General features: G+C 43.5%; 3 protein-coding genes across 6 annotated transcripts; 2 read left to right on the top strand and 1 right to left on the bottom strand.

The window, feature by feature from the left end:
- Positions 1–16376: 16376 nt before the first annotated feature.
- LOC128303462 (uncharacterized) lies at positions 16377–24481 on the top strand. The gene is made up of 7 exons (XM_053040425.1): positions 16377–16938; positions 20167–20862; positions 20945–21022; positions 21341–21382; positions 23560–23697; positions 23769–23865; positions 23965–24481. Exons 1-7 carry the CDS (start codon positions 16770–16772, stop codon positions 24116–24118), a joined length of 1374 nt encoding a protein of 457 aa, XP_052896385.1. The 5' UTR covers positions 16377–16769; the 3' UTR covers positions 24119–24481.
- An 887-nt stretch (positions 24482–25368) lies between these two features.
- Positions 25369–31917, bottom strand: LOC128301688 (serine/threonine-protein kinase PRP4 homolog). Of its 4 annotated transcripts, XR_008287352.1 has the most exons (9): positions 31631–31917; positions 30014–31550; positions 29357–29946; positions 29179–29287; positions 28543–29079; positions 27198–27759; positions 26340–26511; positions 26121–26253; positions 25369–25871 (listed from the first exon to the last, which is right to left on the bottom strand). XR_008287352.1 is itself a non-coding variant. In XM_053038279.1 (6 exons), the coding sequence occupies exons 1-6, from the start codon at positions 31648–31650 to the stop codon at positions 27556–27558; spliced, it is 2997 nt and encodes a 998-aa protein (XP_052894239.1). In that variant the 5' UTR covers positions 31651–31917; the 3' UTR covers positions 26531–27555. The 4 variants fall into 4 exon arrangements, 1 of the variants encoding a protein (XP_052894239.1); XR_008287351.1 differs by having other exon boundaries at positions 25369–26253; XR_008287353.1 differs by having other exon boundaries at positions 25369–26253; positions 30014–31547.
- An 18671-nt stretch (positions 31918–50588) lies between these two features.
- LOC128303903 (protein artichoke-like) lies at positions 50589–53793 on the top strand. The gene is made up of 2 exons (XM_053040988.1): positions 50589–50611; positions 50700–53793. The coding sequence occupies exons 1-2, from the start codon at positions 50589–50591 to the stop codon at positions 53791–53793; spliced, it is 3117 nt and encodes a 1038-aa protein (XP_052896948.1).
- The last annotated feature ends 18296 nt before the right edge of the window (positions 53794–72089 follow it).

Here is a 72089-nt window from a genome sequence, read left to right as displayed (position 1 = left end):
CGGTTCACTCCACCTCCATTAGGGGATCCGGCATACCGGGATGCAACGCACACACCGGAAGCACAGTTCAAAGGGTTTTCGGGGTAAGGTTTCGGTAGAACTTGCACCATGTATTAGCAAACAAGCAAAGCTTTGCTGTGCCGTTGCCTCAGTTGTTTGGTGAAAGGCAACACAAAACTGCGGGTTAAAACCAGGATCCAAGTAGGGCAGAGTTTACTGTTCAAGCTCCGTGCGTCGATATGAGGCTGCCCACTGACCAAACGAAGCAAGTTGCCGTTCGCTCATGCTGCGGGTTTGCACACGCCAAACCACTGTGCACAGAGTTGCACGGAGTGTACGAATTGCCAACCAGTATAGAGCCCGGAAAAACGCTTGGCCTGAATCATGCATTAGCATACAGCGGAAACGCGCACGGTGAGCGGAAGTTAGTACGCGGGGATGGTGCGTTTTCTGTTCAATTCCCATCGGTGGAGAAAATTGTTTGAAGGGTTGAAATTATGGTAATGAGTAATACGACCGGCTCGGTTCGTCAAACGCTGGCGAAAGGATTAGAATGACGTACTTGAAAAGGATGGGCAGAAAAAAAGATGCTGGTTATGCAGATGAGCTTTCAGTGGTTTGGGTGAATGTCCAAACGCCGTATTTCTTTTTTCGCTTTCATCATCAAACTTTAAGGGAGCAAAAAAGGGGTTTTTTATATAGAAATTGTATAGAACGTTAACTTCCAGTTTCAAGTAAATTAAAATATGTAGCCCACATTTTCTGTACATACCTTAAACACGAAAAACTGTAACGTAATCCTACGCAACTTCACTGCAATTAATCCATCACAGAGCAGCTTCACTCTCGAAGCATTCGCGAATAAATACCGCTATCATTCACTTCTACCAAACTGCACACAACATTCCGATCCTCAAGGTAGGTACATTAATTAATCACTTGTAGCGATTACAAACACTGCGGAATTTTTCGTTCACTCGCGCTAGTTTTATCGCAACCAATCCATGAATCACGGAACTAAACTGCAGTTCGTATATTTTATCACACATTCCACTAAGCAACTCCTCGTTGCTCTGACACTCGTGAGGATTTTGCAGCAAAATAATGAGTATAGTGTGTGTACTTAAGCCTTTCGTAAACTCTACATCACTGTTCGGCAAAAAAGTAAAATTAATCGGAAAAAACTGCACCCACTAAACGAGAATGCGCGAATAATTCCTTCGACCGGATTGCCAGATTTAGACGATGCGGACACGACGACCGACAATCGGCAACTGCATCGCTTGCCAGCGGTTGAAACATAAAATTGATAACAGCCGCAATAAAGAAACGCACCGTAGGCCGAAGTTCAAGCAGCCTGCGTAGGTCGGGTTTTGGTTTCCAGTGAGTTCATCCACGCATACACAGAAAGCAGGCGTTGGATTATGGAGCACGAATGAAAAGGTAGAGATGAGTTTGAAAATCATTTAATATATTAAAAATAAAGGAATGCTTTGTAATGAAATTTTAGTTGTTAAAAAAATATAAATTCTTTAATTTTGCTTGAAAAAAGGGACATTCAACAGTAAATTTTGTCCACAAATATATCTGACTCGAAACCACTATCCACTATCCATGAGCGTTCAACGGTGTGTGCGTAATATCGGCAACTTTCCACGGTTGGGGAAAATCTTTCCACGGGTGAACGTTGGAAAACTGCATGTGGACCGCTTGTTCGTGTTCGGGCGCCGCGTGTTCATCGCACATGCAGCTGGCCGAAAAATGCCGGTGAAAATAGATCCTTGTTACTTGTGTCCGGACCTGAGTGTACCGTCACCTTTTTGGTGCTTTTTTTTTGTTGCTGGTGCGCAATCATTTGGTCGTGTGTTGCACTGTGCGAAAATGTGCATATCGGCATCATCAAGGCCATTGCTATCGACACACAGGGGCCAAATAAGAAAGCAAAAGAGTTTTGGTTTACTGCAGATGAACAGTAAATCGGATACTCTTACGCAAGGTGTATGGATTTAAAGGACAAAAATATAGATTATTCTTGTCAATATTGTCCATAAAATTTACTTTTAATGGTAATAATTGTGATGAATGATTTTAAATAAACATTTCTAATTATTATGTCCTTTCTGTTTAACATCATTAAACCTCTGCAACGATAGAAAGCGATTGATTCTGGAAGGAATTTTATCAATGGCACTGTTTTTTTGCTTGTTTATATTTTATTTGTAGCCTTATCAATTGTGTTTGACGCGACAAAAAATGGCATTGAGCAGCTAAGTGTAAAAAAATTGACAATTGTGATAATTGGTATTTTGATTGTGATTATTTCAACGGCCGCTCAATGACCAATGTTTGTGTGTTTTGTTCTAAATTCAGTTATTTTGTTGTTTTTTTTTCACTTTCCGCTCGAACACATTTCGGATGATTATCGCTGCAATACTGTACGCAGAATCAACTACGGAGACGTGCACTTTCATTTGATTAAGTTCAGCAAACTATTTTCATGCTGGGCATGCTGTCTTAGTTAGTGTATTTTACTTACTTAGAATATATATTTTCTTTGGCATTTAAATCTATAAAGGCATAATGCGCTGCTACGTAAAGAACTGTAATTTCTTTTATGAGTGAATTTCTGTATAAGTAAAGTTAATCAGATGATTGTGATAAGGAAACACTGTGGAGATCTCTTTATTCTTCTTAGGTTTATCGGTTTCTAGTGGGTCGGGTATTTATTTGAGTGACATCTAGACATATGTCAAACTGTTATGTGAGGAATGCATAAAGAAATGCCAACATTTATCACTTAAGTCACTATAATATACAAGACGATGCCCAGATCTAGTTCGCTTGATTTTTGAATTAGATTTTGACATTTATATGAAAAAGTGTTTACAACGAATTAACTAACAAAATATGCACTATACGTAGCAACTGTGGCAGATTCAACAACTTGAAAGCCATCAGCGGCATGGTAGTTGACGCCCATCAGTAGAGGGATGCTGCCGACCTTCATGGGACCCTTTATCTCTCTTACCTCACACGAAAAAAAACTCTTTGGAAGACTTGCCTCTACTAGTTCCTACGGCTACATGCCAATTTACACTATATTTATTGACCTGTATATGGCAAAAAAGGACGAGAATTGATTTCATTTTTTGTTAATGCTTTGAAAAAGTTTGAAATAAAAGGTGTATTTAGAAAAAGTCCTAATAAAACTATCAGATATTTATTTACTCTTTTGGGTACACATTTGTTTTTATTGATTTATTGTATTTGTAAGTTTGATGTGTGAAAGTACGTTTGAATATTAACATTAAAATCAGCATAAATACAACGTTGAATCCTGAATTTTGAAACAATATTGAAGAGTTCTATATACAACATTGTATTGGATTAAATTTTACACAATAAACCATTTGATTTATCTGTTTTGTTAATAACACAAAATAAATTAAGCAAAACACCACCAATTTGAAATGTTCCTACTTTTTTCGTATTAAACAAAAATTCTTTGTCTAATTTACTCAACCGGCAAAACGAACTGTTGCCTCATTTCGTAGCGCACTGTGTAGCTGTGCATGCTCCACTCTGCGCATGCACAGTTGATAAGCGAAGGCATGAAAAATAACAACAAGCAGTGCCGCTCGGCCTAGCGCTGAGTATATAGCGTCTAGTAGATCTCAAGAGTTGGCCCCGTGAGCACAGAACCGGCACAGTATGTAAGTTTTTCCAAATCCACGTTTAAACATAGCATTCGTCTTAGTTTATTCCAAGGCGCTTGTGGCCGGTTTTTCCACTTTCGGAATGCGCACTGCCGTAGAGCTGACCGGCTTGGTGAAGGTGTGCACTTACTCCATCTTTCAACGGTTGGAATTGTAAACAAACTGTTACCCCGCAGCCACGAGGGACATTATTTTCGGTTGAGCTGTGTTTTGTTGTCTGCTATCGGTAATTTTGTTTTAGAAAATGTTTGCGTATATCTTCTTTTTTCTGCTTCTGTCTCGCGCGCGCTTATAAATTGTCTTCGAGTTACGTGAAGCGTGCCAAAATGAATTAGCGAGTGAATATATTTTTTAAATTGACACTAGTGTTTTTCCTGGGTGATTTTTTTATGCATTTTGCTGCTAAAGTGTGTGTTGTTGTGCTAGTGCTGGGTCCAATTCCCCCCAACATACAGTAAAATATGTGTTGTGTTCGTTTCGTTCGTTCGTTCCCCCGTCGATCTTGTTTAACGGATTAAATATTCATCCCTTTGAAACAACAAGTGGCTGTTTGAATATTAATGCCTTGCCATGGCAACCGTCCTTAACAACCGGCCAAACAGTTGGTAAGAGTGAGCAAGCGCTATGAGCGAACGGAATGTGAAGAACTTTAAGCAACGGCGAGGTTCCAACTGCCGCGAAAAAGGTATTTGTGTGAATGAGGAAATTAAATTAAAAAAATACCTGAAATCGAGCGCTATAAACAAAACTATTAAATGAACAATTTCATGCATGCTTGATCCACTTTAATGCGTAAAACGGTGCGAAAAGCTTTAGTTGTCCCGCAGTAACCTAGCAACTTGAACAGGGAAAGAAGTGAAAAACTGAATGAGAAAATAAAATAAAACTAAATGTTGAAGCCGTTCCATGATACGGTTACGTATACGTCCAGCGACTGAAACGATGGCCAGACGAAGCGCTTGCAGCCGCCAAGGCAATCCCTCCCCCACGGTGGCAAACAGGGCAGAAACTTCTTGCCGTGGCCCAGTTTAGTCCCTGGAACCGGAAATGGTAAGATAATGGTGACGGTTCGGACACGAGAAACACCGGCAACCTAACTTTACGCAACAATGTGCCATGGCACGATGATTGATGTCAGTTGGTGGCGCGGTGCCGCTGATGCTGGGCTGATGGTTTTGCTCCGAACGCTCCGGGCGTCCATTGTAATTTAATTGGAATGACAGATGACGCCAGAACGCTCGGCGAGCGAAAGAATGGCCACGAAATTGTCGTAGTTTGTGTGATTCTCTTCCTCGTTTCGACTGGGGCTACCTGAGGGGTTCACGCATGCCGCAAACAGCTGTTGGTTTATGAGATTATCGCTTTTCATGCTCATCATACGCTTCTTGTAGCTTAGAATTTTTCACTAAATTAAATATTTTTAACGCGATCAGATGATCGTACTTTAACGTATCGTCCATAAGCATATAAAATGAAAGACCATGCGCCTCCATGTTGGACTGCTTCGCTTGTGAATGACTCGGTCCCGTTGTGTGTACGCTTCATCTCACAAGAGTGCCACCCGTGTCGATGTTATTGTTAATGGTCCCACTTTTGCTTAAATCCCCGTTCCCAGACCCGTTTGGCTATTAACAACAACGTCGGTTAATAGTGTTAGAGACCAACAAGGACCCTCACGCTCTCTTAATGCATTACCGTGCCAAAACGAGTTTGTTCCTTCTACCGGTGACAAGGATGGGTTTGTGTAGTAAAAATATAAAAGCTTTTGTGTTTTTCTCTCCTTCCCAGGCGTACATAACGGCCAGGGTCACTAGCAAAGCTTGACGATCATTTGTCGCCAATAACCACCAATCCATTCCAATAACCGGACGGTGGGAAGCGAAAAAGAAAGACCGGATCAAGATTGTTTAACGGTGGTATTGATGAATGAGTTATGACTGCCTGGCCTGTTGGTTGGGTTGGTGTCTCGCAAGCAACATAAACTCAAGGATGAGATGATAAAACATAGCCCGCACACAACATTAAACCCGGTTGCACGATGGCAGCTCGGCGGGGGGTTTCGGGAAGGACACTCGTGATGTAAAGCTCCTACAGCGCGAGCAAGTGGTTTCGAAGTGTTTTTGATTGCATTTCGTGGGCAAGGGTGAAACAAGAATCTTTGCAAAACGAGCAAACAATAGATGCATCACGGCCATGTCAGCATCACGAGTAGGAAGAGAACTTGCAGCATCGGCAAAGATCGGAATGGTTTTCCATTATGTTGCAGTATGGAACGCATTGAGTGCATTGAATAAAAATATGGCAATGACATTCTTTATTTTTGTGGAGGGTAAAAGTTAAATATCTTGCACTAAATGAAATGAAACCTTTCGCTCGGGGAGAGTACACTTGTCCTTGGAACGCTTCTTCTCATCCAGTTGAAACTCATTCTCTGTCAACATTTACTCTCGATCGTCAGACGGATATCAATCGAAATCCGATGCAATGCTAACAAAAGATTCCATTCTGTTTCCGGTTCTATGCAAATAGTTAAGCATACGCGGTACGCTTTTCTTGCGAGCTTCCTCCGATTGCCGTTTTTGTTGATTTATACCCATGGACACGGTAAATGCAGGACTGGTGGAATTAATTCTAGGAACAAATTGACTATTGTTGCGTCACCAGTGTTGAAAGCATCTTCGAAATGAAGCTTCTTAATGTAACGTTCCAAAGCTCAATATTTACAAGGAATTCATCACAGAGCATAATAATAATTCTTCAATTGTTCTGCTAGGAAAAGTTTATCGCAAATGTCACGCGAAGGATGAAACAGGATGAATATGTTAATCAACATTAGCATGTTCAATCAGCACTCAAATCCATAATGGTTTTGCACTGCAAGAATCACGGCCAGCCGGATCTCGTCTTCGTGGACAAATGCTGTCAATGCAAAGCGGTGGAATTTCCTTCCATTTTTATGCTGTTTTGAGCGTGATTAGAATCGAATACATTACCGATTTCATGACTTATTGAAAGGTGGACATTCCTTTCTTGACGCTGCCTTGAGAGACCGAAACGTTGAAAGAGGCGTAAGAGCATCAGTATTTCACAAAGAAACGGGAAGATGCCGTCACGTTCGCAATGCCTATGTAAATTTAACTGTAATAAGAAGATTAAGACCAATTTTAGATGAATTACTACAAAAATTTCATATAACAATATCCATTATAATTGGTGTAGATTAATGTGGAACAACTAATTCCTTGATTTTAATCTTTTGGATATACATTAAAATATCAGTTTCATTGAGCATTCAATGGATAAAAAAACTACATCATGTCTTTATCAAATTCATTATTTAATCTGATTTTAGATAAAATATTCTTTTATTAGTAATTGTAAACGATTTTGAAGATTTGGACTACACATTCACGATATATTTAGTAACTTTAAGACATAGAAACATGCAAATATCTCGCTGTAATAATAAAGTTGAGCAATTAGCATTTATATAAAATTTTCCACGAACCTTCATGACCACATGAAAATATGCAGCAAAAATTTCGATGACCTAATCAAACTGAGAATTACAAGAATTAAACCGCAAACGATATAATTCAGAAGGTTTTTTTTTCTTCACCACTATTTTCTGCACTATAGTCTTCTTAGTGACGTAGAAAAAAAGATTCAAAAGCCAGAAACGTCACACTTTACTTTGGTCGGACCGAGCCAAACAATGGACGGTAACGTAAACAATGCAGTGCTACACTCGATTAAACACCAGATGTTCTAAGTTTCGACCGAATGATGGGAAATCATTTGCATGCGCCGTGTACGTCACTGTTCGGCGTAATTTCAATAAGTGAAATCGTTGCGCGGGCATAAAATAAAAAAAAACAACCTTGGCCCACCAGTTCAGGTGGTGTTTGTTTATTGTAAGAACATTTGTATTTCACGGCGCACCGGAGCCGTCCAAAGTAGGTGTAACATTCTTCAAAATGCTGTCAGTATCGGTGGGGGTTGGGGTGGTTCATGTTCGTGCGTTACCCACATACGCTAACAGTCGAACATTTTACTGTGGGGCGTAAAGTTTCCCGCTGCTAACCAGGATCAAAGTTTACTAGATTGTGCTAAGCAAAGGTACCATTACTCCAAAAGTACGTTCCGGGCGCACGTTTAGCGCCAAATGGATTAGGCGCCACGTGTGTGTGTGTGCCAACGTCTTTCCCGCCAGCATCTGTCATAAACAGCATGACATCAGCATGACAGCTTTGATTGATCGCGCGCGACACGTCACGTGGCGAAGGATTTTGCACCATTTCGTCACCGTCGTTCGGAGCGGATCGAGCTTCAGCTAGCGTGCAAATATTTGCATCATTAGGCAATTGGAGCTCGGTGCTTCGGGTGCACTGGTGCATCGCGATGGCAGTGTTCCAGCAGCTGTGCCCGAGACGGAGAGAGAGAGAGCGAGAGAGAGAGGGCACAATTAGCGGCACAGCGTTTTATTCCGCGATCTGCCAACAGGGCGATGCTAATAGAGTTGCCCGCTAAAGGCCAGCTGTCGTCGATGGGAGAAAAGATTGGTGTTGGGGGCGCATTAGCGAAAAGGCCGGAAAAGTCAACGCACCAAACAGCATCATTAATTGAATGTTTAGTAGTAGCTGGCTTGATGTTGCGCTCGAGCAGTCATCTTCCACCATGGCTCATTCTAATTAAACCCTTGCAGGTGCTTTCCTGTGAGTCGTATTCATTAAAAATAATCTACGATGACAAATACCTTTGTGAAATTTACTTTTACACATTTAAGATAGCCCTACACATCTTCTCCTTTAAGGCTTCAGTTGAACTCCTACTTGAATTATATGGCAGCAGTCTTACTACGGCCCTATAGGATTTCTATCGGATATAGGATATAGGATCTATCGGATTTCTATTTTTATATGACTGCTGATAGTCCCATTGAAGTTTCATTGGACTTACATAAGATTCCTATGGAACTGCTGTAGTCAGTCCTTGTGGAGTGTTCTTTGAGTATTTATGTGGCACTGCAATAAACAGCCATATTGGAGTCCTATAGGGCTTTTCCTGTAGGATTTTCAATATAAAAGTCCTGTAGGATTTCGGTAGGCAAGTCATATTGAAGTCCTATAGCAATTCCCTGCTGATCCTACAAGATTTCCATAGTCAGTACTATAGGAGTGCTATAGGACTTTGCGAGCTGTATTACAGCAAAGATGTATTACAACAAAGAATGAACCTATCAAATCCAGAAAAATGCAATCTATTAAAAAGTATAAATATGTTTGAACTTGCATATAGTTAACTGCAAAAGAAATTAAAGTAAAGCAAAAATAACACGTGAAATCTTTCCATCATATCATCTACCACTGTTGAGCTCATTTAACTCTAAATCATATTTTGTAATAATATTATTACGATTATTAAACCTAACCGTTGTATTAAGGGTTAATTGCAGCAGATGATTAATACCACTTTGTCGACCTTTGTCGAGACTCCTTTTAACGGAAGCTAGCTATGGTTCTTATCATAGCGCTTCACACGAGTCTTGCCTCGACGGTCGTTAATTTGCGGAGTTAATTTTCGCACCCACAGCAACCAGCTGGTGGTCTATAAAAGCTACAGATCATTCATTATCATCCCTAAACACAGGTTCTTCTTAAACCCCCTACAGCGACTGTCTTATGGGGGAGGATTTTTTTTTTATTATATCCAACAAGCACAAACTGTCCCAAATAGCGCCGGCAGTACCTTCGCCCCAATACGCTTGAAATTCTAATTTTAGTTTCCTTCCATCCCCGGAACTGACCGTGTACTGTCGTAACCCGATGGAGATAATAACATGTGGTGGGAATTTATTTTCTACATTCGTTTCGTTGTCGGGAGCCGCATCGTTGTGTTTCTGTTGTGCGATTTTACCCCCCACCCCCCGGGCTCCCGTAAAGAACGCCCTGTTGACCGGCTTAGAGAATGGCATGGCACTGAGTTTATTTTGCAAATGGTTTCCAACCACTTCCGATTTTCCCGCCAATCGTTAAGCGCCAACAGTTTGCTTTTTTTTTTGCTGCGGACGGTTGTGGGAATTGTTTATTTGTTGATTGATTGTCTCGTGGCGTGAAACACAAATCGGAAGATGGGATTTTATTCCTGCGCTTCCTTTTAATACACAGTCCAATCCATGTTCGACAAACGTCCTGACCAGAGTTGATGTTATATTTTTACAGCTTCTGTGTTGGTAATTAAATGTCAGAATTTATTTACGCTACAGTTGGGCGAATGTTTACCTTAAATCGTTTGATTGAGTTCGTTTTTAACAGGACACATTACAGCGTTTTTTTTTCTTGTTCCGTTTACCGCCAGATGGATTAATATATGGTTGTTAAATAGCATTCCATTAAGCTGATCTTCATATTATCAAGATCAAGTTCAATCCTACCTGTGAATAAACACTGACAGTGCCAAACAAAGCATTGTGATAATGATTAACTCAATACTCTTTCTGTTAAGAAAATTCGCAATCAATTTTCTAGCGACCTCATTATATTCTTCAATGAGAATATCCATCGACGCTGATAGACAACAGAAGATTACTCCAATTTATAACTCGCAGGATGTGGTGTTGCTTGCTTGTGTTCACTCTCAGCCTACGAGCTGCTCATCTATCGAGCAATGCACTCTTTAAATAACCACATTGTATCTCAGCATGCTCGGCGATGGATAAAAATGTGTATGAGGATTTAATTAAACGGCATACACGGCATGCAATTGATGCCAGTCGAAGAAAAAAAATGGCTGACGTGAAAATGAAAAACAAAACAAAAAAACGATGGTGCAAAAATTATTGCAGTGTAAATTTCAGTACCCTACTTCTAGCGTGCCAAACCGATCCATTTTCTCGTTTCCTCATAATTTGCCGCACTTCCCGTGAGCTCGTGAGTTTTGCTGAGGCTGCTTGGATGCCTGCTGCTTGGTTTGGGGTTTGCTCGTTCGCATCTTGGTATACGATGCGCATGCAAACAATTATCGAAGCAATATATTTTTACTCAACTTCAACGGAGCAGCCCCAATTACTCATCGTAACGCGCGGGAGGGCGAAGCAACGTTCGGAAGCGAAAATGAAGAACATTGTGCAAAAAAACGGCCCCCTCTCCCAAAGCGTATGCTGAAGATCGTTTCGAGTGTGTTGACAGAAGCGGGTTTAATGACAGATTGGTGCTGGCGGTAATTGGCTATTTAAGATACACATCCAACATGATAAACCAAGTGTGAAAACCTGCAGACACCGGGGGTTGTAACTTATTTAACAAACTCATTATCAACCGTTCGCTTTTTTTTGGCAGGTTTTGCTGAAATAAACACACGAAGAAATAATAATTTCCGAGTGCAAAAAGTGGCATTACGTTTTTGGTTAAGGAAACTGTATGAATTATTAACATAGTCTTGTCAAACTTTAGTAGATATTTCATATAAGTAAGCACATTTTTTTTTGTAATAAACTCTCCATAGAATAAGCTGCAGAAACGGGCCATTTCATTAGACCTTATCGATCTTTAACGATGATTACCCGCACCATAGATCATTCGTTTTAGCAAAACAAGATAAAAAACAAACAAACTCCCGGTCGGTTTATTGGTTGCCAGCAGATATGCAACATACACACACCGCACCGTCGGCCGAAAACAATGAAAACCCTGCAAACATCGGCCCACCTCCACGGTGCGATTTCTTTTTGAAGATATAAATAGTACTGATGCGAATGCGAGAAGCCATCGGCAACACTATTTGTTTGGCCCCGGTGGGCCATTTTGGCTTCCCCATCCGCGCGACGATCGCACACACACACACGCCGTGCTCAACCGTCCAGATGTGTGCAGCATGGCCAGCTAAGTTAACCCTCCTTGTTGGGATGTTAATTGAGCTACTGTTTTCAGAATATTTCTTCACACCGAAGTAGATCAGTGGCTCGCAAGTTAATGCTCGGCAACTCACTACAGCATCAGTTGCTCACGTGTCTATGCGTCTTCAGGCACTCGAATAGTGGTAGATAACGAACAAGTCTTTCGAACCCATTAGGTGCAGGGCCACGAGAGTTGTCAAAATGCTGACAAATTTGTCAAGTGACTAAATCAGTTTGTCAACTACGAAAACACACTATGTCGTTGCTGCGCACACAATTTTTTTCAGATTTTCGATACCAGGAGAGCATCCACGGAAGAGGTAGCACCTAGTACAGCATTTTGTTCGAAAACCGCCGAAAGGTATGCAATGTTTAAACACGAACTTTCCCGTTGGTCGAGAAAAATTTCATCAAAAACTACCAGTTTCCGAATTTATAGTACCAGGAGAGCATCCACGGAAGAGGTAGCACCTGGTAATTTTGCCCGCCTAAAGGTATGCAATGTTTAAACACTATCTTTTCATACAAACCAGCTTTTCAGATTTCCGATACCAGGAGAGCATGTTTTAAGAGGTGACACCTGGTATCAGCCGAGCAAGGTGGCGCGCAACTTCGTATGCAATGTTGAGCAACACTGCATACAACAAACTTGCATGCAACAAAACTTGTATGCAATCTTGCATGCAAGTTTGCATGCAAGAAATTACATGCAAGAACTTGCATGCAAGTTTGTTGCATGCAAGTTCTTGGATGCAAGTTCTGTCCTGCAAGAAACTTGCATGCACCAAACTTGTACAAATTTGTTGCATGCTGCGTTGTACAAGTTTGTTGCCAAGTTGGTGTTTAAACATTGCATACCTTTCGTCGGTTTTCGGGCAAAATTACCAGGTGCTACCTCTTCCGTGGATGCTCTCCTGGTACTATATCTTTGGAAACTGGTAGTTTTCAAAGAAATTTTTCGGTGATTTTCGAGCAAAATTACTGTACTAGCTGCTACCTCTTCCGTGGATGCTTTCCTGGTATCGGAAATCTGAAAACAATTGTGTGCGCGACCACGGTATAGTGGTTTTTTGCAGTCGTCCAGCTGATTTTGTCACTTGACAAATTTGTCAGCCTTTTGTCAACTCTCGTGGCCCTGCACCTATTCGATCCACACACTCACGCGAGATAAGTGAGTGATCGTGAGTGCGGGGTTTTTGGTTTAGGTGAGAACAAAACAAAAAAGAAATGAGTGACAAGGAAGGATTTTTTGCTACCCCTAATCGGTAAGCCCGCCAGCACATGCAGACCGAGTGTCTTCGGCGAACGAAGCGAAATCGGCACCGTCGTCTTCAGTTGTGCCGCTGAGTTACGGCGATCGGTAGAGCGCCGCACTGCCGGGTCGTGGGCAGACACGCTATTTTCAGTTACGATCTGGGCCACCGTGAGGGCAACATCGGTGCTTCGGTTACAGGTTGCCGGTGCCGAAAACCAGGGACAAAAACCCCTTCGACAAACAGGATTATGAGCAGCACACCGTGCGTGTACCGTGGGTATGGGTGATCGTGCAGAAGGTGTTAATTTAAGTGCTCCGGAGCAGCGGAAGCGCACAATGTTTAACTGAAGCCGACCCCAAAAAGGAATAGACGGGTGACGGAACGAATCGACTGAGCGCGTTTGAAGTGATAACAGTGAATGTGAATCGCTAATGGGAAAGGTGTTTCCCAATGAAAAATTGAGCCAACCATACGAACCGTACAGTTAGTTGCTTAAAGATTTACTAAAACAATTTAAAAGCGTTATTTAAGTGTTTCTAACAGGGTATTAAAGTATTTTAAAACAACAATGTGTTTCAAGACAGTTGTGTTTCAACCACAGAATGCTTACACGCTCGACAATCGACTGTTGCTCGTCTGTGCATGAATAAATGCATTTCGAACGCAGAATAGAATGACCCCAATCTCTACTTTCACTTTCAATGCCACCCTCCCAACCCCAAACCCCGCACAGCAACACACGGAACATGCAGTTGGGGAAGCCGGACAGGTTTGTCACCGTTTTGTCATTTGGAATCTTCAGATCGATCGGGCCCAAGCGTGAATACAGTGCGCCGTTCTGGCCACCGTGCGCGTGTAGTATGTCAACATCGTCGTGTGAGAAAGACCAGAAACAAAAGTTCATTCCCGTGTTTTTTTCCCTTTCCTTTGTGCACGCCGTTGCCATTGCTTTGGGCTAGGAAGAGTGAGAATTATTTTTAAAACACCCAAATTCCCCCCATTTTCGAACATCCGTCGGGACCGGTGACCGTTCGGCGAAACACAGCCCGCAGTAGTAATTCGTTACGGCTTTTAGAGACAGCGTGTTTGCGTGTGTGTGTGTGTTCGGTTCGGTCCGGGTCCGAGATTGTGGCAACCAGGGACGGTTGGTTTTGGCTTTCATCGTGCGAACATACCGACCCGTGTAATGTTTCACGGCTGGCGGTATTTCATGCACTGTCTAAACTTCCTGCTCGCACAGGTTCGCATCGTTTGACAGGAGGTGTGTGTTCAAACCATGAGGGAGGAAGAGAGAGAAGAAGAACAAAAAACCAACCAAAAACGAAACACACACACAAAACATTACTCATCAAATCCATGCACAGTGTCGCGTGGCGTGTTGAAGCTGGAGCGTTCCGTTGCGTGATCCGTGTGGGGGCGCGCGCGCGAAACGACGTTTCAGCTGTGGGAATTTATCTTCTTCGTTTGCGACAACCGGCCACCGTTGACCCCATGTAAAGCGTAACACATAATTTACCGGCACGCCGTTAAAATTGTTCGACATTCCGATGATGATCGGTCTTGATCGGGATGTCCATGATCAAAAGATGTTCGAATGAAGATAGAAGACGACGATAAAGCTACTGTTTTCCAACAAACTCGTGAACTGTCCCCACGTGGTAAACCTGGCCCAGGTATACAAGTATGGACAGCTCGTCAGACAGCTATGCTTCTGAATGTGGTTCTTTTTCAACAGTTAGTTGCTTATCTTAGTGTACTTTATGAGGTTTTACGGTAGACGAAGACATCTTCAGGTGTTTGGGAATTGGTGTCTAGCTGAACCTCTCAGGCATTCGGATAACTTCACTTACGTTTGAGGTAGATATTTCAGGACATGGCAGAGACATGCAACTCATCTCACATGCTCATCATACTCTAAAAGATTCCGAAAGCCGGAATACTCGACATGGAATATCTTCTTCTGCTTTTTTGGACTCCAACCTGGGAGGTTTTGGTCTATTATTTCCGATTTCCTTAAGTTCTATTTATCTATAGCTCAGATGTAGGGAAAATCAGTTCAGATTTAATTTGATGTTGGTTATATCTGTTAACAGACCCTGAAGAAGTATGCAGTACACAAATAACTTGCAAACTACCACGATCAACTCTGTTTCTCTGAGTACTACTCCAAGGAGATCAACCTTTTGACTGCCCTTACGCCAGATGCAACGAAACTAGCCCATTAACAAGCGAGACTTACAATTTTGTTGATACTCTTGAGCATTTGCTAATTAACACGCATAATAATCTACAAGCGCTAGGAGTTAATCATATACATAACCATACAGTGAAGTTATCGCAGGGTTTCATTAGATTAACCGATCTAATTCAATATTCAAATGTGTCTTATTATTGGTTCTAGTAACTCTTCTATTGCCAATCTCAACTACTAATTTCTTCTTAATATCCTAGTAAACCTTGTGTCTAAGACTCGACCGATGCCTCATCCTGTCTGGTGAAGTCTCTTGCAGGTCTTTGGAGTGATTCTTTCCCATAAATGAGCTGAATTGGTGACATTACACTCTCTTGATCTTTAAAGTATGTGTTTATTCGAACTATTCGACATAGATTCTGAGGTTTGTGGAGTTGTCGGTGGAAGTTCTCTGGGTGTAGTACCTCCTGATAGAGTAGGCGTTCTTGTCAAGGATGTGGGTTCGCTACTTTGACAAACCAAAGCGAAAGTCTGTGTTTATGTATTTGATAAATTAAACTATAAAAAGTTTAACTACTACAAAAAAAAACCAACCTGATCTTCAGAAACCCCAAGATGCCCAGGATCGGTAAGGACTCGCACCGATCGACACAGCCATCGCCGTCCGGGGGGGGGGGGGGGGGGCATGCATAGTTTATTTTTACCAACACGATCCCTCTTCCGTCCGTGTGGCGCCTGTGGTAGCCACAATCGCACCGTACGCAAATATTGACGACCATTAATTCGCGCGTCCATCCGTTGCAAGATAACGACGGCCGTTGACGAAACGATACGAAAATACAGCATGAGCAGCGCAGAGCAAAGACCCGATCAACCCGATGCGATACGAACGGGGGCTTTGGTCCCGATTGCAGTGCGAAACTGTGGGCCATTCTGTGAAGCGCGATCGCGATCAATTGCCCGATGGATGGATGGGTGCTTGACGGGGTAGAGCTGCAAAACCACCGTCAGTTCCCCACGGTCACCCGGTTGACATTCTGCCCGCGTGTGTGTTTTGTTGTTGTTGTTTCTCTCAAGGCGGCTCGTGTGCTCATTTTCCCCGGGGGAAAAATTCCCTACGCCCAAACGAAAAACTGCAGCGCACTGTTCAGCGTACCTTTCAATTGTTCCGCTTTGTAAATCGGATTGCTCACGTGTGTGTGTGAGCTACGGGGAAATGTTAACCGTCATTTTGGCAATTCTTTCACAGCGTATCGCAGCGATGCAGTAGATAAAACAATCGACAGTGCCCACACACAAGTGCCGCCAGCCAGCCAGAGGTTTCCCAGGGATTGTTTGGTGAAAGGAAAAATGTGAACCCGCTGGGCCGTGCCGAAATGTTGCCCCAACGATGGTAGTGGTAGTGTAGTGTTCGCTTCGGCCCATAAGTATCTAGTACAATGAAACACGAAAGCCAACGGTGGTGAGTGTTGTGTGTAGTGCTGCGATCGACCGTAGAATAGGTACACAGGTGCGCAAGTAACGCAGAGTGAATAGAATAGATACGTGCATTTGGTGCAAAAGTCACCAGCTGTTGTGCGAGTGCGTGTGTGTGCATTTCGATTTGAGGTGAAAAAAAAGGAAAGTGAAGTGCTGATCTCATTGATAGAGGCGAAGAGGTGATAATACCTTGGCTTGAGTCGCCCCGATAGTGCATTGTGCGGTGTGTCACCATGTCGACCACCTCGATTTCCCGCGAGGAGGAGCGAAAGCCGCTGATGGAGGAGTTCTACCGGCAGCGACGGATTCTGCTTGGCTGCACAATCCTTATCGGTGTGGCAGCCGTCATCTGGATCGTGGCCATTTCCACCGATCACTGGTTCATCGTAACAGGTGGCCAAGGTAAGCATCAATGTTTGATCCGCCATTTTTTTTTGTTTTTGATCCCCCCCCTTCCGCAACGTAAACATTGACCGCAAGGTCTTGTCGGAACGATCCTCGGACGAGGAAGGAATGTATTTAAAACGCAAACCCCGCCCGAATACAAATAATTTCCCAGGGAACACCAGAATGGGGGAATCTATAAATAAACCACAAAACACCGTGATTCCATCAACTTGCATCACTGATAGGATACGTTGCGGCATCCCGCCGGTGTGTGGAGTAATCATTAATTGCACATGTCAGCGTAACAATTTATCGATTCCAGCAGCGACGCTCAACCATCCCGTGCTGAATGTACCGAAACACGTGCGAAACACCAGGCGTCTCCATCGCCGTTTGGAAATTAACCCCCTTCCACAAGAACCAACCAGAAGATTTGTACTTGAAAGCAACCTGCCTACTTTTTGTGTGTGTTACTGCTGTGGTTGCTGTGTTCGGTCACTACTTTGTATAGCAAATCTAGGAGCTAGGTAAATCAGGATGCAACGCGGTTTCATGTTTCTGGTTCAGTGAAAGGAGAACTAACTGGCACACTTTGAACGGCTGCCAACTGGGTGGGAAGTGGGAGGAAATTTGGCATTCGCCCGGTGGTAAAGACCATTTGCACCGGTGCACCGGTGGTGCAGCACCGTAACGCGATTGAGAAAGGTAATGAACAATGAGTCAAGCCAGTGGCCGACGAACGGTTGATTTAATTTTAGTGATTTTAGCGGCTATGTGCGAATTGTCACTCGGTGAACACGTTTTTGGGGAAAAGCGTTTCGTTTTTCTTCAATAACTCTCGCAAGCAATTAGTATAATTATTGGGGAAAGGTTTTGCTCGTTTTTCTTTATTTTCCGGGGCTTGACGTAATAGTATTATTGTTAAAAATAAATTTCCGATAAGTAACAGACTGTTTTTTAAAGTGAGCGAGTGCTCGTAACTATAAATAATAATTAAGGAACAATTAATTGTTTGCTTATATAGCACCCGTCGAAATTACTATTTATTTTTATTTTTTTCATATTTCTTATAAAAACCAAATTGCAGTGTTTTACACTTGCTAAAGTTAAAAGTAAATACAATTTTTATCTATTTTAATATAATTTTGTGTAAGGAAATGGATTTTGTTTTGCAGAGGGTAAAAAAATTAAGGACAGTTTCCTTTTGTTTATTAAAATATTGCTTTTTGGAATTTGTGCATTTAATTAAAAATTTTTGGGGGTATTTTAATTTCACTTGAAAGCGAAAGCGAATGATATTATTATGTTCGTTAATATTTATCGAAACATTTGTTGGTGCAGTGTGGTCAATAGAAAATAATTAATTACTATAAATGTAAAATCTATTGTTTACTTAAAACATAATTGAGCGAAAATGTTTAAAGCTTCGAAACGTTAGCAATATACATCATCAAAAAAATTGTATTGTATTTCACATATGCTAAACTGGAAGAAATGCATTTAATTATTTGCTTTTTAGTATATTTAGTTAGGGCGAAACTACTATCCTACACATTAGTAAATTTGAATGCATTGTACTATTTTGGCAATGAAATCTAGTTGAGTGCATGCCCCATTTTGAATACAAAGCAATATTCCGCATTTGTACAAAATGTCATTTGAGCTCTCTTCGACCAGTTCCACCAACCATTCCTCAATGGAACGCACAAAGCAAACCCAAACGGTTATAAATTAAATCACACGCCAAACATATGTTTCGATCATGGCTTCATTGCACAACAAGACAGATCGTGCACGGTAAATCTTTCTGATTTTCTGATTCTTTTTTTCATGCGGACCGCACTCATAATACTCTACCGGCGCGATCATAACGATTCGGTCATCTATCTTGTCGTGTGCTTTAGATTTATTTCCTTTCATCCTTTATCTTTTGCTATAAATCAATGTGTTTGGAAATGTCATAATATACAGTGCATTCAAATGCATTAATTATTGAACAAATGAGAGGGCTTTAAATAAGTTGATACTTGCAACAAATTTGCTTTCCAACTTCAAACTTGCATTGATTAAATCGTACATTCCGATCGTTCAAACATTCGATCGAATTGAGGTATTAGAACAGTAGAGAGAAATATTACCCGAAACGGATAGAAAGCATAAGCGCAATACGCAAATGTTTAGATGGAACGTAATGAAGATCGATTGGCGTGATTTGTTGCGGTTCTCACCTCAACAGGGCCACCAGTTTGTGGAAATCGTACAATGTTTGTTAAGCGTTACTTCGTTCGTTTGATTAGAATGATAGTTTCCGTTTGATCGTCTACTGATCGCGAAGAAGATGGAGTTTGAGTTGAAAAAAAGAAAAGATCGACCTTATGACCTCATCTTTAACGCAAAAGAAACGCTTTCTTCATTTTCCCCGACGGTACGGTAAAGAGATAGAGAGAACAGTTTTAATTATCTTGGCATTATCAAAACGCAACCCCGATGGTACACACATTTAATAAGTGAAGTACATCAATATTGAAACTTCCAGCATTGTTGAACTTTAACAGATTGAACTGCCGGGTTGGGTCGGGTCGGGTCGGGTCGGATGTGTTTCAATGCTGCACGGCGGGATAAATGGTGTGGGCAATGTTTACCTTTAACCGTGTTTCGCAACCCACGGTGAAAGTCAACAGCGACGCGTTAGGCGACTTGACCGTTCTCGTGTTCGGTTCGAGTGGAGGTGGTCCTTTTTTTTGGTGCAAAGAAATCCCAGCATAGAACAGTAGAAAAAAGGCTGCTCTTGTTAAGGTTAGGTTGAAATGTAACAAAAACAGAAACAAGCAAGCGAGCAGCCAAACAACCGCCAATATTCATTACGCTGCCGCTACGGGGGAGAGAGTAAAATTTTGTAAATTGGTCAGATTAAAAATAAGACCTCTGGTTTGTTGTAGTACCGCCGGAAAGTGCAGAAATCTCTTGACGAGCTGACGGCATCGCAGTGCTCTCGGGGAGCACTTGGGAGCACTTGGGAGCAAATGTAGCTGCAACAAAGCGAGTAGAACGGCGAATGTAATTAAGGCGGAAGACAAACAACCGTATGTCAGGATTAAGCTGCGGGTGACCGGTGCACGTCGGTCAACCACGGTCAGCTGTCACATCATCTGCGCCTCTCTCTCTCTCTGTCTCTTCGCGCTGTACTTCCTCGTTCGGTTGTTAATTATTTGAATTTCTGGTTCTGTTTTGCACTTTTGGCAGGAATCTTCATACCGGAAACGAGACGATACTTCAAAACGTCACACTCGGGTCTTTGGAAGATCTGCCGTTACGGTGTCATACCCGCGGTGCTGGCACAATCGAACGCGACCCGCAACTTCACCACGCTGTCGTTCGTGAACGAAAATCGCATCGCCACGATGCGGTCGTCCCTCGCGAAGGAACCGTACATCAAGGAGTTCCTCAGCTACGACCTGAAGACGGAAAATCTCACCGAGGTCGACGATGGCTTCCGGCGGCATTTGTTCGCGTCCTGGATCGTTAACGATGCGGACCGTTTCCACGAGCTGAAGGCGCTGTTCCACGACATCACCGGGAAGGTGCGGCAGCAGGATAATGTGGCCGTGCAGAAGCTGAAGAACCCACCGCTGATGATGCTTGATCCGACCGATCTGAACTCGGTGCGCGAAACGCTGAAGGAACCGGTGGCCGGTGTGCTGACCACGGTCACCATCAACTCGACGGACATTAACGTGCTGATGCCGAGCACCCTGTCCGAGGCGCTGTTCGACGATTGGGAGCACCGGCCGGGTGTGATTTATTTGCTTTGGAGCTTCGCCAAAGCGATGAACATACCGCCGTACATCGTCAGCCCAAATGGCACCAAGTACATCATCCGGCCACCGTTACCACCGAAGAAAGGGCGCATTGGGAATGGCTACGAGTATACGCCGTTCAGTACGTATCGGATGCCTCGGGACCGGTGGATTATTAAGCCGTTACTAAGCGTGCTCGCTTTGTATTTTTGTTTTCGTTACAGAAAAATGTAAATTTCACAATCTTTTCCCTAGCGACGATGAGATTCTCCAGGATCCCGCCATCGACGACGAACTGCTTGGTGAGTAGTGGGCCTGCTTTGGTTGGGGCTTCTCTTCCTGGGCGACCAGTGGGTGTTAGCTATCTGTTAATTAAACTTGTAATTAACAGCACGAAGTGCATCCAAGCGCAGTGCACACATTAAATTGTTTACGAATATTACGCTAACATCACCCATATTCAATGCACCCAACGTATATATATAACTATTACTTTGCACAATCCACCACAACATCTATTAACTCGGCATCCATCCTCCTATTAAAATGTTATTGCACTTTTTTGCATCAAAACCCGACAACATATCACAACGACGATCCTCCATCGACCGTTTTTGTAGAGAAAGATGAAGCTTTCTACAATCCTGAGTTCCAGACGGAAGGTACGCATCGGTACAGGGTGGCCATCATTTGGCCGTACGCAAGCTTACCAGTTGCGAATCGATCTTAGGGGAAATGTTTAAATAAATGGCGTCGTTGTTTCCACTGCTCATTCCCAATGCTCGGTAGAACTACACTGGTGGAAATAAGTATAAAAACTCGTGTGCGACCTTTTCAAACTTCCGATCGATCTAATCAATGTTTTTTGTTACAATCTGTTAAATTGTTATTTATAGTTTGAAGCATTGAGATTTTTGCGAATGTTTTGGTTATAATAATATGTATTTTTTCCATGTTTTGCTATTACTTATTGACGCAGGTATAACATTTATTTTAATCTTTACTTAACCGACACTATCAATCTGTTCAATTAAAGGCTTTTCTGGATTTCCTCCTCTGTTCCTGTGAGAGTCCTGAACAAATATTACGGTTCATTGTTAGTTCCTTAATTAATTTGAATTTTATCATTTGAAACGATTCAACGGCAATGATTTTGTTATAAAAACAACGTATTAATTATATCTATTTTCGAATTTACAATAATTTGTTTAGTTGGAGCTCGTTGGTGCATTGGAAACGGTGCCGGTCTTCACACGACAGTACCGGTCCAAAAGTCCATCCAGATCAATTTTCCGTACGCAGGACTACGAGTACACGAAGTCAAAGAAAGCTAGAAATGGTAGGCCTAGACCTGTTGAGGTTGTTGTATCGATACAACAAAAAAAAATCGATAAGCTACATTATTTAATTGAAAATATAGTTCGATCAATTATACTTATTTCCACCAGTGTATTATACAGCCTGTCTATGTTTGCCTTTACGCACTTCGAAACTGTTCTTCGCTCTCTAGCTGCATTAGTACGCATTTTATTTCGCATCTTTACTAGATATTCGACATCTGAAGAGAGTTCAGAGTGTCTTTACTTAATATAATTGTGAATGTTATTCTACTCTATGTAACTCCTTGCTGTCTATTCCCTCCCTGTGCTCCCTATGGTAGGTGATTTGAACCTTCTATGATCAGCAACTGCATCACCACATTCAAACGATACGATCACACCTTCATATCACAATGTGTTTGGAAAGCTTCTTTCTTTGTTGTTAGAAATAGTTAATATGTGCCTTCTACTACTAAAAATAGCTAAATCTATAATAAAAACAACAAGCATGGAAATGGAACCCCGGAAAAGAATTCCAATTAAGTGATAATAAATCGGAATCCGGTGTGCGCTTGTCACTGCCGAAACTTCATAAAAGCGATGCTTCTAGTTGTCTGTCGACGGTTCGGTTTGTCGCAGGCAGAGGACGCGTACGTGTGTCGCACCATAATTCATGCGCGGTTATGCATTTCGCTGCGGCTATTAATTTTCTTCTGCGAGTCGTTAAAAAGCGGCCATAAAAGTAGAGCGAACATGAGCGAACCACACCCAGACCGGACACCGGGGAAATTGTCTGTACACTGTCTTGTCAGTAAGATTTCACACCCTTGCGTTGGTGTATTGGATATTTGGCAAACACAAAAAAAATAGAAACAACCCGCCGAACATTTTGTGGTGTTGCATCGTTGCATCGTGCTTTAGTCATAATTCAAATTTTTATCACTACATCGTGTAACAAAATACATCCTACAGTGTACAACGGCGTGTCTGTTTCCCAGTCCGTGCAGTTATTTCAAACGGATTAACGGCCGGTAAACAACGTGTGTGATGCTCGTTTTTTTTTAAATGCATGTGTGATTCTTAGTATGTTCCAACCGCTAGCTAACTTACTGCTGTACTGCTAACCACATGTAGTATTAATATGTAGTACTTATTTTAATTTTTTCGTGTCATTAACTTGCTATGTAACCTAGGGGAAATTTTCAAAAGATTCGTAATTCGTAATTAATTATAATTTAAGTATTAATTAAATAGTTTAGTAATATCTAGAGGTTTGTATAACGGCTTAAACGAGCATATTAGAGTAGCAGTAATAAATTATTTTTAATAATTTTCCATTCTAATTCAAACGAGTCACTTAAGTAATAGATACTCAACGTTTTAAACGCATGAATGAATGACAGAACGTCTGGTTTGGCGATCATTTCTACAATGTTGTTTTGAATAGTATTCTAATACTCCCCAATTATAGTGTAGCAGTGTCGTTCGGCAGTAAACTAATTATTGTATCCCTTCCACAGACTACAGCCGAACCGAAGCATCGTTTGCGTGCATTACAGTGTTTGTAATGGTGATGGGGTTCATCTTTTCGATCTACACGTTCCTGAACCCACGGTACATGTTCAAACGATTGGCCGGCGGTATACATTTCATATCAGGTACGGTGAAGCTAGCGCAACCGTTACAGAACTATGCTCAGTTTTAACCCTCCCAATTCGTGTGCTTGCAGCCGCGACAAGTATTGTCGTCATACAGGTGTTGGTCGCTTCCGTGGAGTACGAGAAGGAAAACATAACGTACACCTTCCCGAAAGGTGCCAAATATAGGTATGTGGGGGTTGGCAGTTATTTGTCCCCCAATCAATAAACACCTCTCTAACCGTGCACGTTATCTTTTCTTCTTTTGGGGACCATTCCGCGCGACAGCTACGGTTACGGATTCTACCTCGCTTGGTTCGTATTTCTCTCCAACATCTACGCCGGCCTGATGTTCATGTGGTACTCGAAGAAAAGGAAAGGCAATAAGGCAGCGACGGAAGAATTGGGTATGGCCGACGAACCCATCAACATTGGGCGATAAGCCGTGGAACGAGCGGTTGCGACCACCGAAAGACAGTGCTGCGAACTGTGGCAGGGATAGTTGGGCCCCGAAACGTTTCGATTCTCGATTGTAGGTGTACGTGTGCGTGTGTGTGTGTGTGTATGTGTGAGGGACAGCAATGGCAAACCGGCTATTAGGAATCTCTTCCCTCCCCCGAAGGTTAGCCCTTCAAACGATGAAGCAAGCATTAAGACATTGTATTTCAACTTTTCGTTCTGTTATACTTTACTGCGAAACAAGCGCCCTTTTCTTTGTAAACAAAACCGTGTCGATACTGTGTACGTTTTGATTTTCTGTTACGATTTAACTGTTACATTAACTGTTACGAGGATAATAAAGATAAGCAAGTCGTTTGAATATTTTAAGCAAACGTGGTGCACCAAAGGCTAATGTTGGATGGAAAGAAAGTTAAAGTTATTATGGCGAAAATTACAGGAGTTTTTAGTCGTGGTTGGAAAAACTGGAAGACATTTTAGCATCCTTTTTACTTTAACTTGGGATATGAAAAAGTTAATGAGAAATCCGAGATTGTGTGACGAACTCAATACACACTCTTGGAGAGTTTTCCGATATTACGGATGTTTTAGTTGAGAATCTATTACTGCTTGGACAAATTCCAGAAACTGTCGAAGATTCCACAGTCAGCTGGACACTTTAAATTTCAAAAGGATTCTGAGATGTCTTTACCACCTGAACTCGAACGCCCAGAGTATAGTGTGTATTAATTCTCTCATCTTCAAAAAAAGAAAGAGGTAATCGATGACAATCTATATTTCTTCGTGATACTGCTTGTGCTTTTACAAGATCTATTTCATTTTAGACAACAGATAAAAAGAGATTAGAAGCTTGCGCCAAATGTATGTTCTTGTTCTAATTGTACTGGTTGAGGCTGCATTTAGCAATGATAGTGAGCATGATTACTCTATTTTGAGTGTAGATTCTTTAAATACTTTACTAATGAACCTAAAATATACGTTAATGTGGCAAACATTGATTTGGAGCTTTTGTGGTATTCGAAGAATAGAAAATCTGTGATAAGTTTTTTTTCCAACATTTCTGTAATTTGATGAACCTGCAATGCAAAAAGTAGATTGTGTTGGATGAGAATGACTACCATCTTCAGATGGATATATTAATATTGTTACCAATATAAGGTACTTACAGTTTGATTTGTTCAGCGATATTGTGAAACTGTTCTCTCAATTGAAAATACTCGCTAAGTTAACTGTTTCGCACTGCTCCACGGAAGGCATCTTTATTCCCAATTCAATTATCTGCAAAGGTTACACCAAACAGCTCGATAATTCACATTTTATTCCCCGTAAGGGATAGCCACTGCACTGCGAAACCCTGTTCTTACATTCGGATAATTCGTTTTGGTGGTGAGATAATGAGGAACTTACCATCCTTCATTCACACGGTGAGCTTACTTTTTGTGCGTTATTCCAACCAGCTTTTGAAATCTTGCAAGCAGTTTCCTCATTCGGCATTGTTGCAAACGATCTGAACGCAAGGCTGGAAAGAAATTAAGCACAAAGACCAAGCAATATCGGGTTCTGACGAATACATCCACGGTATGCACACATAACAACCTGTTTCACCACACCACAATTTGGGATGCAACTGATCGCCTCTACGGTCTACCCATCTGTGCGAAACGGCAGGTTGTTTCGCGTTGCAGCGCGTCCAACTCTCCCCAACACGAAGAACATCGCTGCGTTACGGTGCGTGTCTTTAAAATGTCGAACGGTAAGGCGTAAGCAAAGAAACGGTATTAACATCTTTTGTACGAATGCTCGCTAATAATACGAGCGAGAGAATAAAGGTCGTGAGCCGTCAGACGGAAGTATTGAAAATCGATTCAATCACTAGAATTCTACTGGGGGGAAGGTGGGCATTGTAAAACAAACATATGCTTGATAATAGTTTACTTGCACAAGTGTAAATAAATAACGAAACGATTAAATAATTCGTTCACTACCTCTTTATGCACAGCGCTTCAGCATCAACTTCCCGTGAGCGGGGCGTGCCGTGGAATTACTCCCCAAAAGAGAGACCTAATCCAAGAACGGGCGATGCATGCTTCTGTGTGCGTGTGTGACACGGTTGTGGATCTTGTGGAGGATGATTTAAAAATATGATTAGTTCTATTTATCCATTTAGCTGCCCATCGTATTGTGGCTAATTGTGAAATGTTTACTTTCGTCACAGCACTGTGCTGGTACAACTTGCGTGATTATCCCGGTAACGACACCGATTAGCTTGCCGGTTTTCCAAGCCAGCGTACCACACTCTGTTCGACATTGACGATCTGTGCGCGGGTCGTCCCGACAGAGGAAATGTGCATTTCCCGCGTTTTTCAACATCCGTTGCTGAAACGAGATAGAGCAATGTAATTAAATCTGTCTTACGCGGTACGGCGGCTAATTTAAATCATGAAAATGTAATTTAGACTCTTCGAATTTCTCTATTTTGGATAGAGTTTGTATTTATCCTCATAAAAAAGGACTTGCTTTTATTATTATCGCGTTCGCTCGTTCTCTATGTGTGTTTTTAATGTTATTGTTGTAGCTGTTGTTGCTGCATCTTTAAACGAAATCATTCTCACAATCATTATGTTGCTACTGCTATCAGCTATTGACTCAAATAAGAAACGATTGATGATAAAAAAACACATAAAAAAGACAATCTAAACCATTCGTTCCGCTATCTGCTTCATCAGAACAGTTCCAAATAGTGACAACTCCTTTTTGAAACTAACGATTTGCAGATTTCAGTAAAATCATGCATCATGATCAGCTAATACTTTGTTCTGCTAGGCGTTTTGTTTTGTTTGTGTTTTTTTGATAGTCATTACGATTAGGGATAAAATGATTTAACGTTGAAAGAAACAAAACAAACAAGGAACCATAGTTTGCGTCCTGGTTTAACTGATAGTTGCTGTTCGAAAATAAATTTTACAATAGTTATTCTGTATCTTCTTCTACCCTCCCAGCGTTGCATTAGATATATGGTGGATTAAGGTTACACTACATGAGTGGGCTTTTTAATTGTTTACCTCTCTCATTTTTGCTTCATGAAAATACAAGAGCAAATGCTTCTACAAGTTCTCATCGTGGGCTTCTTCGTATGGCACCACCACACACTTCAATTCCTACGAATGCATGATGAGTGCATCAGATTCTTGGGGGGAAGGAGAAGAAGGTTGGGCCTTCCTTCATCGTTCGATGAACAACCGGGCGTGTGGGTGTGTGTGTGTGCACGGATGAAGAAGTGTCGATCAGTGAAGCGTAAGTAAGAAAAGGATCGTTAATAGTGTGCAATTGTTTGATGTTGATTGAGACGTTGATCCATCAATTCGAAGGAAAATACTTCCGTTGCGTGTACACAGCTGTGTATGATCCGTGGCCGTTCCCTTAGATCTTATCTTGAATGAACGGATGCGCCAGTGCGTGGTTCAGTGAAATTCGTTTCGCCGGATCGAGCGCAAACACTTTGTCCAACAAATCCTTCAGTTGCGACACTTTCCGTATCTGGTCATCGGGGAGATTTTGTCCGGCGATCAATTCCTGTTGCAGATCCCGCGTTGGCTTTATCATTGATACTACCACGACCTTTTCCTACACGGATACACAAAAAGGTATGAAAACAAGTATTAATATTTTGTTCTGCAAAGAAAACACATTCAGTATGTGCGAGACACTCATTTTTTAAAGATTTAAAGTAATAGAATCACAATCACTGCATTACAAATATACATTTTTTCTGTAGAGTTTACAGTATTTTACCATAAATAAACAAAGACTAACGAAGAATTAAAATTTAATTAGACAGTTAATAGAGTTAACTCTACTTTCTATAGAAGTTACTAACTTGAGGCAAAATATTCGTGTTTGTTCCAAAAGTGGATTACATATAATGATGATACGAAATAATAATTGTGTACAATAGGATTTTCATAGAAAAACTCTTTCTAATGTTTAAGAAATAAAACAAAACTTATGGTAATAAATCTTAGAATCTGCAGCAATCAATAGTTAAGGAGTATTTGGGTGAATCAAAGTTACATTTTTTATTTAAATTACTGATTTAAATGATTCAAATTACTCTCGATTAATAGTGAAATGATTATACAAATCTCATGCAATTACCGTAGTGTTGAATAGCATCCTCTTTTAATCTACATAAACACCTAGGAAAAAGGAAATCGCTATACAAATTCATCAAAAAAGTGTTGAACCAACGGTCAAACCAACAGTTTTTCGAGAACATTTTTAAGAGTAAGATGCTAAACATAACAAAACAGCAGATAATTAATGAGGATGGTTGAATGTAGATGAAATAATAGTACAAGAAGAATCACTTCTACGACAAAACCAATCAGTTACACATAAGACACTTACCCGTTCGGTGAGCTTATCTATCTCGTGCGATAGAAAGTTACAGTTCTGGTCGAAATGTTGATCCTTGAACTGGCCCTTGCGAATCAGCTTGTTCGGTATCTTGCCTTTCAGATCCATGAAAAATTTAAGCATTTGATTATTGGACTGCCCACTAAACAAGATCTTGCCCGTGTACAACTCATAGATGGAGCAGCCGGCCGACCACATATCGATGCCGTAATCGTACGCCAGGCCGAGAATGATTTCCGGCGCACGGTAGAACCGGGACACAAGGTACGGTGTAATTTCGTTATCCGTTATCGATGAAGCCGATCCAAAATCGCACAGCTTCAGCACCAGATTGTTCTCGTTCACCAAAATGTTGTCCGGTTTGATGTCGGCATGCAGAATTCCGGTCTTCTTCAAAAGCTTCAGTGCTAGCAGCAGCTGCTGGGTGTAGCTACGCACGGCTTTGATATGCAGGCCAACGTTTTTGCCATACTTTTTCAACACTTCGCGCAGATTCATCGACAGGGGCTCAAGAACCATACAGAGATGCTTCAATTGATGAACGGGAGCGTGGAAAGAAAATGGATATACGCGTTGTAAGCAATGGTGAACCAAATCAAGCAATTTCAAGCGATAATTCGAACATACCTGCTTGTGGAAAAAGTGTCTGTATAAACGTAGACAGTGATATCGGTCGCTCGGATCGGCGTCGTTGAGTTTCTTCAAGATCTCCAATTCTCGCAAGCCTGTCTTATGCCTAAAATAGTCATGTCGAAAGATAGATCTCTAGGAACGTCTTATGAATCGGTAACTCGCTTCTACTTACATGATCTCGTTGTTGCGAATGATTTTGACCGCAACGAAGGCATTACCACGGGCCTGATCCCTCGCCTTCACTACCGTACTGAACACGCCCTGTCCCGTGTAGTTAGCGACCACGTACCGGTTGTCCAGGATTTCACCAATTCGCACACGGTAGTAGCCTTCCGCATCGTCCCAGTTGTCCGTCAGGGCCGGATTCTCGTGCGCCTGCTTGTTGGCCACAACCGTGCCCGGTGAGTCGAAGTTCGAGTCGATGTCCTGTTCGGCAAACATGTCCCATTCGGGACGTTTAGAATTTTCTTTCGCAGTATTTTTCGGTTCCTTACTCTGCCTGTCCAGATCTTTCGGTGGTTCGGGTGATTCTTTCGGCTTACGTTCTACCTTATCCATCAGATCCTTCCGCTCGTTCGGTATCGGTGGGGTAAGCGACTGATCTGTTCCGTCCCGGTCGCGATCGTCCACGCGTTGGCTGGTCGCTTCACGGCTCTCGGTTCGCGATGACGGTGCCGTACTGCCCATACTGACCTGTCTAAGCTCGGGTGGTTCCACCACTTCCGTCATCGTGTTACTGTCCTCATTTGCAACACCCAGTTTCTGTAAAACAAATCAACGAAACAACATAGTACATGCCTAACAAAGTTCCATTCAGCGTAACATTTACCTTGAGCAGGGCTTCACGTTCTTTACGTCGTTTTTCGATAATCTTTTCCTCATCTTCTTCGTCGTCAATGTCGATATCTCCCATTTCGCTTTCACTGCTCGATTCCTTCTGCTGCTTAAGACCTTCGCTAAGAGAGTCTTTAAACCGATCATCGTCCACCTTTCGCCCTCGTCCACCGCCACGCGCATCGCGCCCATTCCGTTGAATACCGCGACCATAACCTCGATCACGGTCCCTATCGCGACCACGACCATCCCTATCCCGATCTATTCTACCTCCAGGCCCGCGCATGTCGCGATCGCGGCTCCTGCTACGGCCACGGAAACGGTCACGCGAACCCAACCTACCGACAGCACCACCACGACCACGATCGCGCTCAAGCGATCGTCTCTCTCGGCTTCTATCGCGAGGTGAGTATCCGCGTCGATCACGTCGTCTTTCCAGCGAACGATCACGTTCCCGCTGACGGACGCGTGCCCGTTCCCGATCACGCTCCCGGTCCCTTTCCCGTGCTTTCTCACGCTCGTACCGTTCTTCGGCCATGCGTCGCTTGTAATTGTCCTCCTCTCTGTTGCGCCGCTCTTCTCTGGCTCGCAGTTCTCGCTCGCGGTCACGATCCCGTTCCAGCTGTCGGGCTCGTGCATCGGACGAATGGTCCTTCGCCTTTTTACTTTCCGCTTCCGCATTCGTTCCCCTGTGTCCCGCTCCTTGAAGATCGTCTTTGCCACCTTTCGAAGAACGGTTTACCGCGTTGTTGGATTTCCTGCGTACCTGTTCGTTGACGTCCGGTGTCGAATCTCCATCGATGGTGATGACTGCAGGTTCGCCAGCTTCAACGCGTTTCTTTTTGACAGGACGCTCCCGGGTGTTCGAGTCCGTCCTTGCCATCTTGTTCAGCCCATCGTCTTCCTCGTCCGTTGCATACTCACCGAGGCGTGCCTGCAGCAGCGCTTTCTGTCGCATCAGATCTTCCAAGTTGAGCTCATCGTCCTCAATGACGGCAACATCCGGACTGGGCGCATCTTCCACCGCGGTGCCATCACTCTCGCTCTCCACCGAAACTACGTCCTCCTTACGCTTTTCTAGATCTTGGGTTAACATTTGCACCAGCTTATCAGGATCGGTAGAAATGTGACCTTTACGCTTCTCAACCACAGCCTTCGTGCTACCATTGTTCTTCGAACGTACCGTCTGGTCGTTTCCTCTAAACCGTTCCTCACCATCACCATCGCCCTCGGTAGATTGTTTAACGCGTGACGCGTGTTCAACCTTTCGGGATGATTCAGCAGGCGCACCGTTTCGAGCAAGTTCACCATCGGTGCTGCTTTCCTCCTCATCCTCACCACGATGCTTTCGTTTGTGTTTTTTATGCTTTTTTGGTTTGTGCTGTTTATCCCCTTTCTCCGATTTCGATGACTTTTTGTGCCGCTTGTGTTTTTTGTGTTTGCGCGAGCTGCTGCTTTGCTTGTATTCCGCCGCCAATTTATTCTGCGGGCTTTGGTCCTCCTCGGTGTCACTGTCGTCAGACGCGATGCTGCTGGAAGGTGTAAAATAAAAGGAAAAACAAAACAATACACCTTAACCCAGCACGCCGTTGACCTTAATCACTGCACTTACATCACTTCTCGGGAAGCCATTCCAAACCAGGGGTAAAACTTTGTTGGTAAAACTCACACCGAAGCTACTGTTTTTTTTCTACCACCCGTCTACCTAAGCACAGGAAGCGTAATGCGTTACTGCGGCAATTGTCTAACAACGCACTAATAAGCTAAATGAAGACCCCGTCTGAATATTATCGAATCGTACGCTGTATTGCAGTTCTGCACAGATGAAATAAAGTAGGAAATATGTTTTAAAAACACACCACTTTGTATAATCGAAGCAATGTATTTTGTAAAATCAGCAACATCGGGTAAGATTGGGACAGGTTCGCCCACCACAATCAATCTGACAGCTGAGGAAAAAATAAATAAGTTTGACATTTCGCTGTCTCGTAATGTCAACATGGAAAAACACCAGGTTAGCACATTTTAGAAAATGGCGCCAGTACTGCTCGAATATCAGCCATTAAATTTAAAAAGTCGAGCAGAAATCCAGCAGGATAATCTTATAACCGGATGGCGTAAAATAAATGTAAATAGAAAGCTTTGAAACAATTTCAACACAATACAAAACAACCAAGTTTTGACAAATTTTAAGGGGCGCTCGTGTCAACATGGTCAAGGAAACTATTCTGCTTCTTAAATGCTGCAGGAGCACTGCATTAGAACTGCAAGGCACTGCATGTGTGCTACATTTACGATGCACCAGCGCTGCAGGATAGTCACTGATGCGCTGATGTACCCGACATGTACAAATACATAATACAACTGACCAGTAGTCTTCTTATTATTAAACTTAATGACGAACATGGAAAGTAATCCGCCGGTTCAACAACAACAACAAAACGATTGATTGATCAGGTTTCCAAATAGCGGTAGATTCTGGAAAAGTTTACAGCCATGTAGACGAAAAGTTTGGAGACCATCTTCTACTCGTCTATCCATATGTTGGTTTGTGCTGAAGAACCACACAACATTGGGTTACCAAGTAGTAAATGCTTACACAAAGAATTGATCACACTCTTGGGTCTTAACATTACCCTTCGCAATGATGGAGATATGCCACTAAAAATGATTTCTGTTCAAAGCTGAAGAAATGCTACATTCACAAGGGTTTTTGACACCGTATTTGATGAAGAATGTTCAAAGTATCAATACAGTGCTAAAGTCTATGCGTCTCAATATCCAAATTCGTATGGCTTAGTGTATTAAATAATATGTTGGAAGATGTCAATTTTGAAGTCCATGTTTGAATAATGAACATCATCCGCAATCAAATATACGTCAGGTAGAAGTACCTTAGAATTTTTCGAACAAGGCAACAACAATTGGAAAGTGCATTCCGTTAGCAAAAGCAGCGTTAAAAATAGATTACGCGACGAATCCCCAGACAATGCTGGTTACATTTTCTGCTCTGTTACGCATGGTGGAAAAACAGGTCAACATTGGAAATGGTGTCGTATGTAACTAAAGGCACTGATAGCATTTCTTTCCTGTTAGTCTCATGAGAATTCATCAATATGATAAAAATACGCCCGAAAAAACGATGCTAAAACATCGTTCGTCACATCTGTTGAACTGCGCGAGAGCATGATGGATACGCTACAGGCCGTTTATCATGTTACCGTGCTAATGGCACTGATGCTTACTGGCCTATTTCTTGCCATTCGCTGTTTGTGTTCGTTGAATTTAACCATTCGAATAGGAAGGGAAGGTGTTTGAATAATTTAAATATCAGTTAGAGATATAGATAGAAGTTAATTATGGTGGAAGTTTCACTCAGGACACCACAACTCAGAGAGTAATTCACAGAAAAGTTACTCAAATAAGAGTTTTTTTATTGGCGAAAAAGTATTGCTATTTGCGTGGGCATTGCAACACGTTTCGGCAAAAATAAAATTTTATTAAAATGAGCATGTACTTCCGGTTGACAGAAATATTAAAAATCTTCAATTGAAATCCCCTTGAAAGTCTGCTTTTGGAACCAATTCTGTTTTCTTTCCATCTGTTTTCACAACTTTGAACAATGCCATTGTGAAACCACGTCATTTGATACATAAAGCTAAGGAAAAATAACTTACCATGAATGGGGAATGATTTCCAGGAACTAGGTTCTACAGGAATAGACAGAACAAAAACCTTCAAATGCAATAAATTATTTACCACAATCCAGAACTCACTTCAGGTTTACCGGGAGAAGTGTCGCACATCGTCATACCAGTAAAGTAATTAACATTTATTACGGGACCGTTGATTTAATCACTGATTGAAACAAAACGCTCCAATAGTATGGGGGCCATAATCACCTCGCCTAATTACCCACTAACGTTAATTGGGTGCGTAGTGTGGTATGAAAAGTTCGTATGGTAACCGAACCGAAGCAGGTTTTAAAACTTTGTATACATCTCCAGCGCCGGGTTGTGGAGTTGCTAAGCGGAATAGAACAGCCCGCAGTAATAGCTCGGGCCGCTTATTGTTGTTCCATTAAAAAGTTGGCCGGCGCAAGGTTTTGCGTGTCGGCAAGAAGCTCCCGGCGAACGGCGGATTGCCGCGTTTCGCCGCGCCAGAAGCAACTGGCAATGTGCAAAGTAAACAAACAAGCCGACGGGAAGCATGGTTTGTGTCGAATGCGAACGCATTTACTGGCTGCACTGGTGCTTTCTCTCTCTTATTCTCTCTCGCTCTCTACGGTAAAACATGGTGTAACATTTTGTTTTCTTTATCGGTCTTATCCTTCGGATGTGTTCTGGTGGTCGGTTTTGTTTTAATTATTATTATTTTGGGTTTTGTGTACGGTAGCGCGCGGCGTGTGGTCTGTGTTTGATTTTTTTGTGTGCTCACCAATTGACCCGGAATGAGAGAGGGTTTTTTCCGAGAGCAGCAAACAGTGAGCAATGGTACAATCTCAAAGACTCACCGCTGGTTGGTTTATCCATGGCAACGGAAACAGATGTTTCAGAACGGCACCCGAACACGGTGGTTCGATGGAGGCGCCCGGTGCCGCACGTTCAATACGTTGGTTGGAAACGGAAGCATCGCGCCCAGCATTTCGTTTTGCATAAACAATCCAACCGGTGGCCGAGACGATCACCGGGCGAGAGCAGGTTTTTCCTGTGAGAGTAAGAAAAAACGGAGTGTGAGAGAATAGTTTGTTTTTTGTTTGTTTGGTGAGCGAATGGAAGGAAAAGGATTCGTATCACGATCGGGTGATACGTGTGATAAATAATACGACTCACGTCCGACCAGCTTCATTCAGTCTTTCGGAGTCGTTCGGACGAGGTGGTAGGAATATCAATTTGACCCTGTTCGTGGTGCATCTCCACGTGAGGATACAGTCGAGTTCTATTCGCGTATCGAAGCCCAAGACGGCCAAACCTTAAAGGATTCGGTGAACGGTTCGCGTTACTATCCTCGGTACACCCGTGCAGTGTTGATAGAGCATTTTTCATAGTGCTGTGCTTTTTCGAAGGTATTCGTCTTCGGCATTAGTGTCTAGTGTTTCGAGTGTAATAAATTATCACAAAAAGATTGCTCCCTTTTTCGGCTGCGTGGGGGGGGGGGAATGAATGGGTGTCCGGTGAATAACGTAGCGTTTTGCAGCCTGAAACCGTGGGCGGGTGTGCAGTGATAACGGTGCTCAGGGCGAGTGTATTTGTTTTGAATATATTAAAAACATGCGGGTACATTTTTGGCGGTGGCAACCCAAGTACCGAGTAGATTGAGATAATAAATTTTTGGCCGTTTGCATGCGTTCGCCTGGAGAACATTATTTACGGGTAAATCCGCCTTATCTCGCCTCCCGGGGGGTAATACTTACTGGGGAATAGTTTTGCATACAACATCAACCGCTAATACCACTGACGTTGCCGCACTGTTTGTGAAGCGATTTTATACGGCAGCGATCGAGTAGCAGCATCAGCAGCAGCAGCAGCATCACACACAGCAGAAGAAAGTACAAATTTCGAGTGGTGGTCGCTTGCTCGTTCATCATTTTTGCTGTACACTGCGGCACGGCGGTCCCTCAGGCGGCCATCATTATTACGCTGCTGACGGAGTGAAATTTCATCCAGTGCAGGTAAAGTAAACGTGGGGAAAGGGAAAGAAAGCGTGCGCTGGAAGGAAGGTGGAAGACTTCAGCATGCACGCTTACTCACATGTTGTCACGTTCACAAAATTGTTCGTACTGGCGATAGATGGGTGGATTGATGTCTTGCTCTTTTGCGGTTGGTATCGAATTGTTTAAGCCGGCCAGTCGAAAGCAATTAAGTTAATCAATTTTTAGCAAAGCAATTTTACTCAACGCTCATTAGCGAGATTTTTTTTTCGTCGCGTCAGACATTTTGTATTTGTCACTTTTTGTGGATTGTTAATTAAACAAATGCTGCTTCACACTCAGCGACATGTGTTTTGCTTTAGAAAGGAACACGATAGTTTGATTAGTCAGCTAATGAGGCAGATCGGATTGCATGGTTTCGTCCGTGCAGGGAATTGAGGAAAATACTTAATGATACAACATGTACAGTGAGCATTCAGAAAAATTCGGATAATGCTTTCGCTTATAGGGGTTTGCTTTTTTCACTTCGAATAATGTTGCAATAAAATTAATCTCCAACGTTTTGAAAGAATTACGAATGCTCCTGCAAAGACTTTTATAGACATTAGATATATTCGATATTTCGAAAATAAAACGATAATTGATATTACTCTGGAAAAGAAGAACAATGGAGACGCCTGGTACTTAATTACTTAAAAGACATGGAGGCGCCTAGTAGTTTGTACAGATCATTCAACATGACTCAAACTTTAGTAACTTTGAAGGGAAGAAAATTTGCAGTCAAATTATATATAACTTTTATTTAACATTATTTGTGTTTTGCATAAATTTAATATAAGGGAGAAACAATAATATACCCACTTTGATCACCTTTTTACGTAAGTTAATTCATGTTTACTAAACTTAAATTACCAGCTCAACAGCCTGTGCTTATTGAACATATTCCACGTTTTAAATTCCTTTTGCAAATTAAGGTTACATTAGCCGTTGTAGAAAATTGTGCATCGTTTTATGAAGATACATTCCAAAATCTATGCAATGGATATGAATTGAGATGATTCCATTTCAATTTGCTCAAGTGAAGTGCTTTGGAAAATTGTTTGATGGTTAATAAAAAAAATTATGGCCACATCATCCCTTACGTTAAACTGTTACGAAAATGAATATGTCAAGAGAACGTTACAAAGCGAATGTGGTTAAAATATTCACACCTTTATTTGAATCGTTACCGCTGAAAGTGATGCACAATGGAAAGCAGTTGATGAGAAAGTAAATATTTTATTACGCACCACACTAGGTATGTGTGAAGCCGTGCGATGTTGGATATGTAAAACCCCGTAAGCTTGATGGTTTTTTGTTTGTTGATGTTATGGCTTCAATAATACCGTATTCTGTTCCGATGCTTTTTTATATGCATTGAAGCCGTTTTCGAAACAGCCAGATTAGATAAACTATGCAGCGGAGATATTTAGCATTGGGGTCACCGAAAATTGGGCCTACTATTTTCAATTCCTTTCCAGTAGAATTTACAACGTAATGAGCTTTCCGCGTAATGTTAGAACCAGTGCAAAAAGGCTGACGTTTCATTTAGCCATGCTGGACGTTCGAGTGAGCAAACATAATACGGTGCCTATTTGTTATTTGTAGCCCATAACGGAGCTAATTATGCTACCGGGTATTACGGATGGCATGTTTAGAAGGTTAACATTCATCATTCGGCCATTGTGGCGTGGCGTGTGAGCAAAACAAAAGAACATGAACGCTCTCGTGCAGCGGAGAGTCAATTAACAGTGGTTTTGCAGAGCAAAATAAATAGCTTCGCACAAAAGGTACACTTGCAGGCTGAAATCACACACACGAGATGCCTCGCTAGATGAGATAGAGGCAAAACAGAAGAACAGCACACTTGCAATCAGCATTAGATGATTATTTACACTGCGCAAATAGAGTGCAGGCCTTAACTGTTGACTCGTAGACATAGAGCACTGCTACTTTCCACAAGTAAAATCAGAGAGAGAGAGAGTTTGGAGTGAAACTTACACAACACACAAACAAACTTTTAAATTAATATTTGACGTTTGTGCATCGTAAGTAATAGCGCTGTTGCATACAATTACTTACCTTGATTGTATCTCACATTATGCTGTGGGGAATCTGAAGCAGCCGTAGAGAATACAAAATATATTAAAAAAAACCATTTAATCATAAAAGCCCACATAATCAATAAGCTTGTATGCTTGATAGAAGTCCACTGCAGTTGGGCGCTTTATGTGCGAAGCAGAAATTTCATATCCGGAATTGAAGTGTCAAAAAACAAGACACGAAAAAGCAAACACACACACACCGCTGCTGCCAGTAGGTGTTACCCGCGAAAGCTATTTCGCATTACTGTTATTGATGCCGTCCGAATTTCATAGTACGAGAAATCGAAAAGCTTCCGTACCGGTGATACGTTGCAACTGGCAGCAGGTGGGCGGGTAGTTTACGAGCAGGTGGTAGTACATCGCATCATAGGGCCATGGTTGATCCCTCCGGGGTGGACCGGGTGAAAAACACCAGCATAAAACAGCGGGTCTGGGTAAGGTTTATTAGTCTTTTCCACGCCAAACGCGCGGGTGGATAGCATTTTATAGCGTGTACACATATTCGCTTTCGCACCGTGCATTGGGTTTTGTTTTTTGTGTCTTGCTCCCGGGCACGAGCATTGTTTACCTACGTACTTGTGCAGGCAAAAGATTGTTTTATTTTGTTTTTGTTTTCGTGTTCTTGCTTCCTGCCCCTGCGTGGGCTGTAAATGGTAACTGTTTAAGATTTTTGCATCGTGGCGTGCAGCGGGCAGGGCGTTACGCGCATTGTATGCAACCGGCACGAGCGTGTCTTGCAAATGAGCCGGGTGGAAATCTTTGCGTGATTTTGACATCGGTGGCTGCTTTGACCCATATGTTCTGGTTGTGAGTTTTCTCGCTTCTTGCTTTCTCGTCATTCTCGGTGCATCAGCTGGAGTGGAGGGAGTTAGTGTAACATAATACACTGTTACATTTATTTTCTTCTGTACTTATTTACTTCGTTTACTGTTATTGGATGGTTCTTTCAGTTTGTAAAATGCGAAACAGGGACTATACGTTTTACGACTGTGTGATGGATGAAATTGTTAAAATACCATATTTTCAACACTTCAAGTATGTTCTATAGCGTATTTGCATGAATTCTATGTTTCATAAGCGTTCTAGAAAAATGTATCACCTCTCCACACGGGCTGCCTTATGCCGGAGCTCACCGGAACCTTTAGCAAAGAGCGATGAAAATGTAAATGTCAGCTTTTGGTTCTGCTTTTTCGTGGAGTTGCGAGTTGATTTAGTTTCAACATTGTTTGAGCAGATCCTATGGTTTTAGGTAAGGCTAACATTTCTACTGCTGCATCTGGAGCGCCATTGGAAGGGTCGGAAGCCTTAGGTAGAACGTTTATTTTTAACCAACCTCCATCACTGCTAGGGATTTCTTGGTATGATGTGCGAGACCCGGTCAGATCTGAAAGAACATACAACCCATTCGTGTGGTAGTTCATGATGAAAGCGATTACATTTCCAGAAGCTACGTTGTGGTCTGATTCCAAATCACCGAAGGTACCGAAGTAAAAGATTAAGTCTTTTTAGCGAGAAAAGGCGAAGGAATCTACGATACTTATCACTGACATAATTGAAACAGCAGAGCAATGTAAGTAATCGGTTAATTCCTCGAAAGATCGGATAGTTCAATACTTCTTGGACAAAAATATTGGAAACTAAGATGTTTACGTAAAAGATAATGGATTTGTGTTTGATAATGGATAACCATACTACTGACTACTACTGATCAATATCAATGCAACTATTTAATTTAGAATACATAAGTACTCTGAAATTCTCTGAATACATAAGTACTCTGAAATTCACGAAATTGTCACCATTTCTAACCGATAGTAGTATTTGCAACATAAATAAATAATTTCTCCAAGATCCCTGAATAGATATTAATGAGATCTACGAAAAGTTCCAGAGTACTTCTCTACACGCAGTTTCTCAGAAGGTTCGAGTGATCCTCGACCGAAAATATTTTTTTGTCATTAGTAGCTTCCCTAGTTCCCTTTAACTGTTAAATAAATATAATACTAAAGGGCATTCATAACAGCTCTGAAAATGAATTTCTGTTCATTGGGTGCAAAATAGTCTTTTAAAAGTTGGCCGAGCTTTAGTCTAAGTCTTAAGATGTTTATTCTCAGCTACATTTATATACTCAATGTCTAAAAGACTTCTCCAAGTGGAAGAACGATCAAATTAATCAAATTAATAGTAAATATTAAACGAAATTCGCTAGTTAAACGAAATATAACGAATCGACTATAGTGTAGTTAGGGTATATGTTTCAGTACAATCGTTAAATTATTTACTTTTATCAACCTAAAGCATGTAACTTGTCTTCGTATTGCAATCAATCTTAAGTTTCCCTTAAAGCGATACGCATCATCCTTACAAATACAGGCCAAATGCATATCTTCCTTACATGTAAATAATCGCTTTCGTTCGATCGAACCTCAACTTAATGGCGAAACAATCGATATGTCATTCAAAGCGATACTTTTTGAAGCCTAAGGCACTCCCGAGCAAAGCGAGCAAAGCCCCAGCCAAAAACCCCGTACCGCTTGAGTGGCTTTCGATGATGGGACGAACTTTTATCGTTTCTTACTACGCCCAGGTTCCACGTCGATACGGCACAGCACAATAACACACCTATAAGACCAACCACCACACGTGGCTAAGCCACCATACGGTGTGTGTACCGTCCCAGCCGCCCGGCCCATTAAGCCATACTTTCCGCCAGCTGAGCGTGAAAAATGGGAAAAGCTTCGTCATTTTCCGGTATGAAAGCTTTTGCGCGTCCAAAAAACCACCCCCTCCCTTCGCCACATTTGCCGGATATTGACTTTTGGAGCCTGCATCCTTTATCAAATAATCGCCACAAGTGGTCGGTGGGTGTGAACGGGGGTGGCTGAAGGATGGAGAATTCCCGCCGGTTCCGTAATCCCTTCTGGGCTGTTTGGTCAAACCCCGCTTGGGAAGTAGGTGATACAATTGGTCATCAACCCGCTCGCACGAGTGTGGCGCAATCTTTCCACGAGTCCACGAGTGGTTCGCTATAGCTAGCGAAGGTTTACATGTGGTCGTCGATCGGTATGGTTCACCAATTACGTCAATCACTCGAACCGAAACGTCAACAGGCCCGATGGGAGTTGAAGGCGTGAGTCGGAAAGGGATTATGATGTTTGCTTTGTGTGCTGAGTTTGCTCTGGCGGTGGATTTCCAGTTACCAAATCTGTAGCTTATGCGAAACAGAGCAGGCTGTGTATGAAGCTTGCGTTGATGTAAATAACAGGGAGATTTCTGTGCTGTTTGTACGCCGTATACTGTAGCGGCCACGGTTCCGTTTCATCAAACTGAATGAAAAACAACATTCAATGTTACATTAATAATAACTGTGCTTCCGCTCGCTTCAATTATTCGAAGCGAGGACTTTAAGGACCCTCTGGGACAGTAAAAAGAAAAAAAAACAAGTCCGAAAATAGACGGGTCACTTTTTGGAACGCGTTACGGGTCGGAAAAGTTTTCCGTGAATGGAGCCAATCCAGCAACGCGGGTAGGCGCCCAACAGGGAGCCATATTTTGAATCCATGTCCATTGTGTGCGGTTTAACGCTGGCAAAACCAATTCAATCCAATTCCCCACAAACAATTCACTAATCATCACATTTCGCCGAAGCTGTGGGCAAAAATTAACCTAAACGAAGCTAATGTGCCATTGCTGCTTCACTGCTGCGTCCTTATTGGTATGGCGTTCGCTTAAATTTCGCCGGAAAAACAAGACCATTCAAGGGTGCTGTTTGTTGCGCACGATATCACTTTCCAGCCAAACTCTTCAATTGCTTTTCGTTTAGCCGGGATTTCTTTTGCCGACCGGTGTTTTTTTTTTTTGCCCGACCGAATGCAAAGCGATACCGTGCAACTTAAATTGATGCCTCGGTGGAACGTACAACGTTCAAGCAAAAAGGCAGGTTAAGCCCCATAAGCCACCGGGTCGGTTTATGTTTTCGTTCTTAAAGTGTCCACCATCGTCGAGAGCCGTGCTACAGGACGAACGAACTTTAAGCTGGACCTCTTGTAGAGAACACAATCTAATTATTCAATTTTGTCTCTTGTTTTTCCTTTCGCGGGTTCACATTTGTGGACGTGAACTTCTTGACCTTATCCCGCTAGGTAATTGGGTGACTTTGGCAAATGCCGCACGATTTGGAGGAAAGCATTCCACTTAGACGCTTGGTTGTGATTGCATTTGAAGTTGTAACGTTGGTTTGCAATATGTTTGATCTACATTTCGTTCGATGTCTAATCAGTGGTTCTAAAGATAGGTCAGATTAATAAAAGCAGCGATGCTAATCTTTAAGTACCACTTCCTATAAATTGTAAAAAAAAATAATCAAAATCATAAAACAAAACATTCCCTGGTATGTTGAATCAAAATATTCAAAATGATACCGTACGACTTCCGAATCGTTCGAGCATCCTTTAAAAATAGCTAACCCCACTGCCTACGATAAGCATAAGCGGTATTGCTTCTGTCAACATTGCTTCACAATTGAACAGCCGCCGTGTTTCCGTGCCGCTTAATCGTTTCGCTGTAATTTCCTTATTGACTGAAGGTTCCATTTAACGGCAGACACCATTAACTCAAAACACGCCCCGAACAAGGAGCCATATCTCTGCCTAGGCCTCAAAAGTTACGGCCCGCGAGGATGTTTTTTTTGCTCTCTCTCTCTGCCTATACTTTCAATATTCATGAGGGATTCCAAAATTTTGACGACAAACTGACGGCATTCGTCACGTTTCGTTAGCAAATCATGACCTCGGGTCCTGCGCCCGTCGGGCCGTACCGATTGCTCGTTGCGCTTAACCACTGTTGTGTGCCAAATTCCTCCTCCGTGTCAACGCTTATTTGCTGCAGACTAAAATGAATTGCGCGAGCAGGGCGGAACGTCCCGAGTGTATCAGCAATTAGTAGTATATTTCACGTGTTTAACCGTTGCCATGCTCGGGTGTTTTGGACATCCGGCATGGCAAAAGGTGAAGACGGATAAGTGTTGTGATCGTAACGAAAATTAAAGGATTATTTAATAGCAAACATGCGCACCGGCCGGGAGATACCGAGAAACATAAATACTAATTCGCTATTCCGGAAACAAAAATAAAACAATTGAATACAGACAGTCTCCGTAATAGGCGCTTTTTTTTGGAAATTTGACAGCTGAACAAGTTTAGGGTTTAGCACAAAATCTAATGAAAATTTCATGGAAATAACCTTGTTTTGATATTAGAAACCATTTGTAACAACATTTAACTTATTTTAATGTAATCTTTCTAACCAACGCTGAATTCGCTGAATAAATTAAACGCAGAGAAGAAAGTCGACTCTAAGACTTTGAAGTATAAACGAGATTGCCCCAGTTAGTTACCAAAATGACGAGGATTTTCCCGGGTTATAGTGGTCCGCTATAATAGCGCATCTCGGGGACTGCCTGTATAGCTCGGAAATCGCCTTTTGGACGCCTTGGTCGCTTCATAGCTAGAACGATAAACAAGCAGGTATAATAAACAATCAAAAATTGTACGAAATAAATAGAAACATTACGGTGTGCTGTGTGATGTTTATGTTCTACCTACGCAAAGGTAAGTTGCTCGTAATGTGTTACTTGTAACGATGAGTAATGTTACGACTAGAGTGAATAATAAATAGATATTTACGTTATGATAAATAAAGACACAAAAATCTCGGGGCGGGGAAATGCGAGCCCCGTTAGCCATTTTGGTCAGGAACAGGAACAGGAAGTATTCACATCGTTGTTTACATTAATCAAATTACTACGTTCACTGCATGTATTCCAGGCCACAGCCAAAAATCAAATCACATATGTTATGATTTCCAAACTTACTGTTTGCTGGTACGAGTTCAGTTCTGGTACTATTGAACGATATCCCGAAACTGTACTTGCACGGCATTCTTTGCCAGAGTATCAGAGTAGTGAGAGTATATTAAATGTAGGGCAAAAAAATGCTAACGTCGATTGCATGATTGAACGAAATAAATTGCATTCCTTGTGAACATAATCGTTCCTTTGCCGTTGAGACAGGGGAATCAATTTGCCGATTGGAGTGGGTGATAGCGAGATAGTCGAAATGCTTCGGAAAACAATGTTTAACCAAGGCGAAGTAATTGCTTTCGCTGTGGAATATTGTTTTTATTTTGTTTGTTGACGGCTATGTCGATTGTCGGATGAATAGGAGTAATTTAAAACAATTTATTTTTTTGAAAACTATTGGGAACTCTGGGTGTAGTTTGGATTTACACAATTCTTCAACGAACTGGGTCTTTAAGAACTGACGATCTGTTGGGCTCTAAGTGCTGGCATTTTGTTTTATTAGATAACACTCAAAGTGTGCGAGACGTGACGAATTATCCTTGAACGGAACATTCCAATCACTTCACAACCTGGTGTCTGATGCGTCAGGGTTTTTTTTGTGAAACACACAGTACGGTATCGCATACATCCCTAAAATGTGGACAATGATCCCAACGACCAACATTCTCGACCCAATCCATTGTCTAGGACGTTTGTTTATTTACATCATCAGAACAAAACACTTGTCCCTTTTGGGCTAAAAATAGCCCATACCGGTGATTTCCCAGGACTGCAGAAGGTACTGTAACAAATCCGATCGGCTTCACGTGATTGCAACAAAGGAAGGTTATACCAACCTGCTGGAAGATGGCATGGCATAAATATTACTAATTTATCAAGCATTCTTTCAGCCGGAGGGTGCTGGAGAAAATATTTATCCGCACCGCATTTGTGTGTCTCTGGGTCAACCGAACAGTCGGACGATCGAAGTGTCACAGGAAAGGAGTGTACCGCATCCTTGATCCGGGTGTTATCCCATAGCTAGTAATCCCGCATGCTAGTGTGAAGAAAACCAAATCTTCCAACTACTACTCCGACCGGAACGACCAGAACCAGTAGATGGTAGTCAATGGTGGGTTCTGCTGCGTAAACAGTGCGTTGAGCAGCAAATGAACACATAATAGGATTTGTCTGACGTGCGCTATCCTTTCGAGCCAGAGCTAATCAAGTAACTAAATCACCGAGGCTAATATAATCACCCTTAACTGATTAGTGCGGGCAGGGCAAGATAAATGGGTTCGACGTGCAGTTTTTAGGCTTTACGGGGGGGAGGTTTTGTTTCCACTAATGGCACACATGTATCATTATTCTTCACGTACAAACGGCGCGAGCTCAGTTTGTTGCTCATGGTGTAGCACAATTCTGAGCTGATTAGAGCGACAGTATGAATGAGTAGCTTTCAAAATATTTGCTTTAAACTTTAATAGTATTAACTTAAGGCCTAACACTTTTTTTCTCTCTCGTGATTCTGATGGCAACTGTTCACGCTTGGTGTGCCGGATCGCCTGGGAACCGTTTGATCTGGATTTGGTGACGAATGCATCCACACTATCACTCCATCTCAATTTGGGTATTTCACGCCTCGTCTGGCTGAAAAGACTTCTAACGCGTTGACCGTATCATCATATCATCATCGGAGTTTGACGAGCCTTTGTCACTTAGCAATTCAATATTGACGCGCATCTCACACAACCCTTCGTTATTATTCCCCAGGAGTTAGTGCCGGGATTCCACTCGCAACGCTAGTCCTTAACACGATGTTGAAATGCACGATCACATCCTTATTGAACCATCGGAGAGGTATTCTTCACCCCAAACACCTTTCAAGAGTCAGTTATTCAAACTTCAATATCTTCAATAAACTTCAAATCGTTTAAAGAATGGATCCTTTTTGGCTGTTTTTGCTGCTTATGATCCACTTCTTGGAACAAATAAAATTTGCTATCGGGAGCGGCATCACGCAGCATCCATCACCAGCATTTTGCTACAAACCTGTTTGATGTTGGCATTTTCTGAAAAATTCCACTCCATTGAAGTTTGTTGGAATGTGATTCCAACCATTTTTGGAAGAAAGCTTTTGGAAAGTCTCGCTTCGGCGATGGGATATGCGTTAACTGAGTGTTATTGAAATGGGTGAAGAAAAGATACATTAAGCACCACGCATCCAATTAAATGGTTATAATGCTGCCTATTGTAAATGCCTTTTAGTGAATAGAAATGTAGGAGTTATGTAAATTTCGCCTTCGAAAACGCTCTTTACTGTAACGATTTCATCTGGTTTGGAGCAGTTTCAGGCATGTGAAGATTTAATCCTTAACGTTAATTAGGTTTATAACGCTCTTCGAAGCTTCTCTTTATAGAAACTCTTCGAAGAGAAATTTTGTATTCGTTGCTGTAATGGCAAGAACTTTCCATTTCCCCGAAGCCACTATCTTGACTAAACCCCTTTTTGCTGCCTCTGTTTATGGGTGCCGTTCGGTGCTGTGCGTTACTAACTGCACGACAGCTTTTTGATTGCTGCACGACTCCCACCAAACCGGACCACGGAAGGGGAAAATGGGTAGAAATCAAACTTTTTCCCTTTCACCCATCACCCATCATGCCATCGTTTCACCGTCATGTTTTATGCATCGGCAGGGTACGTGATAGTAAGTTTTTTCGATTCACTTTCTACTGATACCACCTACCACTGTTTGCTGGCACAATTGCGTAAAATCGTGGGGGTTTTCCGTAGCCACACACACATACACACACATACACACACAAGTGGAAGTTGAAGTTGCCGAAAGGAATCTTCCGTGGAATGGTGCGTAGGTTTGCGTGCGCGTTGCGATCTTAATGTCTTCATCCGTCCGGAAACCGCACCTAAATCCACATGTATGGGCCTGCCCGTTCCCGAAATGGTCCCGTTAGCATTGAGGTTTGGTTGAAAGTTTTATCAGATCTCGTCTCGAGCCGGGAGCTTTTTTTTTGTTTTGTTCTCCTCTCTGCCCGTACGTGGATTCTATCAAGTGCGGCTGTTGGTTCGTTGTATCAGGGTTTGGGCTGATGGTTAAATTGCTGACCGAAATTCTTCATCTTCTCAACAACAGAAAAACCCACCCTCGTGGGCGCCGTAGGCAAAAAGGGATTCCCGCAAGAAACAGACTAAGCAGGAAGCAGAGCTAGTCACATCGGCCGGTCGGGATGGTTGATTGTGCGGACAAACAAACAGCACGGATCGTCAGCGATTGACGTTTTTTGGGGAATAGCGATGGAAAAGGGTTCAATGTTATGTTGTGTTGTGTGATATCCGATAAGTTTGGTCCAGTACAGGATGAACCTTTTCGATGCTCGGACATTAACTAAGTTCAGAATTTTCCTATCCTCGGCCGACGCTGTTGTTCATTCGAGAAAACTTTTCCCTGCCCTCAATAGCAGCTCGTTAATTGGCCCGATAACTGTCATTATGAAGTGGTTTTAATCTTTACCGAGCAACGCGAAGGCTCGAAGTCTTGGTGCTGAAGCTGACCTAAATTTTCCTGGTGGCTCGGGGACATTCAGCATGCGGTAGCAACGCCAAGGATTGCAATTTTCCATTCGGAATTGCTGAGCGCAGCTACACTGAAGCAGGTCACAATGCAGGTCACACCGTGCAGGAATGTAATTGTTGCATTGCTGCTAGTGACACCATTGCTTAGCGGCGCACCATTATCATTGCAGCTTGGCTTTAGCTCGCCCCCCCCACAAGGGGTGGGTTTTCGCGGAACGGCTAGCGAAATCTCTTTCTACCTTTCAAGCGCTGGGTGGGGGCCACCGGAGTGGAAATCAATCATAGAGCCGTATCGTTTTCAAGCATCGTTACGGATGGAAAACGATTCATCGAAATCGATTTGCATAAAAAAACGAACGGTACGGTTCAAGGGACTGGTTTTTGTTAGCAAAACTGACGAAAAAAGCTGGGCCCACTCCGACGGGCGGGCTGGGAAAGAAGGTCTTACCAAATGGGAAATCATTGAAATGATATAAATATTTGCTTCGAATTTGTTTTTATTTTTTGTGTGTATTCACCCACCTTCTACATGCTGTCCCATTGCTAGAGGTTTGTTTTTGTTTACTTCCTTGATAGCAGAATTGTTTTCAATGTTAAAAAAAACTCTATTTCCTGTTTTTGTTTGTTGCAATATTGCTTGTTTGTTTTTTTTGTTATATATTGTTTTGTTGTTTTTTGCAATATATTTCACAAACTGTTTGTACCACACGACTTCACACACAGTTTGTCTCCAATTCGCGTTTGCTACTAGTTCCGCGTAAGGGAGCACCGTTACATCCGTTCTTATTGCTTCTTCATCAATTAACAAGCTTTCTCCGGGATTATTTTACACCGGAATGACTTCATTCTATGGAAGAATGTGAGAAAAGGCGCAAATTAGATTTTATGTCATCTCGCAAGCTTCCAACAGTGGAAATCGCAAAACGAACGAGCGAAGGTGCTGAGCTGCTTTTTATGCTCCTAACCAGCATCAAGCTTTAGTTTTTCTTTTTCGTTATTGCTGTTTACGCTGGGACGGAATTGGGTTGAGTCCCGTTTTTCTGTGAATCTCAGCAAACGTAAATCGAATAGCCAGCTGGAAAAAGCTGGCCATTTTGTTCGCTGTTTGGCCGTTCCGATCGTCACCTTTCTGCTGCTGATTCTACCGCGCTTGTGAATATATTTTAAACTGGTGTACTCGTGGGACTGGTTTACGAGTACTCCGTTAGCAGCAGCAAAACGCAGCACACGGGACCCCAAGAAAACCCCAGATCTTGTGCAATCTAATTTGGTGATTTTATTGCCGACTGGAGGATGGGCATTGTTTTTGTTTTTCGCCCACAACACTGCGCAACGTTGCGATGCGAAGGAATGCGAGGAAAAAGTAAGCGTTAATTATATTACTATTCAGTGCGTTACCTCAAACGGTGAAGATACATTGCTAGATCAGCCCACAGGCTGGACAGTGCTTTTGGCTATGAATGTTTAAGTGAGCGAAATTCCCCATTTCCGGCTTAAAGAGAAACTTGAATGGCGCGAAATTTGTTTGTTCAGTAAATTGTAATTAAATCAATCTTGCTTCATTTTTAATAACATACAATTTCCACACCCAACTTCACTGTCAACCCTCCATTAGCGTCTCCAGCAAACAGACGTACTCTGGTGGTATTCCTTTGAACAGCTTTTAAATTACTCACACGTCAATCAATAAATAGTCAAGCACGGCACTTAGCACGTCCTCAACCGAGCATTACTTTAAAGAGCCCCACATCATTATGTATTCAAGTTCGCTTTTTTTTCGCACCAAAAACGTGCCATGCTTCTTCGGTCTCTCTCTCACTCTCGCTTCCAACTGCGAGGGAAAGTATTTAGCTAATTTTAACAACACATTGCCCGGAATGTGTTTAATAATGCAGATGGTTCTCCTACACGTGCGGGGAAGTTTTTTTTTTTTGGTTGTTGTTATAATCCAACCCAGCGAACGAAAACTCTTGCATACCGCGTATTATGTCTCCGTTTGCGGGAACCAGAAGGAGTTTTTGGGGTGTTTAGATGTTGAGTGTACACTACAGCGTTGGGGTGCTTGAAAGGTACTTGATGAATTTTTCAGCGTTTCATGGCATACTTATCTCTGCAACAGTAACAATTCAATTTTAAGCGATATCTTTTGGCTGTAGCTGTGCACTGAAGTTCATCCCGGGGCTTGTACGATGAAACGTTGAGGACGCGCTACATTACTCAATTTTAGTAAGTGACTCGTTAGGATCGCTTCCAGAACTACTCAAAAGCTTTTGAGCGCTGAGATTTATTGCAATATTCGTGCTGAGATATTTTTATATTAAATCAGAATATTGTTTAAAAATTTATTTTCAATCACTTTGGAAAAAGGAGTTCTGTACTTGTGGTATTGGGCTACTACGAGGGAAACAAAGCACAAATACATCCAGAAGCGACAGATCAAAACCTTTTGATGTTGCACTGCCATAAAGGAAGACGGGAGAGTACTTACTGTTACGCGAATTAGCACAGCCTTCAGCCTCATTATCAGAATGCTGCAATACACTGAACAACCTTTGATTGTCAACGAATTCCCCCTGTTCTGGATTCATTTCCAGCTACGCTGATAATTAAGCACGGAAAGTTAATTACGGTCAGACGTCACCGTAGGTAATGTTTGGCTAATACAAAAGAAGCGTTGGATGTTGCGAAATGACTGCTAGCAGCCAGTTGAAAGGTTATATATTGCTTAATTCACTTAAAATATGGTAGATTACTAAGAACATTCGATTAGAAAAACACAGAGGAAATTCAAAACAAATTCAGGGAAATTTTCATTTACCGGTGTGACATATTCAGAATACAAGTGTGTATTCCAACACCATCAAAATATAATTAAAAAATGTTTTTCGCTCAAAAATTACTACATCTTCAAATTGTTCGCCTGCTCTAAAATCCGTCGTTCGATGCCGCTAGCAGATCGGTTACGTGTACGTTCTAGCGCACGGTGCCTATCGAACCGGCAGACCGGCAGCTGATTATTTCACCACCGTTTGCGGCCGTACGCAAAATTCGTCCATCCATTTGGCACCCCCGGGGGTCAAGGGCGAATCAAAAGCGCACCGATAATGAGTTCGAACTCTCCGTTGCACGGTTTGCTCTAGCGGCGAGGCTATCAGCTTTTGACCGCTCATTCGGTGGACTCGGCAGCTCGAGTGAAGAGGCATCGACATCGTTGTCTGGCCGCAAATAGGCCAGCCAGTGTATTATCAAAGGTTTACCCCTGGGCCACCGGTTCTAGCACAGCGTCCGTCAAACGGTCCAACAGGTGAAATTAAAGTTCGAGGCTCCATCTGGTTGTGTTGCAGCATGGGGTTACGTGGCGCATCGCTGTAAGTAATAAGTTCCTTGCTAATACCAGATGAACCTTTGGTGATTGTAATTGAATCGTGCTTGGGGTTTGGGTTAATTGTTGGCCAGGTTACAGCGGACGGCCGCGCTGGTTGCTGTGGCTATGTTTGCCAGTAGCTTTCAGCCATCGGATGGTGCCATCGTACGGTCGACATTAAATTGCATCTACAACGCACCGGACTGCACCTTTGCCGATGCTTCGGTGCGCATCCTTGACCGGAGTCAGCTGCCCGCGTATCAACTGACGATGGGTGGGTATGATGGTGTGTCCCGTGTCGCGGTTACATTTGCGAACAGTGTGCTGGAATACGTCCCGGGGTCGGTGTTTGCACCGCTGCCGAATATTACAACCCTCCGTCTGGACGGAACACGAACGCGCATACTGGACGAGGACGCGTTTCAAGGTTTGGCGCACATCGAGGCGATTACGATTGCCGATAATCCGTTGGAGGTACTGCCGAAAGCGATCTTTCGAGGTTTGCACGAGCTGGTGACGCTAAACCTCACCGGTATCGGACTTGCTGCCGTTGCACCGGAATGGTTCCGTGATCTTCCACAGCTAACTACCTTAGTACTCGCCAAGAACCGTGTGCGAACGCTAGATGCAACCGTGTTCCAGCACTGCCCACGACTCACTACACTCGACCTGTCGAACAACGCTCTCGAAAGTTTGCCTCCAACGGTGTTCGACACGCTGAGCGTGGTAGACACGATCCAGCTGGATGGCAACCGGTTGGAGGAGGTGCACGAGAATTTATTCGCCAACACTGGCCGGCTGCGGGCGCTGAATCTTAACAACAATTCGCTCACCTTCATTTCGCCACTATTGCTGCGGAACCTAAGCCAGCTGGAGGAACTATATCTGCGCTGGAACCGCATCGAAGATTTCCAGCTGCTGCTGTTCCCCTCGATCGCACCGTTCGCGCTAGATCTGCGAAATAATAATCTCGTGTACTTCGACCGGACCATGCTTACCGTGCTGGAAAATCTTGATGCCATCTGGCTGAATGATAATCGCCTTACCGGCATCGCGCCCGATACGTTTCACGACGCGGTCAACACGACGGCGATAGAGCTGGACGGTAACTACCTGGAGACGTTGCCGGTGGAGCTGCTGGCGGGGCTCACACATTTGCGGGTGTTTGCCGCAAGCGGCAACAGAATAAAAACCGTCCCCGAGGAGCTGTTTCTCGAGAATCTCGAGGTGAAACAGATACGGCTTGCTGGCAACTTTATCGAGACGCTGCCGGGGAAGTTTTTCGCGGAACTGCCCGTGCTGGAGGAGCTGTCCCTGGAGCGGAACAATATCGTCGAGCTGTTGGAGGACGCGTTTGTGGACTGTCCGATGCTGCGCGTGGTACAGCTGGGCCACAATCAGCTGGCGTCGATTCCGGCGCGTACCTTCGCCCGACAGCAGCAAAGCCTTCGTTCGCTCGACGTCAAGGCAAACCACCTGACGGGCATGGAGTTTGTCAAGGGCTTAAAGCATCTGAGCCGGTTAGATCTGGAGGGAAACAGGCTGCCGAAGCTCGAGGGGGATACGTTCGAGGGTACGCCAAACATAGAAGTGCTGCTGCTGGCCCACAACGCTTTGCCCCGGTTGACGAATGAAAGTTTCGTCGGCTTGCCCAAGCTCAGCGTGCTAAATGTGTCGCACAATGTAATCAAATACATTGAAGCCGATACATTCCAAGGTGCATCACTGCTGCAGGAGCTGCATCTCAACGAAAACGAGCTTAAAAGCTTACCGGACGGTGTGTTCGCAACGCTCGCTGCCCTCAAGACACTTTCGCTAGAAAACAACGAGCTGGAGGCAGTAGCGCCCACACTGTTCCAAAGCCTACCGTCGCTGCTGGAACTCAGCCTGTCCTATAACCCGATCGCTAACGTTAATGAGCAAACGCTGCACCGTAACTTTGACCTGCAAAGTGTGGCGCTGAACGAGATACGGTTGGAGCGGCTCGGTAAGGATCTTCTACCACGGTCGAAGACGTTGCGATTCCTCAGCCTGGAACGGTGCTCTATCGCGGAGATTGACCCGGAAGCGTATCGGCTGTTTGGCTCAATGTACCCGCTGGTGGTAGTTTTGCGCGGAAACGAACTAACTCAACTGCCGAAAGGGTTGTTCCGCACCGCTCGCATGCTGACGGTATTGGATTTGTCGTTAAATCAACTCACCGACTTCAACCCGGACCTGTTCACACCCGAGAACTCCCTGCAGGAGCTCTATCTGGAGGGTAACCGGATAGAAGAGCTGAGGGCAGGAGAGTTTCTTAAATTCCCCACCCTGCAGGTGCTCAACTTGAGGAACAACTGGATCTACTCGATTCCGGACGGCGCGTTTGGGGAGTTGGAAAATCTGAAGGTGCTAGATCTGGGTCACAACCTGCTGACACAGCTCCCAACGGGCGTGTTTGCCGGTTTGGTCAACCTCGAGTCCGTCAGCCTCGATGCGGTGGGCGTACACACCCTGGACAGGGATACGTTCATTAATCAACCGAACCTTCAGCATCTTTCCCTGCAGCATAATCAGCTGCACGAATTGGAGACGGATTTGTTCCGGAAAAATGCTGCCATAAGGCAGCTTAGCATTGCCAACAATTCGTTCGCCAGCTTCGAACTGCACAACTACAAGCAGCTGAACGAGTCGCTCCGTTCGCTGGACGTGTCCGATAACCTGATCGAAACGTTCATCGTGACGGAGGCGCTGGTGGAACTGCGGGCGCCACGCAACAGAATAACGAACATCTTCTCGATGGCCGATGAGGAACCGACGCTGGTTAATATCGATCTGTCCGCTAACCAGCTTGCCTCCATCGAGTATATGGGCAATTTTAAGCATCTGGAATCGTTGGACGTCTCCAACAATCCGCTGGAAGAGTTGGATTTCACACATCTGGGAGCGTTCTTCAACCTGACCCATTTCAACGCCTCCTCCTTGAGCGTGCCATCGATGGAGCTGCAAACGCACGGTATGCTGCTACCGACGTTAACCAGCCTGGACTTGTCGAACAACGGCATTGGCGCGGTGTCGGCTGAGTTTTTGAACAGTTTCCCCCGGCTGACAAAACTCTACCTGCAGGACAATCCACTGCACGGGCTGAATTATTCGTTCTTCTTCGAAACTCTGCCATCGCTGACTTTGCTTGGGTTGGATCCGTAAAAAAAAAAGACAAAAAGGTGGGAAAAGGTAAACAAGGGTTTAAAGATGCGTTGAAACGAAACTTTCCACTACCCGGTAAGAGCGTTCCAATAAAACTATGTGGCATTGGTAAATGAAATAAAAATGATTTTGAACTGCAAAATTAAATTCGTTCTTACTACCTCATCATGCCTTTCTTCAACAAAGGTTTGAAGATCGCTGAAGCAACAAGGATTTTTCCAAGCAAACAGCAATAAACTGTAACTTTTTAAATTGCTCCAAGGATTCGTGCATTTACAGCGAGAAACGCCGAAAAAAACGGCAACCAACAATTACCAAGAAATACAACGAAAATCCGAAGCTTCTCCACCACTTCTTTATCATGCTTTCCCAGCACTGCAGGGTTTGATTGTGCCAATCTAATGGTAGAATCATTGTTTGAAGAAAGCTCATTGTTTTCACATCATCTTGTTTGTCAACAAATCCCCGTTGGCTCGTTGGTGTACCGTGTAGTTCAAAAAAGAATTAGAAGGATAAAATATAAAACCAAAAAAAAAACAAAGCACACTTCAGAGCTGTTAGTTGACGATAAATGAACTGGACACTGGATTTTTTTAAGGGCAAAAGACAAAACAAAACATTCTTGACGATGCGAAAGGCTTTCCCTGGTAATTGGGTTAGCTATACACGCACCGTAAGATTATGTCCCTTTTTTTCGTCGAAGGGGTTGAAGGGAATAACCTCGTTTCAAACGCGTTTGAGGTGAAGGCGTTGGTTTGCTGCATACGATAAATAATTATGCGTCAAAAAAAGGACACAACGATCCAAGGAGCCATCATTACGGGCGGGGTAACTAATGGTCGTGAACTAAAAGGTGTTTACGGATTAGTTTGTACTGTGTTACATTATTTTAAAATGTTTTATTGTGTTTAGCGGGAAAGAGTCGAAATTATACACTGGTATAATAAATAGTGTGCTTTATTCGTTTTGTTTAAGTTTATGAGTTAATGTTTTAAATTATTGACATATCTTTAAAAAGCTTTGAGAAGTTTTCACTGTTAATCTTGAGTGAATTTATAAAACAACAGTACAAAAACTAGTTTCTTTTCTAGTTCTTTCACTTACTTTACTAAAAATGTTGCTATCGATGAAGTTGGGATAGTGTGAAGGTGCTGTAAAAAAGGTCCAATGGACTTTTGATTGAAATTGATGTTTGGCTGTCTGGGTGCATTACATTAAAAATTTCTCAAAATTGTGAAATGTGAACCAACCTACGGCGTATGACCGTGGTGGGTTTAGTACGAAATTTGGCCAATTGATATTCCTCCTTGCGCCTCTGCAGCCCGAAACAAACTCGAACCAATTTGAACCTACCAATAAATTGATTAAATTCCCACGTAGGACATCGGGCTACAGGACTCCTACGAAATGAATAAAAGGGCTCCTCTAGCTCACTAGTTTGTTTTTTGGTGAATAAAAAAACAAAATTTAAATATATTGATGATGAAGTTATGCTGCACGAGGATGAAGTTATAATGAATAAAGATATATTTGGATGAGAGTTTGTAAATAGCATCGGTAGACTCTGGGTAAAGATAAAAAAATACAGTTTGATACAGGTGTTTTACATTTTTACGCTATATTTAAATTACAGTAAACAACAATTCGATTCGAAATTTTAAAACATAATCGTGACAGACGATTCAAAAAGATTAAAAAACAAATAATTTAAATGTCTAAATATTTATTTAATAACTGGAGATTCTTAAGGGTTATTTTATTTCTTAATTACAAATAAAGATAAAAAGTTACAAATTGTAATAATCTTTATCTACCCCATTTTGTGTAATGTTTAAAAAAAGGATTATCCCTATAGTTGGTTGAGTTTCGCATTTTATAATTAATATTATCGAAAAGGATAACTACTCAGTATAAAAAAAAAAATAAATACGCAAACAAATATTTCTTTTCAACAAGAACTTTGCATCCTACACAAGTCATGACAAACGAAGGAAGAACGCCATCGAAGCACCGCGCTGGAGAAAACAATTTCCCAAGCAAAAATTGTGTTATGCTTCCGCATTAAATTTTAATTTCAATTTTGTTTCCTGTCACACTGATGTGGTTTAAGTGTTTTCACAACCTCGAAACTATCCATCTCCTGTCCGGGATGGAATGGAAGTAAAGTACACATAAATTTACGCGACCTTTTGAGACGCAATAATCTGCCTGGCAACCCTCGGTTTCAAAATGGTCCACGTAAATCTCGCATAAACTGAACCGTACGGAACAATATCAGAAACACGCGTGCATCTTTGCAGAGTTTGCCCGGTTGCAAAAGAACCGTGTGGAATGTTTTCTAGCTTAAATCGACCGTGCTTGTCGCAACGATTTCACTCGATCAGGAAGCTAAACAAACGGATGGCAAACATGATAAACAGGAAGACATTATTTACCTTCACGCAGACTAGTATCCCTTTCACCAGCGGTGAAAAAACACACGGAGGAAATGAATGGAAATTTGCACTACATCATCCGGAGGGTGGAAAACAGTTCGATTATTTGAAAAGTGTCGCATGAAATGGAGGACGGTGTGTTCCATGGTGCATTCTGTACTGCGGAGTGATTTGTTGGTGATCATCCCGAAAGAAGGCTGTTTTGACAATACTGAAAACATTCAAGGGCATCCTCGCAAGTATCGAAAACATGTTCCATACAGCCACCGCCTTAGCAGCGTTGTCAACGGCCTACACGGGATAGCTAATTAGTGACAGCCCATCGAAGAAATACTACGAACGAGGGGTACGATCGGACTGCACAGCGAACCAGAGTGGTGGGTGGGTGGTAAATTAGTTGCACCTGGGTGGGATGAGCGGATCATTTCTAATGCCGCTAATTAAGTGGAATGAAGGAAATCAATTCGCAAAAGTCGGCATTTAGCGGTAAGTGGTTCGATTTTAATGAACCATGGTCTAGACATTAGTGGCCGGACGCTAGAGGCGTTGCGCGTAAGTGGCGTTCCCAGAGCTCTTGGTTTGTTTTGAACAGAACTCGAAAGTCTCTAAATGAAGCTAGTTGAGTGGAATTAAGATTGATTGGCTTCAAATTCGTTGAATTAAAACTGATTATAGTTGTAATCCATCGATGGTAGGAATACCTCATAAAATGCATGAAAATTTGCATAAAAAGATGCAAATTTTTAACAAAAACACACAAATCAGAGCCAAATGAAAATAAAAACAAATGAAAAACAACCCAGACTGTGGTTGACGATCAGTGCCGATGCACGAGAAGTGCCTTTGGAGAACGAATTTTGAACGAAGTCATCATGCGAATGCATCTGCATAAATTTCCAACAAATCTGTCACAACAGTAGTTTGCGGCACAAAAGGGCATCACAACCAGGGGTGCCAAACACATGAGCAATAACCATAATATTAATGGAGACTGACGTTGAGGGCTTTGGGGGTTAATGGTTGACACAACTTTGAAGCATCCCACTGGTAGCGCTGCAATCTGCTTCCGACGATGAACGATGTATTGAAATAAATTACAAAACTGCTTAATCCTACTGTTTCGTTCGTTTCGTTTGCAGTCGAGTGAATGTGTTGTATGTTTGAATAAGGGTGAAGAATTTGCTGTAGCAAACATCTAAGCGGGTTATTTTAATCATCAAAATTCAATAAGCGCCTGGCAACCGCTTTGCAACGTGCGTAGAATTTGGAAGAGATTTTATTTTCTTCCTCAACCCGCGAACGCGCAGTAAATTGCGCTTTGTTGGGTTTCTCATCTGAAGGCGGGAAGGGCGTAATGCGGTGTGCGGTGGATATCAAACAATAGAACATTTTCGATGCTTCAACGTAAAGCTCACTGATCACTTGTACTTGTTGCAGGAATTTTACCAAAAATGTACAAGCCGTACAAAAGATTTCCCCAAAACAGGGCCAAACCAGCTACCAGCTTTGTCGTAATCTTTACGTGGCGTGTAGATTAATTTTCTTTTATCCTGCGTTGGTCCCTAACATCAAAAGGAGGTTTACTGTGTATTTATTATTACTTTCTAAATTGTGAGTCGCTTTTTTCCTTGCTTTTCAGCCATTATTAATATTTTAAAACTCACACAAAAATTATGTGAAAGCCGATAACTTAAATCAAATTGCACAGGGTGCGTGTTGATATTTGTAAAATTAATCGTAATCTTCCTAAGAATGGTACACAGCACGAACAAACTTTATTTAATCAAATTCGGTGTACCGGTCAGTATCTATCAGTGGCTGTATGAACAAAATTCCCATACTTTATCTAATGAATGTTCCACACGGGTAAATCGAGTGGAGTTGTAGGTTTCGTATGTTTACCACAATTGCTGCAACGCAGGACGATGAAACTTGATTACAATTCTACGAAGAAGTGGTGTAGATCCATAGTGACCATGAACATGGTGGTCTAAAACTATTCCATGAAGGTCTGTTTAATATTATTCTCAACTATAGGCAAACATTCTTATCCGTGCCATTTTCTTTGTGGGCAAACTTTTGATTAAATTCTAATTTAATTGTATTACTTGAAGTATTTATGATTAGATTTTATATATTAATCAAACTCATAACAAACGATCAAATAATCAACACACTTATTATGATGCAATAAGCACACGAAACACCTTGGACCACACTGGGTGATTCTGTTCACCTGGCTTGTCATCTTTAACGACCTTAGATACCAATCTTGGTGCCATTCGTACAAGCGCTCACCTAAAATCGGTCAAATGTCACGTATCGTGTGACTTGCAAATTGCACTCACAAGTGTTTCAAGCCACTTGTTGACGATTGTAACGGATCGTTGCAACAATTCAATGTCTTCACTGATTGAGGCAGCATGACAATGTGAAAACATTATTGCAAGTGCTGAAAACTTCCAAGAAGTCTTCTTGCTGGGCCGGCAAACCAGCTGCTCCACTTACTCCACCAACGAAAAGCCAACCGAACCTTTTGATGTTGTGCCACAAACGGTGCGAGGAGATGTGTTAAATCGTTAAAGTGAAATGGTTACAGATTGTGGAGATATGTTCCGTTTTATTGAATAGTGTCGTTCCGGCAGCTTAAAAGGGTATCCACGTACACAACCCCGCAACATTAATCCACTTGACCGATTTTTTTTTGTCGTATAGATTCATCCATTATTTTCCAGAAATGAATGGATGCTGAAAGGCTTTAAGAAGGCTTTAAAATGGCGAAGAGATTTCTTTGCTGCCTGCTTGGTTACATTCAAAAGGTTTGAAGTTGTTATCGTTAGAATGGAAAAAACATATTTCATCAACAGAAAATTAGATCTAAAATTAAATCCAAATCATTGTTACTTATTCTTCATTCCGAACTCTGCACCAACCATTCCCTGCACGGTTCCCAATTATCCGTATTTAATTTCGGAAACCTCTGCATGGCATTGGCGAAATGGTTCAAAAAGTACTTCTATGTAAAGCCACAAGAAATCTAATTAAATCCATGGGTCCCACCCGTACAGTACGAGAAGCCATTTTTCCGCTGCGGCCGCCACCACGGGTTTGCTGGTGCGTGAATATTTGCACACCGGCTGGTGTTGCCCGATAAACGTTTGACATGGAAGACGGAACTGAAAAGAAATACATATTTTTGGTGCACTTCTTCGGTGCGTAGGTGAAGCGGATGACGAATTTACGGTGCTACGGCAAAGCACGCGAAGAACGTGTTGATGGTATTTTCAGCGGCGGATCAAACGGTAGGCGGAGTACGCGGTCGTCTAGGGCCTCGCCGTGTTGGGGGCCCCAAACAACTTGTGCCGATTGTGCGATTTTTGGAAATTTAGCAGCAGAGCAGAATTTATAGCATAAAATCTAATTAAAAAGGTAGAAAATTGGTTATCCTTGGTTAGATAATTTTTTTTTATTTGTTTAGCTATATCGGCCCGGTTACACGGCTACGCAAGAGAAGTATGCAGTGTATTCAAACTCCTTCTTCTTTATCGGCACGACATCTTCAGGATGTTTATGCCTACCATTTCTATTTTTTTACTTTATTTACCCGTAGGATAGTCAGTGCTGCGTACGGAGGTTTGGTGGTCCAAATGAATTTTTTCGGTGGTCCTGTCTTGTACAGACCGACTGCGCTACCAATACACCATCTGGCCGCCCCGTGAACTCTTATATGCCCTTTTTCTTCAACCTATTCATGTATTCTATTTCTTGAACGGGATTTTTTCATCTGTTCGTAAATGATCCTACCGTTTGATGCTAGAATAGAAAGCATGCTTATTTTCACTTCCGCAATATTCGCAAGCTATTGCCATTGCGACACTCGTGGTGTGATATTGTTTTCTCTCACCGATTGAACCGTGAAAATGCCCTGCCTGCGAGTTTCGGAACAGTATTGTGGTGGAGTGTTGTTGTTGTTTATTAACAGCGGTCCTCGTTTGACAGCAGACAGCGGGGCGAAAAAGACTGTCGAGAGAGAGGGCGAAACGATACGTCGGTCAGGCTTAGGGCCGTTCATCCGAACCGCTCGATCCTTCGGAGGTTCGGATGAATCTAGGAAGGAGTAATGACCGCTATCGGGAGGAAAGAAAAAGGATAAAAGTGCGTGCAAAGAGGCACCAGGCCTCTTTTTATCGCCAGAAAGCAGAATTGAATTTTTTAATGTTTTAAAATAAAGCTAGATATTAAAGAAACTTCTAGCTTTCTTAATCGACGAAAAGGGCATCGTTGCTGGACGCAACAGTTGTGTTTAGTTCTTTCGATTGTCACAATTTCTGCAAGTTTACAAGCCGGTAATGATGTTATAACTGACACAATCTGTCAGTGTACTACGACATAGCAAGCATTGTCATAAAATTTGAATAAAGTCATATTGCAATCATTAGAACTCTCTTTCCCGTTTGCTATTACAACCTCATGGTTCTTGGAATACCATTTCTGTCTTTCTTGATTATTACTTATTCGAAGCTGGATTGTAGGTTCAGCTTATGTCCACCCATCCCAAACTGTCCAAACACTTCATCATATCCCCGTGTAGAATACTGTTCACTGACTGCCTTACTGACACTGACTGACTGTACTACTGACTATCAAATTGTGTCTGAGGAGCACGTAGTGTGTTTCATACTGATGTAAATGTGCCAGTATAAATGTGATGAAATTATCGCAAGTGTCTTCACAATGAGCGAAGAGATCGGCCCAGACATTCTTGGATTTCTTGACGCACGGACAACCGACCTAAAATTGGAGCATCAAACTTCATACGCGAAAATCAAGTGAACGATCGAAATTCACATTAATATGTGCAGGGCCACGAGAGTTGACAAATTTGTCCAATGACTAAATAAACTGGGCAACTGTGAAAACCACTATACCGTTGCCGCGCACACAATTGTTTTCAGATTTCCGATACCAGGAGAGCATGTTTTTCCAGAGGTAACATCTGCAGCTTGGGACATATTTGCCCATCACAATTGCTATTGCATACTATCAAACACGTGAGAACGATCGCTAATGTAAGGAAGATCAATAAAACGGAAAGCATCCTTCATCTCGCTCAAACTTTCTGTCGGTTGGTACGAAATTCCAAAACCAGCTGTTTTCCGATTTCCGATATCAGGAAAGCATCCACGGAAGAGGTAGCACCTTGTACAGCAATTTTGGTCGAAAACCGCCGAAAAGTATGCAATATTTAAACACTAACTTTCCCGTTGGTCGAGTAAAATTTTGCAGCAATTTTGGTCGAAAACCGCCGAAAAGTATTGAATGTATAGTACCAGGAGAGCATCCACGGAAGAGGTAGCTCCTGGTACTGCGCCGGAAGGTATGCAATGTTTATACACTATCTTTGCAACCAATTTTCCGCCGTAAGGTATGCAATGTAAATACACTATCTTTGCAACCAACTTTCCGCCGTAAGGTATGCAATGTGTATACACTAACTTTTCATACAAACCAGCTGTTTTCAAATTTCCGATACCAGGAGAGCATGTACTTCAGGAGGTGACATCTTCCATCTCCCTCCCCCCCCCCTACCCTCACCAACGGTCCATGGCGACCAAGATGGCGGACAAGATTGCGGACAAGATGGCGGCCAAGATGGTTGGCAAGATGGCGGACAAGATGGCGGACAAGATGGCGGACAAGATGGCGGACACAAGATGGCGGACAAGATGGCGGACAAGATGGCGGACAAGATGGCGGACAAGATGGCGGACAAGATGGCGGACACAAGATGGCAGCCAAGATGGCGGACAAGATGGCGGACACAAGATGGCGGACAAGATGGCGGACAAGATGGCGGACAAGATGGCGGACACAAGATGGCGGACAAGATGGCGGCCAAGATGGCGGTCAAGATGGCGGCCAAGATGGCGGACACAAGATGGCTGACAAGATGGCGGACAAGATGGCGGACACAAGATGGCGGACAAGATGGCGGACAAGATGGCGGACAAGATGGCGGACACAAGATGGCGGACAAGATGGCGGACAAAATGGCGGACAAGATGGCGGACAAGATGGCGGACAAGATGGCGTACACAAGATGGCGGTCAAGATGGCGGCCAAGATGGCGGACACAAGATGGCGGACAAGATGGCGGACACAAGATGGCGGACAAGATGGCGGACAAGATGGCGGACAAGATGGCGTACACAAGATGGCGGTCAAGATGGCGGCCAAGATGGCGGACACAAGATGGCTGACAAGATGGCGGACAAGATGGCGGACACAAGATGGCGGACAAGATGGCGGACAAGATGGCGGACAAGATGGCGGACAAGATGGCTGACACAAGATGGCGGACAAGATGGCGGACAAGATGGCGGACAAGATGGCGGACAAGATGGCGGACAAGATGGCGGACAAGATGGCGGACAAGATGGCGGACAAGATGGCGGCCAAGATGGCGCACAAGATGGCGGCCAAGATGGAGGCCAAGATGGCGGCCAAGATGGCGGACAAGATGGCGGACAAGATGGCGGACAAGATGGCGGACAAGATGACGGCCAAGATGGCGGACAAGATGGCGGACAAGATGGCGGACACAAGATGGCGGACAAGATGGCGGACAAGATGGCGGACACAAGATGGCGGACACAAGATGGCGGACACAAGATGGCGGACAAGATGGCGGCCAAGATAGCGGACAAGATGGCGGACAAGATGGCGGACAAGATGGCGGACAAGATGGCGGACAAGATGGCGGACAACATGGCGGACACAAGATGGCGGACAAGATGGCGGACAAGATGGCGGACAAGATGGCGGACACAAGATGGCGGACAAGATGGCGGACAAGATGGCGGACAAGATGGCGGACAAGATGGCGGACAAGATGGCGGCCAAGATGGCGGACACCATATGGTGGACAAGATGGCGGACAAGATGGCGGACAAGATGGCGGACACAAGATGGCGGACAAGATGGCGGACACAAGATGGCGGACAAGATGCCGGACAAGATGGCGGACAAGATGGCGGACAAGATCGCGGACACAAGATGGCGGACAAGATGGTGGACAAGATGGCAGACAAGATGGCGGACAAGATGGCGGACAAGATGGCGGACACAAGATGGTGGACAAGATGGCGGACAAGATGGCGGACACAAGATGGCGGACAAGATGGCGGACACAAGATGGCGGACAAGATGGCGGACAAGATGGCGGACAAAATGGCGGACACAAGATGGCGGTCAAGATGGCGGCCAAGATGGCGGACAAGATGGCGGACAAGATGGCGGACAAGATGGCGGACAAGATGGCGGACAAGATGGCGGACAACATGGCATACACAAGATGGCGGACAAGATGGCGGACAAGATGGCGGACAAGATGGCGGACAAGATGGCGGACAACATGGCGGACACAAGATGGCGGACAAGATGGCGGACAAGATGGCGGTCAAGATGGCGGACAAGATGGCGGACAAGATGGCGGACAAGATGGCGGACAAGATGGTGGACAAGATGGCAGACAAGATGGCGGACAAGATGGCGGACAAGATGGCGGACAAGATGGCGGACACAAGATGGCGGACAAGATGGCGGACAAGATGGCGGACAAGATGGTGGATAAGATGGCGGCCAAGATGGCGGACAAAAGATAGCGGACAAGATGGCGGACAAGATGGCGGACAAGATGGCGGACAAGATGGCGGACAAGATGGCGGACAAGATGGCGGACAAGATGGCGGACAAGATGGCGGACAAGATGGCGGACAAGATGGCGGACAAGATGGCGGACAAGATGGCGGACAAGATGGCGGACACAAGATGGCGGACAAGATGGCGGACAAGATGGCGGACACAAAATGGCGGACAAGATGGCGACAAGACTAGATTATATATAGACTAGCTTAACGGCCCGGTTTCAGGGCTACGCAATAGAACTCTGAGTTGTACACAAGGGTACTTTGTTTTCGAGACTTTGCTGATGTTTGTTTGATCATGGAGGTAGTCTTTCAACACAAAAACTTGACTTGATTTTAGTTTTCAAATGCTAAAAGCTATGCAAATCTAACCGGCTGTGCATAACACAAATTACTATTATTATTAAATAAAATTTGCGTTGTTTGCTTAATGGGATAGACAATGTTAAACAATCCACTAAATAACAAATAAATAAAGGAATCGAAATTCACAACTTAGTAACTCGCTCATTCTGTATTACAAATCGTACTGGACTATATTCCTGTTATCAAGACTCGGATTACAAGTTACGGTGATGAACAGATCTGGTTTGCCCAAAAGCACAAACAATGATCATTGAATTTTGATACTGTGTCCTCATGTATCCGCTGCAACTGAGTGTTGCATGGCGAATATCCCGGAAGCACTGCGAGCGAACCAATTCGATGGCAAAGTGCTCCTTGAATGCTGTAGTTGTAAATTCCACCACGTGCTGCTTCTCGAAATTGGCGCACGTATGATTCTAGCTTCATTTAGAAGAGTACATATACAGTGGTAACTGGTGTTGGTGGTGATATAGCCGGTTCCGTTATTGTATTCGAAGATGGTGATGGCCCTGGCGGACCATTTGAAGAAGATGATTAGGGGTGGCCCAGCGGCGAATAAGACAGTAGGCGGAGTAGGCCCTTTCTTACTGCGCTTTTCGCCTTGTCTCATTCCAAGTCCCCTCAATGTTCCCCTTCTCTCCTGCATCGTTTTTAAAATTAGAGGCCCCAACTATAATTCCGCCCTGGGCCTCCAAGGGGATTGATCCTCCACTGGGTATTTTACACAGCCATATTGCTTTATTTGAAGCATGAGCTAATTAAATGCAAACGTACAGCCGTGCGGGATTTGGTAAATGCGCTACAGCACGCCGAGAGGTGGGTGAATGTGTGTGTGTGGTTAGGAGGTAGCATGGAAGTGGTATGAATTTTATTCAATTCCTATTTTAATCTTCTCTACTGATTCAGAAAGGTGGAAAATGTTTGAAGAAAAGCGACTCCATGGCAATTTTAATCCCACATTTGTAAGAATAAATAAGCTTTTGAATATGGGAAGAAACTCATAGTAGAACATTTTTAGAAAAGATCGTTTTCAAAGGTTTTTAATAAAACTCTTCCATTTACAGACACTACCAAAGCGCTATGGTGTTTAATACATTTGCATCTTAGATATGAGGTGTAATGCACATATGCTCATGCCAAATATTGTCTTCTGGAGGATGTTTTCGGAGCAAACAAATTGAATTCTCAGTTGCGTGTCGCAAAAGGTTGAAGACAATAGCTGGCGGCTTGTAACATTTCGAGAGCAAATATTCGACACAGCCTTTTTGCTTTGTTTTTCACACCCTAACCCGCATAAAACTTTGCCAGATGGCTCCGTAGTAGTGTAGCTATTTTTTTGTTTTGTGTACCAAAAATGTTGATTTTTCTTGCTTGCAAACCACTCTCCCAATAAATACCACCAAGCCATTGCCCTAATGGACGCGGATCGGTTGATTGTTATCCTGAATACACATAATTATTGTGCTGCCTGTATTTCATCCGGTACGTGTTTTATCTCGACGGTGCTACCTCCCAAATGTGGGCTATCGATTAATTGTGTGTTTGTCGGCACAGCCGGGCGCATTTTGCAACGGTTGCAGTTTCAGCGTTTTTCTGTTAAGTATTGTTTTCGTTGCATTGTATAAATATAGCTTCGATTTAATATTTATTTTAAATGGTTAAATATTTAAACAAATTCAATAACTACAATGATGAATTGGTGTGAAATATTCGACAGATTTCCATGATGGTCGAATTGTTCTAGTGAGCATATTTAAATGCAAACATTTTTTACATTTTACTAGAACAAAAAAAACCATTTCTTCATAAACAAACAACCACCTACCAACCAGCGTTCCACAAGAGACGCCAACGCCTCCTATGCTAGTGGATGAAGTGATTGAAAACATATTTAAATACCATCGAAACTAACAATGGAATCCCATTTTCCATTTCCCGGTGGAATGTGTTTAATGAGCCGTTTGGATGGTGCTTTTTCATTAAGTGGATGTGATTTGTGAGCAACATTGATAGCAAGATCCGAAATTTACGACGCTACATACCGGACAGATTCCACTCATCAAAGCGCAATTAACAAAAGCGATGCTGATAGAAACCAGGTTTATGTGGAAGCTTCTAATGTAAAACTCTTGTCGAGCATTGCTAGAGGATCGTGTACATCACGCAATGATGGGTTGGAATGGCAAATGAAAGATAGTAAAAAGTGTCAAGCTAAATGTCAAAGTGATGTTAAGGCTCAGGATCTAATATGAGCGAGAATACGCAGAATACAGCTGCGTAGCAGCAACAGAAGGAAAAGAAACAAACACGGCTATGAATAAATCTACCAAAAGTTTGCTGTTGACTCTAGTTTGTTTCATGTTTTATACAATACCCCGCAAGTTCCGGGAAACGTGATTGAAAATCATTTCATCAAAGCACGAAATGTATTCCACACACCTGCAGCGTGTCGCTTCGCAAAAGATTTGCCCCAACTAAAAAGACACCTTCCCTAATCTATGAAGGCCTCCAGGAAGGCAATAGAAAGCAAGCAACAAAATCCACCCTCCATCCCCACCCACACACAAATGCCCAAAAGACATCGCATCTCTTAACACGATGATAAATTGAGTGTCGGAACAGCGAAAACATCGTATTACGTTCGTTTCTGCGAACGTAAACATCCCTGGCCGGTGCGGGAAAGGGTTTTGACAGCACTTTTGATATGCTGCATATCAAAGTGTATACATTGAAATCACGCCCCCTGCCAATACGCGACACCCACGACCGGAAGCGTAGGCATACGGGAAAGTAAAAACGTAATCCATGCTCACGGTGATGTTATACACACAGATCAGGTAGCATAATCATCCTTGTAAATCGTTCCGATGTTGGCAATATATCAACGGGCATCGGTACTACACGTACACGGTCACGGTTGTCGTGATGATAGCGTTCGGCTAATGCTTGTAACGTTTGATTGCAACATTCCATGTGCGTTTTTTTTTCTTGTCCGATCGTACTAAGAAACAATTTCACCTTTAAGAAGCATACTCAAGAAGCACCACAATCGTTTTCATGGTTGAGAGTATATAATGACCACTTGTGGATGTGGTGAGTTCTGCGAAGCAAACTAACGAGACGATTGCGATAGGTTTTTGAGATGTACGTTGAAAGGTGATCAATAAATGTATCGATACACGTCGTACATGATAGTGTGGATCGTCATTTTCTGTTCACTGGAATGATACACTGGAGGTAATAAATGTAAAGATGGAACTATTTTACTTCTTTCTCTTAAATATCATAAAAAATGTATCGCTTTTCCACATGACATGGCGGTAAAATCACATTGTTGAGAGAACATTGTCTTAATGAGCACAATGTTTGGTGTGTTTGGTTGAACTGGTGGTTGGTATTGACCAGTTCCGGAACAACACACCGACTGCAGGTGAGATGGGTAATGTGTGTTTGTGACGATATCACCGGTAGCACGGAATATACAGGGGAGATTGTGCTGCAATATCGTGCTACAGGATCCTTAAGGCCAGTGTATGAGACCAACCAGATAATGTATACACTACAGTACCCGATCCTGTTTCCACGGGGTGTAGCCGGTTGGACTCATGGTATGTTTAAGATACGTCGCCGAGGAAGACAGCCGAAACAATCGAGCACGGGGACAAACACAGATAGTGGTGCCGTCATCAATGAGGATGATGCCCAGATGGAGCCGAATGCAGAGGAAAATTCATCCATTCAAATTACTCCACGTAAATATGTCGCGTACATATTGCATATCCTGGCGGGAGATCGCTTATTCTCTGATGCATTGTAAGGGGTAATCACCTGTCATACAGTTTGCAATACAGAATGAGCGAGTTACTAAGTTGTGAATTTCGATTTTTTGTTCATTTATTATTTAGTGGATTGTTTAACATTGTGTATCCCATTAAACAAACAACGCAAATTTTATATAATAATAATAATTTGTGTTACGCACAGTCGGTTAGATTTGCATAGCTTTTAGCATTTGAAAACTAAAATGCTAGGTCAAGTTTTTGTGTTGAAAGACTTCCTCCATGATCATTCGCTCACGTCGATGTTTTAGGCGATGAACAAAAATTAACGGTTGATTTCTGTGGCGAGCTTCTACTTACTGAACTATTTCAACAATTGATTATGTTTTAAGTATTCTTTGATCTATTAGGTGCAGAGCCACGAGAGTTGACAAAATACTGACAAATTTGTCCAATGACCAAATCAACTGGTCAACTGTGAAAACCACTATACCATAGCCGCACAAATTTTTTTTATCAGATTTCCGATACCAGGAGAGCATGTTTTCAAGAGGTTCTCCCTTCATCACTCACTTCCCGGCGCTTCCCGATGATAGTTGCAAATCCCAAGTGCAAGTGAGTTGGACGAAATTGGAAGTATCCCTTATCTCTCTCGCTCATTCTTTCCATTGACTGGTACGAAATTCCATACAAAAACAGCTGTTTTCAGATTTCCCATACCAGGAGAGTATGTTTTTCAAGAGGTAACACCTGATACCAGCCGAGCAAAATGGCGGCAAGATGACGGTAGATGGCGCGAAACTGCGTATGCAATTCCTTACGAAATTCCATACAAAACCAACTGTTTTCAGATTTCCGATACCAAGAGAGCATGTTTTTCAAGAGGTGACACCTGGTACCAGCCGAGCAAGATGACGGTCGAATAGCCGTCGAAAAGCCGTCTATTAGCAGCCGATTAACCGTCATCTCCCCCCTCGTGTCACCTCCCCCTCGTGTCACTATCCCCCTCGCGTCACCACCCACCTCCCACGTGTCACCACCCACCTCCCACGGGTCACCACCCACCTCCCACGGGTCACCAACCACTTCCCACGAGTCTACACTCACCTCCCACGAGACACCACCGCCCAACTGTTCACCATCTTGTCCGCCATCATGCCCACTATCTTGTCCGCCATCTTGTCCGCCATCTTGGCCAACATCATGCCCACTATCTTGTCCACCATCTTGTCCGCCATCTTGTCCGCCATCTTGTCCGCCATCTTGTGGCCGCCATCTTGTCCGCCAACTTGTCCGCCATCTTGTCGGCCATTTTGTCCACCATCTTGTGTCCGCCTTCTTGGCCGCCATCTTGTTCGCCATCTTGTCCGCCATCTTGTGTCCGCCATCTTGACCGCCATCTTGTCCGCCATCTTGTGTCCGCCATCTTGTCCGCCATCTTGTCCGCCATCTTGTCCGCCATCTTGTCCGCCATCTTGTGTCCGCCATCTTGTCCGCCATGTTGTCCGCCATCTTGTCCGCCATCTTGTGTCCACCATCTTGTCCGCCATCTTGTCTGCCATCTTGTCCGCCATCTTGTCCGCCATCTTGTATCCGCCTTCTTGACCGCCATCTTTGCCGCCATCTTGTCCGCCATCTTGTCCGCCATCTTGTCCGCCATCTTGGCCGCCATCTTGTCCGCCATCTTGTCCGCCATCTTGTCCGCCATCTTGTCCGCCATCTTGTCCGCTATCTTGTCCGCCATCTTGTCCACCATCTTGGCTGCCATCTTGTGTCCGCCATCTTGTCCGCCATCTTGTCCGCCATCTTGTCCGCCATCTTGGCCGCCATCTTGTCCGCCATCTTGTGTCCGCCATCTTGTCCGCCGTCTTGTGTCCGCCATCTTGTCCGCCATCTTGTGTCCGCCATCTTATCCGCCATCTTGTCCGCCATCTTGTGTCCACCATCTTGTGTCCGCCATCTTGCCCTCCGTCTTGTGTCCACCATCTTGTGTCCGCCATCTTGTCCGCCATCTTGTGTCCGCCTTCTTGGCCGCATTCTTGTCCGCCATCTTGTCCGCCATCTTGTCCGCCATTTTGGCTGCCATCTTGTGTCCGCCATCTTGTGTCCGCCATCTTGTCCGCCATCATGTGTCCGCCATCTTGTCCGCTATCTTGTCCGCCATCTTGTGTCCGCCATCTTGTCCGCCATCTTGGCCGCCATCTTGTCCACCATCTTGGCCGCCATCTTGGCCGCCATCTTGTCCGCCATCTTGTCCGCCATCTTGTCCACCATCTTGGCCGCCATCTTGTCCTCCATTTTGGCCGCTATCTTGTGTCCGCCATCTTGTCCACCATCTTGGCCGCCATCTTGTCCGCCATCTTGTCCACCATCTTGTCCGCCATCTTGTCCGCCATCTTGTGTCCGCCATCTTGTGTCCGCCATCTTGTCCGCCATCTTGTGTCCGCCATCTTGTCCGCCATCTTGGCCGCCATCTTGTCCACCATCTTGGCCGCCATCTTGGCCACCATCTTGTCCGCCATCTTGTCCGCCATCTTGTTCACCATCTTGTCCACCATCTTGTCCGCCATTTTGGCCGCCATCTTGTGTCCGTCATCTTGTCCACCATCTTGTCCGCCATCTTGTCCGCCATCTTGTCCGCCATCTTGTCCGCCATCTTGGCTGCCATCTTGTGTCCGCCATCTTGTCCGCCATCTTGTTCGCCATCTTGTCCGCCATCTTGTCCGCCATCTTGGCCGTTATCTTGTGTCCGCCATCTTGTCCGCCATCTTGTCCGCCATCTTGTCCGCCATCTTGTGTCCGCCATTTTGTCCGCCATCTTGTCCGCCATCTTGTCCGCCATCTTGTCCGCCATCTTGTCCACCATCTTGTGTCCGCCATCTTGGCCGCCATCTTGGCCGCAATCTTGTCCGCCATCTTGTCCACCATCTTGTCCGCTATCTTGGCTGCCAACTTGTGTCCGCCATCTTGTCCGCCATCTTGTCCGCCATCTTGTCCGCCATCTTGTCCGCCATCTTGTGTCCGCCATCTTGTCCGCCATCTTGTCCGCCATCTTGTCCGCCATCTTGTCCGCCATCTTGGCTGCCATCTTGTGTCCGCCATCTTGTCCGCCATTTTGGCCGCCATGTTGTGTCCGCCATCTTGTCCACCATCTTGGCCGCCATCTTGTCCGCCATCTTGGCCGCCATCTTGTCCGCCATCTTGTCCGCCATCTTGTCCCCCATCTTGTCCGCCATCTTGTCCGCCATCTTGTCCGCCATCTTGTCCGCCATCTTGTCCGCCATCTTGTCCGCCATCTTGTCCGCCATCTTGTGTCCGCCATCGTGTCCGCCATCTTGACCGCCATCTTGTCCGCCTTCTTGGCCGCTATCTTTGCCGCCATCTTGTCCGCCATCTTGTCCGCCATTTTTGGCGCCATCTTGTCCGCCATCTTGTCCGCCATCTTGTCCGCCATCTTGGCTGCCATCTTGTGTCCGCCATCTTGTCCGCCATCTTGTCCGCCATCTTGTCCGCCATCTTGGCCGTTATCTTGTGTCCGCCATCTTGTCCGCCATCTTGTCCGCCATCTTGGCCGCCATCTTGTCCGCCATCTTGGCCGCCATCTTATGTCCGCCATCTTGTCCGCCATCTTGTCCGCCATCTTGTCCGCCATCTTGTCCACCATCTTGTGTCCGCCATCTTGGCCGCCATCTTGTCCGCCATCTTGTCCGCCATCTTGTCCGCTATCTTGGCTGCCATCTTGTGTCCGCCATCTTGTCCGCCATCTTGTCCGCCATCTTGTCCGCCATCTTGTCCGCCATCTTGTGTCCGCCATCTTGTCCGCCATCTTGTCCGCCATCTTGGCTGCCATCTTGTGTCCGCCATCTTGTCCGCCATCTTGGCCGCCATGTTGTGTCCGCCATCTTGTCCACCATCTTGGCCGCCATCTTGTCCGCCATCTTGTCCGCCATCTTGGCCGCCATCTTGTCCGCCATCTTGTCCGCCATCTTGTCCGCCATCTTGTCCGCCAT

The sequence above is a fragment of the Anopheles moucheti genome, chromosome 3, assembly GCF_943734755.1.
Source record: "Anopheles moucheti chromosome 3, idAnoMoucSN_F20_07, whole genome shotgun sequence".
Taxonomy (NCBI): Eukaryota; Metazoa; Arthropoda; class Insecta; order Diptera; family Culicidae; genus Anopheles; species Anopheles moucheti.
The sequence above is the reverse complement of the archived record's forward strand: the minus strand, read 5'-3'. Positions and strand labels throughout refer to the sequence as shown.

Excerpts from the sequence above, each read along its gene's own strand:
- LOC128301688 (XM_053038279.1), bottom strand. The coding sequence starts at position 31,650 with ATGGCTTCCCGAGAAGTGAT. Across the intron at positions 29,288-29,356 it reads ATTCGCAACAACGAGATCAT|GCATAAGACAGGCTTGCGAG; the intron begins GTAAGTAGAAGC and ends TGACTATTTTAG. Across the intron at positions 29,080-29,178 it reads GACACTTTTTCCACAAGCAG|CATCTCTGTATGGTTCTTGA; the intron begins GTATGTTCGAAT and ends CATCAATTGAAG.
- LOC128303462 (XM_053040425.1), top strand. The coding sequence starts at position 16,770 with ATGTCGACCACCTCGATTTCCCGCGAGGAGGAGCGAAAGCCGCTGATG. Across the intron at positions 20,863-20,944 it reads CTACGAGTATACGCCGTTCA|AAAAATGTAAATTTCACAAT; the intron begins GTACGTATCGGA and ends TTTTCGTTACAG. Across the intron at positions 23,866-23,964 it reads CCGAAAGGTGCCAAATATAG|CTACGGTTACGGATTCTACC; the intron begins GTATGTGGGGGT and ends TCCGCGCGACAG.
- LOC128303903 (XM_053040988.1), top strand. The coding sequence starts at position 50,589 with ATGGGGTTACGTGGCGCATCGCT. Across the intron at positions 50,612-50,699 it reads GGGTTACGTGGCGCATCGCT|GTTACAGCGGACGGCCGCGC; the intron begins GTAAGTAATAAG and ends ATTGTTGGCCAG.